Source organism: Prosopis cineraria, unplaced genomic scaffold, assembly GCF_029017545.1.
Source record: "Prosopis cineraria cultivar Desert tree isolate PC_DT_omini unplaced genomic scaffold, ASM2901754v1 PC3, whole genome shotgun sequence".
In the NCBI taxonomy this organism is placed as follows: Eukaryota; Viridiplantae; Streptophyta; class Magnoliopsida; order Fabales; family Fabaceae; genus Prosopis; species Prosopis cineraria.
The window spans coordinates 36,586,178-36,637,632 of NW_026555334.1; the positions used below are offsets into that span (position 1 = coordinate 36,586,178).

The following is a 51,455-nucleotide window of genomic DNA, read 5'->3' on the forward strand; positions in this document are numbered from 1 at the left end:
AGTACTGTATTCAATAAAAAATAATGCAGGATCATCAGGTAAAGACATGAATGATTCAAATTGAATAAAAGTGGGTGAGTTGAAAAGAGATAATGATGGGGGTGGTATGTACTAAGACTCAAATTGAGTGGGGTTTAGAGAGGTGAAAGGAGGTGATGATAATGATGACACTGGCATGTAATGAAATTGACTAAAATTTTCAGGCTCTTGTTTTCCTGCATTTTCATTTTCAATTGGTGGTTGAGCAGATAAGTAGCCAGCACATCGCTTCTGGGCCTATCTAGAGAAATTTATGGATGAAGCAACTCAACTCTTGCTGGAGTAGGCTGAGGGTCCCTGTTAAAAAGTTGAAAAATTATTGAGAAAATGTACTTTAATTAAATAGTCAAGCAGATAAAAAAGAAGAAAATGCAAACTTTAATCACAACACTAACACCAACGATTGGAGTAAAGAAATGGAATAAAAATAAAGAATTTTAAAGTTTGAATAAGAAAGAAATAATAGATCACAAGAAATGAAATATGTAAGAGATAAAGCAAGAAAGAAAAGTATAGGAATAAAATGTTAGAACATTAGATAAATAAGAGCAAATAATATTATATTCAATCTTACTAACTCATGAATGAAATAAGAAGAGCAAAAATTACCTTGCACTATCTGACTTCATTCTATCTTGCTTAAATTTATGTGATACCTCTTCATGTTTTCAATCATTTATATAGCCACTACCTATGAATTTTTTATTCTCACATGAAAAGCAAAAGCTAAGCCTGTGGGGTTTTGAAGATTTTGACAAAACGATCACATGTTAAAATAATGCAAGGATTGAGAATAAAATATCAAATCAGCAATAATAAGTTGAAATTGTTTAGGCAGTGGACGATTTCATTTTTAATGGAATAAAAAATAATTTTAAATTTTAAATTCATTTCAGGCAAGAATGATTTTTTTAGAACCTCAAACTCATTTTTTTTATGAATGTTTTTTGGTATAACATTTTAGAAAATACTTTCTACGTTGTAATCTTTTGAAATTTTTTTTATTATGTGTAGTATTTTAATAACAAAGCCGAAAAAGATCTTAATAAACTATGAACGTCAAAAGTTAAAGTTAATCTGTCAGATCCAAGCAGAAAGTATTTGTAAGTATTGTTTCCTGTAGCAAATCAAATTGAAGTTTGACTCAGCTATGAGATGGTGAAAACGTCCCAATAAAATCCGAAGAAGGTGCGTCGCAGACACTCTAAGGAGAAAATTGGTGCTAGAGTCCAAGCGGATCTCCTCCATTTCAGCACATGAATGTCATTTTGATCTTGATGGATGATGCATGTAAAGAAAATGCTTAAATTATAGATTTAGATATAAAATAACGTCACAAATTAAATAAAACAAATTAGGTATTTAAAGCAAAAAAAAAAAAAACCGCTAGATATATAAAGATAAATTAAGCAAGGATAATACAATTTAGTATATATTACTGTAAACATTGTATTTTGTTATGACTTTTTTCTAAATTTAATAAAAATAACAATAAATAACTAAAAAAATATATAAAAATATAAAAATAAAATTTAATTCTTTTAAAAATTATATTTGCAAAAAAAATAATTAATAGGGTTTAATTTTGTTTTAACTTAGATAATCTTTTATTAGCTAGGACCTTATTTCTTTTAATTCATTAAAAAAATAACCAAAAAATATAAAATACAAAAATAAAATTTAATCCTTCTAAGGATTATGTTTTTTTAAAAAAATAATCTTGCTTAAACATCTCTCCCAAATTATCCCAATCATTCAAAAATATTGAGAGTCAACTTTTGAAAGTTAAATTTCTCTCCTTAAATCTTATTTTTTTATTTTAAAAAAATATACATATATGTACGTGTGTGTTAATCTAAAAAGAAAAAAGAAAGAAATTAGAAACCAAAAAAAATATAATATAAGGCTGGATGGCATTTCACCCAGCCAAAACAAAAAAAAAAGATTTCACACCTTCGACACAGAAGAAAAAAGCAAAACCAAATAGCCACACAGCCACGTAAAACACTTTAAGCCAGACACAGTAGCATGCACACACGAAACACACAGAAAGAAAGCAGCTCTAAAAGGACTTGACAAACACGCGAACACAGCCATGCAAACGCACATCACAATTGAGTCAAAAGAGAAGGTAGAGAAGAGAGATGAATACAAGGAATAGACTCGCGTGCGATTGAGAGGAGCAGAGTAGACGTACACACAGCCACTTTCAGTGCGAGCAGATAGAAGAGGCGTGCACGGCAGAGAGGAGAAGTTAAAGGCAGGGTTGGAGTTGAAACTCGAGGGGCTACCACTGTTATAACATGCACACTTGAAAGTTACAGGGGGGAAGCAAAAATAGAGCATGAGATAAGAAAAAACAAGAGGGAGAGACCGAGAGTAGGAGAGAAAAACTAAGAAAGGAGAGCTTCAGTGATAAGGGGCACGAAAACCAGATGAAAACGATGAAGGAGAACGAGAGAAAAAAAAGAGAAGGAGAGCATAAGCACAAACGCAGTAGTGAAAAAGAGACAAAGAGAAGAGAATGTTTGGAGAGAAAGAGAGAAATATGGATGGAGAGAAAGAGACAAGGGGAAGAGAGTACCTGGAGAGAAAGAGAGAAACAGAGACAGAGAGGGAGAAACAGAGACGATCGAGAGTTTGAGAGAGAGAGAGCTTTCTGAAAAAAAGAGAGAGGGAGAAACAAAGATGACCAAGAGTTCGAGAGAGAGAGAACTTTTTGAAAAAAGAGAGAGGGAGAAACAGGAGGCGACTGAGAGTCCTGGAGAGAGAGTGATCTGAAAAAAAGAGACGGAGAAGAGGGGATGGAGATCAAAGGATGGGTTTTCTGAAGAAAAAATAGAGAAAGTGAGAAGAAGAGATAGACCAAAGAGAGGAGTTAGAGAGGATGTAAAATAACAAAACCAGAGTTTTCAAGGAAATGGTTTACCTTTGAATTGAGAATGATCCGGCCAGAAGCAGAGGAAGCAACCAAAGACTAATCAAATCAAAGTTTGAAGGAGAAGAAGACATCATTTGATATAGTTTTTTTTTCTTTTCTCTTAATGATTGCTGCTGGTTTATTGCTGAATGAACATGATAAATTATGCGTTCTGTTCAAATGATTTGCCTTGCTTTGTGATGAATAAAATTAAGTATTGGATTGAGTTTCTGATTTTAGTTAAGGGCTATTTCACATTCTAATAGCTGACATGTTGTTGGGAAACTTCCAAGATTTTTGATTAAAGTGTTATTTAGAATTGTCTTATAATTTATAACTTCGAGCTAGTGTGTGCTTGTAAGTGCAGTTTAGGAGAAAACATTTTTGAGTTTTAAATGTTGTGAGTTTTGATTCTTATTGCAATATGTGCCTAGATACTATACATGGAAAAATCCTCAAGGAAAATTTTACTTATTGTCTTAACTGGCCTAGTATGATTTTGGCATAATCTTATTATAGTGTTGTTTCCAATGATGAAAAATTAGTGTGATTGTCAGACAGGGTTTTTGAATTAAACTTTAAATATGTTTTTAGCATGAAAGGGCATATTAATATGTAGGGGCATGATTTTTCATCTCTGTATTAGTCCTAGGGTCCTTTACTTATCTATAATATTGTTACACTCATATCATATGACACTTTCCATCAACATATACGATTTCAATTATTATGACAGGCCTATTTTATAAAAGGTTGAGGGGAGAGAATTTAATTCTTATCTAATTAAAAAAATGAAATGAATAAGAGAAGATTTCTTTCTAATTATTTACTTGTTGTGTGAGATTTTAAGAATTTTCACAGGCATTTAAAATGATCATTTACCGTGTAATCAACAAGATTTTGTAGGTATAAAGATCCAATTTATATAAAGTAAACAGGGGTTTCAATGATCCACCATTAAAATTAACTATCTTTTTATAATCTAAATGATTTACTTAAGTTTCATGTAAAATTTTAAGAATCTTCGTAAGGACTTAAATTAATCACATTATCATGTGAGATAATAAATCTTCGCAAATATAGTGATTCTCAATTTCTATAATAAATAAGTGATTTTTGTAAATAATCATATGACACAATTTAAAAAAATTAATTAATCAAATTAATGAATTTAAGTTGTAATCACATTTACCGATTATATATTTTAGTCATGTGAAATTTTTAAATCTCCATAGACTTTCAAGATAATTGTGTTATCATATGAGTCAATAAGACTCTGTAGATATAACGATTAAGTTTTTAAAAATATATATATATATATAAATTATATATTAAATTAATTAAATTAAAGATGTATTTAAATAAATTTAATTTCTTTATTGGGTGAGATTTTGAAATTCTCTGTAGATATTTAGGATAATCATATTACCATATAGGTCAATAAGGCTCTGCAGGTATAATGATTAAGAATATTTAATATATATATATATATATATGTTTAAATATAAATAAATTAATTAAGTTGTTAAAATTTTTTATCGTGTAAGATTTCAGAATCTTCATAAATATTTAGAACAATCGTATTGTCGTATGAATTAATAAGGCTCTGCAGGTACTACGCTTAAATTGCCAATCATAAAATATATAAAAAATAAATTTTAAACTCTTTTCTTTTCTTTATTTCAAAAATTTAAAAATTGAGAAAATAATTAAAATTAAATTACTTGTTGCAATTTAAAACACACAAATCAAAATTTAAAAAATTATTTTATTTATAAAATGATGAATTATTTTTAATTAATTTCTCTTTAAAAAATATTTTCATCAATTATTTTCAAACTTGAATTACGTGGACTTTGATCCCCATCACAGGATATGTAGGCCTCAAAGTCAGATTCTGAGTCAAGTCCTCCCTCGTAAATAAATAAATATTTTCACTTAATTATTATTATTTTTATATCAAATACATGAATAAGAAAGGGATAATTAAAATAACTTTAAAATCATATTAATTTAGCACAATAAAATTTAGGTAACCGTTCTTACGAAAGAGTGTTGTAGGGTGCCTAATATCTTTTCTACACTCAATCGACTCCCGAACTTATTTGTTTTTTTTCGCAGACCATTCTTATTCTTCTTTAAACGATTTTTCAAGATTTTTTTTAAAATTTTGATAACGACTATCATTCTTTTAGTCTTCTTTTTAAAGGCCAAAATCTTAAAAATAAGTGTAGCGTACAAAAATTGATTTCATTAGAATGATTGGGTGTAGTTTAATAATTTTAAAAATAAAATATAATTTTTTTTTGTCCTATCATGCATGTACTCCTTCTATTTTTATTTATAAAAGATATCACACAGTTAAAAAATTAATTAATTATATTTAAAAATAAATAATTCAGATAAATATATTTTTATTAATTGTGTTAATTAAATTTTTATTAAATATTTTTTATGATTATGAATAATAAAATTATGAGAGATATTTTAAAAAAATTTATAATAGATTTTTATTAAAAAACGTAATTTTATTTATATACAAAAATTAAAAATAATAGCTTCTCTTGAAAATAAAAATGGAGGGTGTGCCTGTGATTGGAACTCGGACGCTCTGGCTCACTTTCGTAAGCTGAACTCGCTAGAGCCGCGCACTAATAACAAGTATATTTTAAGGACATGGGTGATGGTAATTCCCTGATCGTCCTTCAAATTAATTATATTGATTATGTTTAAAAATAAAGAATGTAGACTAAAATATATTTTAAGAACTTGCTCGAGTCGCGCATTAATAACTCTGCCTCTTCAATTGTTAGCTTTATTTGGAGGGGGGAAAAAAATTGAAAGCAAGCAGCCTTCCCCTAACCGTCCGCTCTCAAAAAACTGGTGTATTTCTTTTGAAGTCAGGAAAAGGTTGCAAAGAATTCAAATGCTAAAAACAAGTCAGTACATGCGTGCATTCGAATTTTCGGTCAAATGGATAGATACTAACATTTGTTAACATTTGTTACGTCCCCCTATATTTTAGAATATGCAGTTTTTTTTCCTCCAAAAAAAAAATGTATTGCCGATATTGCACGTTCTGTTTACCTAAAAGTTTCTCATTGTGCTATTGCTTCAATATCTATTCTTTTCTTTCACTGTTATAAGATACCCCTAACTAATTTACCAAAATCAAATATAAATGATTAAGTTATTAAATTTATTTAAAAATATGATAAACTTTTATTTTTTTATTTAAATAAAAAAATTAAAGTGACATTACATTCTCTCTCAATTAATGATTTTAAATAAAAATAATATTTAAAAAATATAATTAATATTTTATCAAGTGATTTATATTTAAGACCAAAAAATTCTTTTAAAAAGTACTCCCTCTATTAAAAAATGTAAGATATTTTTTAAAAAATTGAATGATAAAAAATATAAGATATTTTTAATTTTTTGAGATGTAATCATTGTATTTTTTTTAAAGTACCCCTATTGATAATGACTTTATATTTATTATAGATGTTTAATAAAAATAAATATAAAAAATAAAATTAATTAAAAAGTAAGTAACTATTTCATTAAGAGGTAAAATTTAATTAAAAATATTTTATATTTTTAAATAAAAGAAGTATCATATAATAATAAAAATATGAATGGTAGTATGTAAAAAAATAAAAAAATAGGAAAAAAAAAAAAAAACTACCGTTACTGATGTTACAGAAGAAACCAAATCAAACTAATATCTCTTTTCCCAAGGAAAACCGCGGGGACAGCTGGGCTCCCGAATCACTCCTATTCGTTTTCAAAAACCAAAAATTCCTCCTTCCAAGAAAAGCTCATTCTTTTTTCACTTGTTTCCCTTCCTTCACGCGTTTTTCTAATCTTTCAGTCCCTCAGGCCGTTTAGAAACTCGTGGATCGTGATATCATCATATTCAGTTATTTTATTTGCTCGCTCCTTCTGGTTTTTATTTGTTTTTTTTTTTTTTTAAATTTGTTCCTGCATTTGAGCTCCCTTTTGTAATTTGTAACCGTTAAATCTTTGCAGAACCCTAATCCTCTGTTCAGATTACCCCGTCGTGCGGTATTTGTCTTTTTGTCCACCGGGGAATATTCAATCTCTTCCTGTCAATTTCCTCTATTCTTTTTTCTCTTGTACCCCATTGTCATTCATCTTCGTTTTGTGTTTCTACTCTGTTTCTCACCGTGTCCTCCCATTAATTTTTCTTGTTCCACAGGCGTAACTGGTGATATATTCTCTGTTCCCATTTCAAACCGAACTCCTCTGGCCGTTCTGTTTCTCAAATCATAAGAGACCAATTCGGTTTAATCGACACTGATCGATTTCGGCAATTGGGTAGCGCATTGGCGGTTCTCACCCCGCAAACACGGCCGACGGGACGAGAATTGTGGAAGATCTGCATCTCGGCTTTGCTCATTTGCCATCATTACACACACACTGACACTATTTATTTTTTAATAGCTAAACGCTCCCCCCCCCCCCCCCCGAGTTTTTCCCCTGTCTAGCCGTCTCATTTTTCGAATCGTGGGGGTATAGTATCCCTAAAAATTCGCTGATTTCACTACCCACTCACAGAAACAGTTGTTTTTCTCATTCTTTATAGAAAGAAAGGAGAATTGTAGCAAATAAATATTCTTTTTCTCTATCTTATTATTTCTTCGTCTCTCCCCTTATTGTTTTGCTGGGGAAATAGGGAAACGGTGAGCGAATGGAAAAGATTTGGATTTTGAAATGGGCATTGTTGGTTTGGATCATGAGTCGTCACGCGGAAGGGCTTGGTGTGAATTGGGGTACGCAGGCCACTCATCAGTTGCCTCCAGACACGGTGGTTCAAATGTTGAAGGACAATGGAATTCAAAAGGTGAAGCTGTTTGATTCAGCTGATTCCACCATGACTGCTCTGGCTGGTACGGGTATCGAAGTCATGGTTGCCATTCCTAATAATCAGCTTGCTGCGATGAATGACTATGATCGAGCTAAACAGTGGGTGAAAAAGAATGTTACACGTTACAACTTCAAAGGAGGGGTTAACATCAAGTGAGCCCATTTTATGAGTTTCCTATATCATTCTGATGCAATCACATGAAGCATTCACCTTTGTCTTTACCATATTTGTAGTATAGGGCTGTTTGCCAATTACTATTTTGTGTCCAGAGTGTTCTCAATCTTGCAGTTAAATTAATATTATTATTATTATTATTGTTAAGTCGGGGGCTGATGTTAATTAGACAATAAGGCAAGAAATAACATTTTTGAAACTGCTAATGACCTTTTCCCTTTGTTCTGGAATTTTTAGGAGGCGGAAACTATAATCAACTTGATTTTACAAATTCTGAAGTTCTTTTGTGTGAATTTCAATCATCCATAATTTGTAATTTGTTGAAATTCTATGTTTGATTACTACTGATTTGGATTCAAACTCTATGCATGTGCTTCCCAATTTGGATGTCCTAATTCAAACTCGATTCCATAAGCTTTAGAGGTGAGGTTTTGTTAGGAGGGGATAGCAATCCCACTGTCTAGTATTCCATTAAAATGAAATGAAATAAACAGAGAAATATGCGCTGCTTATCTGATAGTACCCAGGAACGCCCAAGAACTAGATTCCTTTTTTTTTTTTTTTGATAGTGGTGTCTCCTTCCAGTAACTTTTTATGTGGTAGAGGAGAACCGTCTTTAGTGCAAGAATCACTTTGCCATATGCTGTATAAGATTGAGGAAAATACTGTACGAGAATAAGACAGAGAGGCTAGAGTCCATTAGGAAAGAATAGAAATCAGAACATAGGAACGAGTATGGCATCTTTGTTCTGTCTGTGCAAAGAAAAGTAATCAGAACACAGGAACGTGTATGGTGATTTTGTTGTGTCTGTGCAGCTTTCACCTCCACTAACAACTAAATTGGAGTTGAAGTTTGATTGTTACTCTATGATTTTTTTTTTAATTGTTTCATGGGATTTCTTAAATTTTTTACTATATCTTAACTAAATTGGATGTGACACCAAAATCTTCTTCATATTTCAAATGTGGCAAGTGCAATTGAAACTTCATCTCACAAGTTACTAAACTTTCTTATAGCATGGTGTTGCTGGTAAAAGAATGAATAGTTGAAAACTGTTGTGGCCTTTAAATTTTCTTCCCATCTGTAGAACTATTGAAGTACATTTAATTTCGTGTTATAAAAAAAAAAAAAGTACATTTGGTTTTGTATTTCATATCTTGTTTCTTCATCACTTTCGTGTTTCTGATTGGAAAAACCTTGCATTTTAGAAATACTATCTTTTCTGTGATATATGACATGCTTTCTATATTTTACAGGTATGTAGCAGTTGGGAATGAACCATTTTTAAAATCCTATAACAATTCATTCTTGAATATCACATTCCCAGCACTACAGAACATTCAAAATGCCCTTAACGAAGCTGGTGTTGGAGACACCATAAAAGCCACGGTGCCCTTAAATGCTGATGTGTATGAGTCCCCAGCAAATAATGCGGTTCCTTCTGCAGGAAGATTCAGGGCTGATATAAATGATCTCATGACCCAGATAGTCCAATTTATGAACAAGAATGGTGCACCATTCACTGTAAACATCTACCCTTTTTTAAGTCTTTATGGGAATGATAATTTCCCTTTTAACTACGCTTTCTTTGATGGTGTTACCACCCCTATAAACGATAATGGGATTCAATACACAAACGTGTTTGATGCAAACTTTGATACCCTGGTTTCTGCTCTGAAGGCAGTGGGATATGGAGACATGACCATTTTGGTAGGAGAAGTAGGGTGGCCTACAGATGGTGACAAGAATGCCAACGTAGGCAACGCCTTAAGGTTTTACAGTGGGCTTTTACCACGGCTTGCAGCAAATAAAGGCACACCACTTCGCCCTGGATTCATTGAAGTTTATCTGTTTGGACTTATTGATGAAGATGCCAAGAGCATTTCTCCCGGTAACTTCGAGCGACACTGGGGAATATTCAGGTATGACGGGCAGCCAAAATTTCCAATGGATCTTTCCGGTCAGAATCAAAACAAGTTACTGGTAGGAGCGAGGAATGTGAAATATCTATCTTCAAAGTGGTGCATGTTTAACCCAAATGCCAAAGATCTCAGTAAACTTGCTGATAATATAAACTATGCATGTACCTTTGGAGACTGTACATCACTTGGATATGGGTCTTCTTGCAACAACCTGGATGCTAATGGGAATGCCTCATATGCATTTAACATGTATTACCAGGTGCAAAATCAGGATGACATGGCCTGCAATTTTCAAGGTTTGGCCAAGATTACCACACAGAATATTTCAACACCCACGTGCAATTTTGTGATTCAGATTTCATCATCCTCTTCTCTGATGTCCCCGTTGATAGCTTCCTTATTTATCACATTATCCATGATTCTATTTTTATAGATTTTCCTTGTATTACATATATATTAGGGGTGGAGTGCTATTATATATTTATATTTTTCGCCAATTCTATTATATATTCGTAGTCCTTTGATATTTTGTTGAACGATTCAGTTTAATAACCATTCCGCTGATTGGGATGATCACTTGGTATTAAACTAATGCCACCTTGCAGGAATTGATGCTCTTTACACTTTTCATAATGTTATTTGTTGTCGGTATTTGCATGGTATGACTCATCGTTTTGAGTTTTTAGTTGGAAGCTACCTCTCTTGAGTAACAGATACACTGGAAGAAAATAAAAGAAACACGACAGGTTGACATGTTTGATGAATTCTCGAATCAATATAATCCAAAGATCAAAAGGTTGATTTAACATGGGCATCCAATGCTTATGATAATTTGAAATGAATGGACCCACAGCTCCTAAACGGCTAATCCTTATTGATTCACGATGATGACCCACTCTCTGATGATGCCGTTATGTCTGAATTGGAGCCACTCTGTTCACACTGGACGTGAACAGAACTTTAAACAGCGTGCGATTGACAAAGTCAAATGATGCAGCCCCCTGTATCCTCCCCCATGTGATTCCAAAGGCTTTAATCTTCCAGGAGGCAGACAAAGCAAGTGAGATCATATGATGCAAAGGAAGGGGCTGCTTTTCCACACGCAATAATGGAGTCTTCCCTAATCCGCCAACACCTACCAACTGAACAGTTGTACTCGCTGAAGGTAACTTCTGTCCCATAAGACAACTATAGCTTTCTGGAAATGCTTGTGTAGTCCATGTGCAGTTGATGCTAAAGTTCTCGACTTTTGCACCCCTTGGGATCAGCCAGCCTGATAATCAGTGATTCCATCTTTGACTAAATTTCATTTGTTTTTAAATTGAAGTTTGATATCAGTGGAGGAATTTGATGGCCATTCCTTTAGGGTAATGATAATTGATAGTGATGATCAACCGTTTCGCTGAGGATAGGCATCATTTATTATTCGCACGGCGCAAGTCTCCAACGATGTGTTGTGTCCCTCTTTACGTTTGCTAAACTCGCCTCACACTCACTTGCTAGGTGCGTGATGCGTGTGGACAAAGCAATGTTTGGTAATTCTTCCTTTGATCCCAAGTATAAGAGTTACTTGGCTAATTCATCCATATTAATGAAATTATGCTAGTGATTTGTAAAAAGATGCGTGTTACTTTTTCTAAAATAACTTTCTTTTAATCATTTACATTATAATATCATCAGCTTAGCTTATACAATATACGAAAATATAACTATTGAAATTGTTTAGAACAAAAATAATAAACATGTATTAAAACTTGCTTTTAGGCTCGAAACAAATCTCTCAATTAGTTCTTATATCTATATATGAATAAGTTAATGCAACTTTTGAACCTAAAGGGGGAAATTTGTAAAATTCTATTTTGGTTTCGTATGTACGAGATAATTTTTTTATACAATCTTTCATACGTATTTATCATTTATATATATAATTGATAATTATTTTATTTGTGGGAATCAACCTAGAAATATTTTATCATGAAAAGCGTGAGTTTGAAGATAATTCTACAAGGAACTAATTTTTTTTTAAAAAAAATACACAAACACTGCGAGATAATATAACAAGATTTTACTGTATTATATCTAGTGCATTTTTTTGTGCAAATTAAATCATTATATGGGTACAATTAGTAATAACAACTTATCAATCTGGTCGCAGCAATTCAAATGCGTTGTCAATGTTTACCTAGATTGCTAGTAATAATTAATGGGTATTTTCTCTGTTTTCAAGTATAAAAAAAACTATCACTCTTAACTTATTTTTTTAATATAAACAAAATAAAATTACACTTTTAATAAATATTTATTGCAAAATTTTTAAATTATCCTTTATAATTTTATCATTCATAGTTATAAAAGACAATCAATAAAAGCTTAATTAACACAATTAATGAAGAGTATTTACTGACATAATTAATATAGTTAGCTAATTTTTTTAAATTATGTGATATAATTTTTTTTCTACAAATAAGAATGGAGGGAGTACTTAGTAGTATTCAATTTTGTTGCACCCTCAAACTGCTATTAATTACATTTTTTTACGGTGAGTGATGATTGACACCATTAGTCAAGTTTTACTGGTACATCTACAATTTATTATCAATGCAATGGCAATTCACCATTAATTACATCCTGGCACTTAATTTTTTTAGGCTAAAATGTATTAAATTTTCTAAATTTTAATGTAGTTACGTATAATTCTCCTTACATTTAAATGTTAATACTATAATACTATAATTTTTTAAATATTTACTTTTGTATTAGTTTTATCCATGTTTTTTTGTTATTAATAGTGCATATTTTTTATTGTATTAAAGGATGAATTTTTATTTATGTAATTTTTATTAATGGTAACTTTTAAATATTCTTCTTTTCATCTCTTTAACATAAAAGGCTTTTTAATTGATAAAAATAATAAAATTATAATTTATCTTAAATCGTGTTAATAGAACAATAAGAACAAAGTCAATTCCTCAAAACTAAAAAAATGAGAGCATCATCATACGTGTTTAAACTTTAAAGTAAAAAATTATAGTTTTGTCCTTCCTTAAATTATGTTAAAAAATTAGTAAAAATAATTTTTACATGTCATATGCCATATGTATTCCATTAATTTGACATGTCAAACTTTATTAATAACATAATAAAGTTAATTAATTGTAGGGGGCTTCAAAAAATATTAAAAGTTAGGAAGTTAATTTTAAACTTTTAAGTATAGATAAGATCATATGCAACTATTTTTAAATTCAAGGAATTTTTATACATTTTATTTGGTTTTTTACCCATGTACTATAACTAATAAAAGAAATTACCTAAATGCTGTACAATGGAAAGTATTTATCAAAATACTACACTAAAAATCATTCAGACCAAAATACTACATTGAAAATCTTTTAAATTGAGAATGATTTTATAGTTGTGAAGAAATTATTTAAATCGAGAATGATTTTCTAATTAGAAATTTTTTTTATTTAATGAAAAGTGAAATCGTTCAAACCAAAAATGATTTTAACTTTTTTCTTTATTAACATAACATAATATTCATTGTCAACTATGATAATCTTTTACTTTCCTCAATATTATCATCATCACTCATTTTCACCTCTCCCAAACTTACTTAATTCAAGTTTTTTATCATTATCATTATCTCTTTCCAACTCACCTATTCCTATTCATTTTGGATCATTCATGCCTTTACTTGATGATCCTATACTATTTTCAATTGAATACAACACTTCTATTTTTGAATATGGTGGATTATCAAATGAAGCATATGTCACCCCTCAATGGTCAATTTCTTTAGCTGAATTACCTTGGTTTGATTTAAATACGTTGACTACACAAATAAATGAAATACTTAAATTTCAAGAAGATGAAAAGATACAACAACAATAACAACCACAATGTATGAGAAAGAAAACAAGATGTGATACCAAAAGTCACTATTTGTTAGGTAAATTAATTTTACTTTTCATTCATATAACTTAATCATTTATTATTAATTCTCATAAAACCTAATAATTATTTATTTATTATTGATAATTTTTAATTTAATAAATTAATAATAAATCATTAAGTTATATGAATGAAAAGTAAAAATTAATTTACCTCAATTTTAAGAAGATGGAAAGATACAACAACAATAATAGCTGCAAAGTATGAGAAGGAGAACAAGATGTGGCACTGAAATCACTATTTGTTAGGTAAATTAAGTTTCACTTTTCATTCATATGACTTAATCATTTATGATTGATTCTCATAAAACCTAATAATTATTTATTTATTATTGATATTTTTTAATTTAATAAATTAATAATAAATCATTAAGTTATATGAATGAAAAGTGAAAATTAGTTACCTCATAATAGTGACTTCCAGCACCACATCTTATTCTTCTTCTCACATGTTGTGGCTATTATTATTGTTGTATCTCCCTATCTTCTTGAAATTAAGTGTTTCATTTATTTGTATAGCAAGCATATTTAAAGCAAACCAAGGTAATTCAACTAAGAAATTGACCATCAGGGGGTGATATATGCTTCATTTGATGGTCCACCATATTCAAAAGAAGAAGTATTGTACTCAGTCGAAAATAATGCAGGATCATTAAGTGAAGGCATGAACGATTTAAAATGAGTAGGAGTGGGTGAGTTGAAAAGGGATAATGATAAAGGTGCCATGTAATAAAACTTGAATTGAGTATGTTTGGGAAAGGTGAAAAGAAGTGATAATAATAATATAGGAAAGTAAGATATTATCGTGGTTGACAGTGAATATTATGTCAAATCTATGGAAAAAAAAAAGTTGAAATCGATCTTGACTTGAACGATTTCACCTTTCATTAAATAAAAAAATAATATCTAACTAGTAAATCATTCTTGGTATGAATAATTTCTTCATAACTATAAAATAATTTTCGGTTTCAACAATTTTAGTGCATTGTTTTGGTAAGTATTTTTCACGGTGCAGTATTTAGGTAATTTCTTTTATTATTTATAGTATATTAGCTTTATTTTATTTTATTTTTAATGTATTGCTTCACTTTTAAATGCAAGTGCTGAGTTTCCATCTTCACCATGAGAAGAAATTAGAGGATCCAGATCTTCCCTCTACATTTTCTCTAAACCTCTCTCCCTATGTGATATGTACCGTCCACATACTACTTTCTTGATCCAACGATTCTCACTTTGTTGAGGCATGCAAAAGTTGAACTTGCGCGTTGCATTACCGTCTACAATGAAGAAAAGTGATGCCGTTGCCAATAGTTCTTGGTGTGGAAGGTCCCTATCAATGAAGGTAGAACATGGAGGTAAGTGAGGAAAAGAAGAACTTCTTGGTGTAGAAGGTCCCTATCCCGTTCACCTAACATAACTAATTCTGAAAAAAAAAATTGAAATCTTTAAAAGCTGATTAACCCAACCTTGGCGCAGAAGGGTTTGTTGTAAAAAGTATATCATGGTATTAAAATGGAATAGCATAAGCAACCCAAATTTAAAGAATATGGAACAGCCAGTAATATTACTGAAGCCAATAAGCTTATTGCACTTGCCGTTCAAGGATAAAAGGTGCTTGTATCAAATGGTTTAATCTGATGTTTGTGTGGATTATATGGGTTTACCACTTCAAGGATGGGAATGGGAACCAAACATTCTCAGTAAAAAACCATAAACAGGATTCCTTGCCCATGTTTCGTTGCTGTCAGAGGATAAATAACAGGTTACAGCGTACAAGGTCCCTCAGTAAGAACATCATGCTCCAACCAGGATGTCATTATGAATGAAAGTGAAAGCAAAGATAAGATCCTGCATACTTGCGTCAATCTGCCCATCTGGGTCTTCAAACCATATTAATCGTCACTGAACTTTATGATGTCTGTCTTTGATTACAACGAATATTGCCTTTCTTTTTACACTCTGCACATGCACTAAGTTGTTGAGTTGCACATCAAAATCAACTATATGTTAAAATATGTTTCACAGTTTCCCATCGTTGCTTACCACAGTAACCTAAATTAAGAAATTCTTTCACCTGTGGCACCGTCCTACTTTAGATTACAAGAGGGATGAACCAATGAAAGGGTAAAAAGGGTGGTTGAACCAATTTAATTAGTCGGGAGATGGCAATATTTCCAATTTTCTATCTGGTTCAAGTTCTGAGACTGCTTAGAGGGCTGTAAAGTGCACAAAAAGACAACAAGGAGAACCCCTCTTTTAAAAATAAGGGAAATTAAACTGTTTCCCATGCGCCCGTTTAGAATAAGGAATCAAATCAAAGGATGGAGGAGAAAATAAGAGATAAGAATGAGGAACTGCCTGGTTTTCATCTTCTCTCCCTTTTTATCTACAGATTCCAGTCGCTTAGGAGAATCCAGTATAGAAACTTTTAGTTATGATGAGTATGGGCAAACTGTAATGGATCATCTTATCTCCAATGTCACTGCCGAAAGTGAAATACATGGCACTTCACAAGCTTATAATGACAGCATATGATAACGCGTCAAAATTCACCGATGCATTTATTATGTTCAGGAAAAAAATAAAGAAGAAAAGAGGAGAATGGGAAAGAGCGGTAAAGTCAGGAGGCCACGTCACGGCTTTCACTTTTGAAAATGACGGATATGGAGTTAGCCACTTGGGGACTCTATGCTCAATTGTTCATTTTAAGATTCCTGATTTAAATTCTCAACAACGGAAAAATACCTAACACCCAATAGTAAGTGTGAGACGCAACACCAGAGGTCCATCTCAATTCAAATATTCTGGTTCAGGGAATAAGGAACTAATACTAATTAAAGTGCACAACACGAAGCCTCTGAGAATGATGAAATGAAATTAGGTACTAACCCATATAATATGCATGTTTCCTGAATTCTGAAGTTTGATTTACATGAAAACATCTAATGATAACAATTAGTCTTCATTAGGAACCGGAGACAGAACAGCCATTCTCATCTCCATGACCTTTTTGTGGGAATTGGAGTGCAAGTAGCTTACAAAAGTGGGACTCTTGGCTGGCCTATATTCTGGAAGCAATCTACCCGACTTGTACCTCACTCCACATGCATTACATAGTGTTTTTGGACCCAAAGGTCCGGTCCTCCATTGTGGGGTCCTCTGTGCAAGGCAATGTGTGCACCTTCTTGGCATTTGTTGCTGCCCATTGCTACCTTCTTCACACTCTGACACTAAGCTCTCAAAACTCTCCTTCTTCCTCACAGTCCTCTTCTCTTCCACCTCTTGCTCTGTTTCTCCATCCTTTGTTGCTACATGCTCATCTTCCTTCTTGGGGACTATGAGTTCACTATCAGCTAACCAGTAGGCTTGTTTAAGAAGAGGAGGGTCTGAAGTTAGGGGTTCATTTTGTGGGTTCAAATGGCGTGACCAGCTGCTTAATGGGTCCTTGGTTCTAGGGGCTGAAAGCCTTTTCCTCTTGCTTCTTGCCTTCCCTGGAACCACAAAATTTTGCAGAGGAGACTGCTTTTGCTGGGTTCTCTGTAATTGTACGGAGGGTTTAGAGTTTGCCTCTGTATTTTGGGCGTCAGTAGATCCCAAGAGGCAACATGCTGAGCTGGAAAAGCAGTCTTCCACAAATACAGAAAGCCATTCTAAGCCAACATCTACTTCCTGCCCGTTAATAAAGTCACAAAAAAAAGAAGAAGAAGAAGAAGAGCTTATCAACACGATAAGACTCAAACAAAAGGAAGAAACAGAGCACAACAGGTAAAAATTTCGAGATAAAAACTAAGCGAAGATATAGCTAGCAACAAAAGAAACGATTTTTATCAGCAAATTGAACAGAAACTGCAAAAGGCGAAGCTGTGCAAGAAAGCCCAGATGCTAGGACTTGGAAAAAGTATAAGGGAAGGAATTTCAGAGCAGGGAGATACAGGAACCTTGAAAGCAAGCGGAAAACTGACCGTGCTATGAGAAGAGAAGAGGTCGTCAAGAGTGGTTGAGAAGGTAGAAAGCTTTGAGCAGGAAGACAAGAGGACCTGCTCTTGGTCGCAGTCGCCGGAAACTGATGCATTCCGGCAAACATCCATGCCCGTCAAATGTATTTTTGAATTCTGAAGGGAGATGGTCTGAAATGGGAGGAGGAAGAAAACCAAAGCTTGGTGTCACAATTTTATGTCAGTGCCCCCTTTATGGCCCTCGGTTTTTTGTCGGCAGATATGAAAGCTAAAAGAAAACAAAATCCAATTTATTAATCAATCTGTAAGAAATCTAATATCTCCATCTCATTTCAACATCCCATGCACTCGCCCTTAAGCAATAACCATACGCTACACTAACTAACCCTTCAATGGCTACATATTCGAGTTTTCCAAATCTGTTCTTTTACCTCTTTCTTGCTTCCCTTTGCATGTAAATAACAGAGTTGACAAGTAAAATCTTTTTTTTTTTTGGTGGTAAAGACAAGTAAAATCTTATTTTCTCGTGAAGGGGCAACTCAAAAAAGAAAATTACAACTCATTTATTGGTCTTTTGCCAAAATAACAGAAATACTTAATAATTCCACATAACCAAGTCTGCTTTGAGAGGACAGCGACACAATTTTTCTTTTTCTTTTTCCGATTCTTTTGCAGAACACGGAAAAGATGAATTGGAAGAATCCGAGAAGCCGTATCACAGGCTGATTCTTGTATCGGAGTTGGCTTCGAGGGAAGCTATGGAGGTGTGTGTTCTCAACTGTTTAGATATAATTCAGATTTTATGTTTTACAAAATAAAAAAATTATATAAATTTTAAAAAAATTGTTTACCTGTTTGTGAAGTTGAAATTTAAATTAAATAGTCTATATTTAATATTTAATATTTTATAAATTATTTAATATTAAATATTTTATAAATTGACTTTCTAAATGTATTTAATATTAAAAATTTTAATAAATTTATTTAGTTGTCTGTACAGTTTAGATTTAATATAAATAATTAATATCAAATATTTTATAAATTAATTTTTTAAATATATTTGAAAAATTTTAATAAATTTGTTCACCTGTCTTATAGTACAGATTTAATATAAATTATCTATATTTAATATTAAATATTTTAGAAATTAACTTTTCAGATATATTTTAAATAGTATAGGTTCAACATTAAATTTTTTATAATTTTTATGAATTAAATATGAATTATTCATATTAAATCTAGGTTATCCAGATTGATAAACAGATTTATTAAAATTTATATAATTATTAATTTTAAAATATATAAAATAAAAAAACATTAAATCTAGATCGGTGTGCATTCAGTTTCAGATTTCCAATTCTCTAAAAATAGATATTTTATACTCATTCAGTGGAAAATTCCCCCCCCCCCCCTGCATATACAGCTTTGCGCAGGGTGAATTGTGGTACCAAAAAAAAAAAAGTCATATGAGGAGGGTTTATAAACCATTAGAAGTCAAGCTAGACCAACAAAAAAAGTCTGAGTGGGATATGCTACTAACTATGCTTCTTCACATAAGATGTCTTTGTGGTTACGAAATGAGAAAATGTACTAACTTGAGCAGAAAATAGAAACCCCTTCTTGCAACGGTTATGTTGAATTTAATATAAATTTATACCGAGCAAGTATGATTGTTAAGAAAATTAATTGATATTCTCTATTCATTTATGATTCAAGACTCCTGCATTTGGTCCACCGCTCTACCTAAAACCCAGAAAAAAAGATGCCGACATTCACTTTAAGGAATGGTTAAAAATATTTATAATTGAAAATTATGAGTGAAGATTCAATGCATCTTAATTTGAAAGTTCCAACAATATCTCACTCTGTCTCATACTTGTTCCAAATTTGAGAAAGAGATATGTGAATTGCATTTTATGCACAAGTTTGATGAAAACTTGTCTAAAGCTTTTCGGGTAGGTTTTTCACCTAATTTGATGGGATGTATAGGAAAGTATAGGAAACTAAACATCAAATGGGTAAATTAAACTCACCCTGAACAAATTATGAGCAGGAGGATAATATATCCTCTCACCCCATAAATCCAGTTCAGCAACAGATTCTGATAACTTCAGAAGATGGGTTATTTTTGGGGATGGGATATTAAATGAATGTTTGTAGAATGGATGACAGAATTAAACCTTATGATATGGATTCGTGAAAGAGATTAAAACAAAGCGCAAATCCACCAACAGTATGTGCACGATGAAGCTGTGGGTGGGTCAGTGGTTGGATGAGTAATAAATTGAAAATGAAGGAGTTTGAAAGAAAGAGAGTGTGATAGGAACAGAACAGTATGTTCATAAATTATGGCACTTTTCTGCATCAACTTTGTCGTCACTCTCATGACCATAAGGACCTTTTGGTCCCTTCATCTCACAGTGCCCATAATCCCCTCACGTTATGCAGTCTATCACGTCAATGGCTCCAATCCCCATCAACTATGAATAATAATACCCAATCTTGTATCCTTCACCTGTGACTGATAAATTCTATGAACTATTATCATCCCTTTCAACTAGGGTTTGAGTTGAACAAGTAGGCGCTTGGGTGACCACTCACCAAGTACTTGAAAACGAAGCATGAGAAGCTCAGGCACAGATTCTTGCAAGGTGACCACATACATACAGAGAATACATTTTTCTTCAAGCTCAAGTCCTTGTTATGCTATAGTCCTTGAGTTATGGCTGAGAGAAAAAGCTATGGTTTCATGTTTATCAGCACATCTCAGAGAGTAAAGGGGCAGAGAAAGCATGAGTGTAAGGGGGGTCGGGGTCTGATGGCTCCTAGTCATAACTATTAACTAGAGAATTGGATTGAGAATCATATAATAACAACAAATGATAATTTATTCAAGTAAATATTAGTGATGTATCATGCAGCTAATGCTAATAATGTCTCTTTCAGGCATGTCGATAAACGAGTACCATACAAGTGCACATGAAGTGCGAATGTGGATGAGACTGGAAGCAACAACTTGAATAGATGAGACGGGCGGGCCGACGGCATGAGCAGTGACATCTGTGTCCAGTCCAATATTAATTTATATTTCTTCAATTAATTGAAAAAATTAATCAAGGAGATTAGATTAAGGTTATGCATAGAGTGGAACTTACCATGAATTTTACCCCTTTACTCTTATTGAAGTTGAAGGGTTTACTGAAGGGGGAACAAGAGTGATAACAGCTATTTTAATTAACAAGCAAGTAAATTTTACCACTCTTTCTTTCCGTCTTTTCCTTGAAAGGAATACAATTTAGATGTTATAGTACGTCTGAGGTCCAAATGCAAATCTTCAAGTCAAAGAAAAGGTCTACATGCAAATCTCACCTTTTAGTTAATGCATATTTTAAATTTACTAAGAATCTTTAAATAGTAGTTACTGATGTGGTAAAAAACAAATAGCCTCTCCGCCAAAGCCTATATACCCATTGGCAAAGCAATGATTCCTTTTCATTTCCCATCCCCAGCTCAATCATTGACGCACCCCCCATCAGTGTTGCTCTTCATATATTTTCCCCTTCTTTCATCATTGAGCTTTTTTTCATCCCTTATTCTTAAAAAAACTAGGTTTTTGTTCCTGCAATAATCAAGGAGAAGGCAACATTATTGGATCACCATCATCATCATACCCATGCTTTAAAATAATGGGCAACAAATGTTTTCAACATTTCATAGCCACCCCTATAGTTCCATACCCATTGCCTAAAACTGCATCGAAGCATGTGACGCATCTGACCCTTTTTTTTTTTTTGCTGGATAAATATGGCGCATCTGACTTCGAATCATTTACAACTCAGCTTCTAAAAATCAACTCCCATTGAAAAACGTATCAATTCCATATTCCAATACCCCCTTTGAATCAGTGTCATCGTATCAAACACATGAGAATTAATGCCTCAAAAAACCTAACTTCCCTCTTCTAATCAGTTTGCCCTTTTTTTAATTCATTTTTAATTTAAATGGTCACCGCTCATCACTTGAAAAGCATTCCACCTTTTACAGTGCATTCCAGCATTAAAATTCTATTCACATCATTCAATTAGCAGTCTCAACTGTACATAGAAACATTGCAATGATCCGGTTGGGCGTCTTGATTTTAAAGCACTATTCACAATTCACGTGCATCATAAAACTACCACATTACTCTCTTTGAATGCCTCCAAAGTCAAAAGTGGCAATGGGAGGTGCAACAAAAGCTTATATTAGTTGGAAGCCACGTCACCGACATATCTGCAACCAAACCTCATCCCTACACTTACAGACATGCTAAATTAATTCTTTTATATCAATTCTGTACATCAATTTGAGTCAGACACATACATAGCCTTGCTCAAAAACACAGGAAACTACTTTACATATATTTTACAAGATTCCTGAGATCAATAGTGAGTTTGCTATGATTGTTTTTTTTTTTTCCTTTTTAACTAAAGGTTAACAAGTTCTTGTGATTACGAGGAAATTTTCTTTTATTTATTAAGTTTTTGGTGAGCAGGAGCAGATCTAGAAATTATGAATGGATGACATACAGGACAGGAGTGCCCCAAGAGATGAATTCATGGCTCTGAAGAGGACCTTAGATATTGACGCCATTCTTCAGGTGTTCCCTTTCTTATTGTCAACATTCTCAGAGCTGCACTTGTTAAGGGTATGGCAAGTATATCGTAGTCTTTTGGGGCCTGACCAACAGCAGCAGCATTATTCTTCGTTAATGGTGCAATATCGAAGTTAAAAACCATTAATATGATGAAAAACAGGCTGTATGTTTCAGTTGTGTTTGTGCAAATAACATATTAGAGTTTTGATAGTGCCAAACTTTTCTTTGGTAACCATCAATTTTTCTTTTTGAGGTCATATTGGTAGCTATCAAGTTGTCCATTCATTCATAGAAAAGGACATGCACGTCATGATCATACAAGGAACACAGAACAGATAAGTATGGGAAAACCGCTAATAGAAAGAAAGCAAATTCATGGTAGCTAGTAAAGCAAGCAGTACCTTTGGAGCTTTAACCAGCTTCATTTTTGCTTCCTCTAAAGTCCTATGACCTTTCTTCGAGTTGCATTTGACACAAGCTGTAACCTGTTGATATCAAACACTGTGTAAGGACTTGATAAAGAGAGGCTCCACACAGATGGATTTGGATCTTTGGGATTAGGGCTAACATATCTCCTACCTCTCACTCATTCATTTCGATTACCTAAGTTTGCACAAGCCTCCTCTTGAAATAAATGCTTCATGGTGGTGGGGAGAGATGGAGTGGATATCAAGCATAGCCGAAAACTTACATGTTACAATGATTTTCTACTTATGCTTTCTCAAAGGTCAAGTTCACTCTCCCTCGCAGATAACAAATTCATCTAGTCATGCCTTCTGTTCCCCCTGCCTTGGACTTGTTCTGTTTTCCGGCAAGGTTGGTATCCTTGTTTATTGTTGTATTCTTTATTAGTTTTGAATGAAATTTTCCCATTTACGCCAAAATAAGTTCATTTCATCGGAAGTTTTTCAATTTCTCATATTCTACTAGCATTGTTATGTCTCAATCATGCTTCTCAGTCAACTTGTAATAAAATCTAATTAATACCTCACGAAGACTGTTTTCAAACAAGTGATTGCCAAGCACATCAGGGTTCTTTTATTGTCGGTTCATACAACAATGGGCCAAGCCCAGAAAGGAGTACGTCAGGGTTATTTGGTAACCGGATAAAAAAAATTACTGACCCCAGATATTTATTTGCTTTTGGGTTAACCAGCAAAGATCACACAAAACAGCAGTCCTTTTAACACACGTGTGAGTAGTTATGGTACCAGTGCACCCTTACTATACCTTCTACTATTAAGAATTAAGATTACCAGATATGTATATTATATCCATGTTATTCGTATGTAGATCCAACAGATTGTCTTACTAGATTTTCCCATTTCCATTCTCCACCCAATGCAGTAGGTACTACATGGTCAATGGTCAAATGCTCACGTGAAGAGCAATACCTGTTGAAAAGGGAATACATTGTCAGTGTAAAGCTTTATATTTAAATCTAAGCAGCAAAAACAGCAGGTTAACCAGAACCGTTCCATCACTCCACGTATTTGTTGATTTCGGAGGAAGACTTCACTGAAAGAAAACCACTACTCTGCTCAAAAAATAATACTCACTGGCAAGTGTAATTGTCCCGGAATAGTATATTTTTCCGGCTAAGATTACTCTTGACGACTCTTCTTTTCACAACTTGAAGTAAATAAGGAACCTGTACCAAAATAGGAATATGTTTAGCACTTCTGGATTGAATAGCAGATGATTAGCAAGTAAATGTTTTTTTATACGATTAGCAAATAAATGTTTAGTCCTACGAATTGTGAAGAAAGTATGCAGCTCATCTTCAAAAGAAAATAGCAAGTAAGTGTTTAGTCCTAATAGAATAGTGATGAAAGGTCAGAGAAAACAATAGACACAAAAGAATCAAGCATTACTGCATTACTGACCCTTAAGACAGCTGGTATATAGAAAGATCCACTAGGTGAGTTCACCGTTTGATCATAGTACTCTAGAACGTCAGCCTGGATAACCAAGATTTAAAACATGAAACTAAATTAGAATTTACTCAGAGTCTGTTTGGAAATTTAAAGAAAAGTGACGACGTACGGATTCACAGTCAATGTGTATTAAAGTCTGGGACTGTATATAATCACATTGAACATAGTAAGCTGGAAATAAACAAATCTTTCTTACACATATTACTCGAGCAAATCAAAAGTGAACCTCTGTCAGAAATATACTCCGCTTTTAAATGGAAAAAAATCAATGTGATTGGATTAAGTAAAGGCCACAAAATATACTAATGCAACCGATTCACATGCCATCGGTTTGTCTGAAATTCAAGGTAGTTTACTTTGACTTCACACAAATTCTTGCCAGTCTATCTCAAACTAATAAAATAAATTAAACATATAGTTGCATGTATTACTGTAATTACCATAAAAAAAAGGGTTGAAGACTTGAAGTGAAGAATCTAACCTTCTCCATAAACTCCAAACAAATAGCACGTTTCCAGCCTACAACATTGACTGGCCTGGAGCAGGATGGAAGCAGTCAGAACCATAAGCAAACAACTGAGCAGGTCTGTTGATATTTTGGTGACTATACAAGAGAAAATCAGAAGTTACAAACTCCACACTATCCACATTCACCAACTAATTATCAATTTTGGCTCACACAACTACGTTATCTTGAAATCACATTAAGAAATAAACCATATATAAGCGTAGAGTTTAAGATTAATAAAAGGTGTTACTAGAGATGAAATCCAATCTCATCTATCTATATATAATATAAAATTAACAAGAAACTACACAAGCCACGAATAATGTGACTTACTTTAGGCTCTATACAAAGTATACGTCTACAATTTAGTTTTTAAGGAAACAAAAACTGTACGAACTGTGCATTTCCACAAGGGGAAAAGAAAGATTCTTCAAATTACCCACAAATTGAAGAAAGGTTAAAGCATTATTGTGACCATGAATTTTATTCTAATTATATATATATATATATATATATGATTTCCTCAACATAGCCAACATAAAGATACACCAAAAGAAATTACTCAGGACAGATTACCCAGTAACGTTTGAGCAGATAAGGTGACAATTAAGAAAACCAGAATTTATACATCAATACTCACATCCGCCTGCTTTATTGCAGTTTTGAAGTCATGATATTAAGTACTACTGCATCAATTTAAATCCAATATATATATATATATATTCTCTTTAACACCAGTTGACGAATAAACAAAGCTTCCAAAACATTCTCTTTGCTAAACAATCTAACTCTGATCGCTTCTCATATTCTTTCAATGCGACTATCACCTAAACTCAACGAAGTGGTATGGTAGTCTCTTGGAACAATACAACGCATCACAACCAACATCATATTCATACAGTAGAATTCCCAAATTCTGAAACCTCAAAGTGTAGTATAGAGTGATATAATAGCGTAACAGGTATTGAAACGAAGAACAAATGACGAGGTTCAGAATCAATAGGCTGCAGTAAGATAATGCGAAAAATCGGGTAATCCCTGATTACATGAAGTCATGAACCGAAAAGACCGAAATGAATTACCGGAATTCAAGTAGGAGCCTCTGAACCTGACTATTGGAGAAAAAATATAAAATCCTAAAGTATCAAAACATAGACAGAAAGGTAGGCACTTTGATAAAAATGAGGAAAAAGTGACCTGTACGATACATCTAACACCAGGCCTCGGAAACAAGACAAGCTATCGCTCTCAAACTCATCATCATCAGAATCACTCTCATCATAGACACAGTCCGAGGGGCGTGCCTCAGCATTGCAACGGTTCGATTTGCTACTCAGCGATGACGATGAATAGTAAATACTACCTGATGGGCCAAGATACCCGAGCCTTCGTCTGTGGGTCTGAATTGATCTAAACTTATAGTAAAATGGGTCCTTGAGTTCCAGAAGAGACGACACTCCCTCTCCATTAAAGAGTAGTTTTAAGCTGCCCTGTGTCGCGAACTGTGCCATCCCCTTGCCTCCTCCTGCAAAGTTGCAAGCTCGAATCCTTCTTTTATGAGATATATTTCTATAGCTTAATCATAAGTCTCATTGAGGAGGAAGAGAAACTTCAGAAGCAAAGGCATCGTCCTGGAGGCAAAACAATCTCAAGAAAATCGCATTTGATCATTTGGACAAAAAACCGTTACCACATGTTGCCTCTCTCCAACACGTCTCGTAATATCTGCCTCGCTCACTATGAATTGACATATATGCCCTCGATACTAATATGATAAAATGGTTACCTTTTTTATTTATTGAATTTTGTTTTGGCCGAATATTGATACGAGTGTCTCATAAATCTACATTCTCATAAACTTAAGAGGAAAGCCCTTTTGCCAGCATAAAATATTGAATTTGATCCTCCCAGTTTGTCGGTTTTATAGTGTTTTTTTTTTTGGACAATGTCGGTTCTATAGTTCATACAAAATTTAATATCAAGTATAACAATTTTTTAATTTTATATTCGTTTGATATCGTTAACTTTCATCCAGATTGTGTTTGCAAATGGCGTATACACACGGACAATCAATTATTTAATAATATAAAAATATAAATGAATATTTTTGCGCACGACATGAGTAACCAATATTTCTACCTCCATGATTGAATTATATAATAATATAAGCGAAGATGAATTCGCAGTTGTTTTAAGCTACGCAAACATGCGCGAGATGTCGAACGCATGCCTGAAGACCACGGACAGATTTAATCTATACTGCTCAGTGACTATTTATAATTTATCCATATAGAAAACTTCAACAGATCATCACTGATCCATGTCTATAGGATAATATTAATTAACGTCGAAACTGATGACAAATCTCCCAGAAAAAGATCACAGTTTGATCACCGGCGGCCACACCACATTCGTTAGGATTTTTTTCTAATTATTCTAAAGTGAGATGTTTTGAAATCCCAGATTCATATACATAAGGGTCATTAATTCCTAAAAATCTTCCTGAACCCTGCAAGGACGGGATATATACTGTCGAAGGCTTTGTATGTATCATCTCTCTCCTGATAACACGTCAAATTTTGAAACACGGTCAGTTTTGCAGTTAAGGAGAAAGCTAATAATTAACTAAGCTAGCCAGATACCTGGGCTCCCGTAAGCACAACTTTCCCGGACACAAATACGAGGAGTACAATCTTGGGATGTTTCATGCGATATATTAGACCTGGAAAAAGCTCCGGTTCGTACTGCAACTCATTTGTGTTAATATAGTTGACATTATTAGATCACCAGACTCCAAGAACTTTGATATAGTTTAATTAAACAGTAAAATTCTGTGGAAACATATGGCTTACACTTGAAAAGGCAGCGTGTGAACATGCGAGACTTTCAAGTCTGATGGGGAAGTTAACGTCACAGGAGCCGACCATATTCTGAATTTTGAAATCCTGCCACTCTCATAAATAGTTTCAGTATAGAAGGGAACAGCGTAGCTCCTAATCATCATTTTGTATTTATACTTGTTTAATAGATAGAGTAACCGAATAAAGTACCCTGAACTTGACTTCAAACCCAAGCCTTTGGATAATTCGAGCAAACTGACAGAACCAGAAATCGATATCAGTTTGGCATAATTTCAACTATACATACACTACATAATTAAACTGCCAGCCATGGAATCATATATGAATAGCTCATCTCTGTCACTTAATTCAAAGTGAAACATCCGCGTCTCTTCATCGATTGGTTTGCGTAGTACTTAGCATTTACCTTTCTCGCAGCAAGTTTTGAGTCTGCTTCACTTTTCGCACCAGTGCAGACCTGGACAACACAAGCATAAACACGATAGAATTTTTAGCAAGAAAGACAAGAAAGGAACTAAACCCGTTGCTTCGTAGCATTGATGGATTGTTGAGTTCAGGATAACAGAACCCAATATAGTTTCGAGGAGGAGCATGGGCAGCACTCACCACCTTCCCCGAAGAAAAGATCAAAGCTGTGGTTTTCGGTTTTCTTATTCTCATAATGGCAGCAGAAAAACGCTGCAATGACAACATTTGTATCAACTTACTAATAATAAGCAGTGACGATACCTAAATATGATGCAGACATAATTGAAACAAAGTAACATAAGACATGCCTTGGGATTGAATTCAGCATTGCGAGCATGCTGAGCAATTTTCTTCAGATCCAACTCACAGTCCAAGACGAATGTCGCCACAATATTCCTGAAACAGAGCTCCCCATATCAGAATCATGACAAGGACCATCACGGAGAAGTTTGTGATGAAGCATAAGTAAGAGCAGATCGAGCACGCCCAAAAAAAAAAAAAAAACAAGAAGAAGATAGCAGAGACAAAATTGATAGAACAGTGAAAAGCAGACTCACTCAATAACGGGGACGATTGCACATCGATTGAGATCCAACGATCGGACTCCTTGCCTAGTTGCGAAGCCACCACTGTCACTTTCATTCGCCATTATTGTCTGCTCAAGATGCTCTCGCAAATGTTTCCGAGTATGTTTTTGTATATTCTTCCAGCTATGATACAGGCTATTTGATATTATTGATATTCTAGAAACGCATTTCCAAAGTGTTTTTAGACCTTTTTACAGATATTTGGGTTCATGTTTATGAGATGCGATAGAGCTTCTGTTTCTGGGCTTGTGTGGAAAATAGAATCTTTGCAGTGAAAGAAGGGTTTCACATGTTTTTTGAAGGCACAGGATTGAGAAAGTTGAGAAACGCATGCCCCCCATTCCAAGGTTCATTTTCCCTTCTGTATAGTATGTGACACGTACAAGTGTATGTTTTCCCTTTTTTTGTTTTGTTTCCTTTTCTCGTTCTTGTTTGTCAATGCTTCTTCTCTCTTGGAGTGGTAAATATTTGGGAGAATTGCACCAACGCCCACGCAACAGATTTAATTATCAAGAGGTTGCATGAAATATATAAAATATTCTTAAGTCTTAAATCTTATAAATTTATTACTTAATAAAAAGAATTTGTAACTATGAATGCACAAAATTTTGGATTTGAGAATATTTTGTGTATTTTATGAAATATTTTAATAATTAAATCTCTTCTATAAGATTTAGATATAATTTTCTCTAAATATTTCAAATTCATATCCAGGGTCAAATAATGCCCGTTTTAATTATCCAATATTTTATGATTTTCTTTATAATAAGTTTATTGATCACACTATAATTGTCTGGCATGCAAACCCTATGATTATATGGATGTGGTGCCCATAATTCTGGTGAATCAAGTTTATTTGAATGGATATATTGAAGAAAAGATCACAAAACTAAGTCCGATTCAAGCTTACTTAAACCAGTTAAAATACTCAAATTAATTAATTAATATTTAATGTGCATAATATATAAAAAAGGATTAAAGATTTAAGTATTCAGGCTAAGCTAGAATTCACTTGGACTTGATTCAAGTAGGCTTCAAATAAACTCTGCAGCAATAATGTGAGCCTCATGTAGAAGTTTCAATTTTTTATCATTAACTACAATAAATGGATTGAGGACTTTCATTAGAGAGAGGGGTGTCTCCTTTTTCCTTACTATGTACTGATTTAATATTTGATAAAATTACTATTTTAATTTCATATAAAAAATATAAATAAATTTGAACTATTAAATTTTGATCTAAACAATTTAAAGCTGTAACATTTTATTTATATATTTTATGTAAAATTATAATAATAATTCTATCAAATATTAAATCTGAACTGTTAAAAAACTTTAATCTATCAATGACGAGAGGAAAAGAAGAGAAATGGAGATTAAGGAAAAAAGAAACATCTCTCCCCTCTTTCTATGTACGTGGGGGAGGATTAATAATCGCCGTAAGATGTATTCAATGGTCAAGAAAATAGTGGTATATAATTCACTTTCTAACTGCCAGAGTATAGATACACTAGTACACTACGAATTCTAAAGTATCCCTTGTTCAAATGATAGCTTCCAACGTGCCCTCTTTCTCTGTCGACTATTCTAAATCCAACCCACCTCTTTCCTTCCTTGCTTCCATTCTCCATGCATGGATTTAAAAGCTTCGAGTCCGCCAAGGTTTTGTACCTGCAATAACTTCCATTTCCAAGCATTGTTGATGTTTGCTGGTATGAAGAAGCTACCATTGTGAAGTACTTTCTCTCTTGAAGAACATTAAATGCTTGCTGGTATGAAGAAGCAACCATTATGAAGTACTTTCTCTCTTGAAGAACATTAATGTCTAAATCAATGGTTCCTTTTTGTTCCATCTTCTAATTCTGAACCCAACCCCCTCATCCCCAGTTGTTTTCATCTCTCTTTGCTGCTTCTACTATGCCCAAATAAAGATTGTGTTTGTTGCTGAGGAATTGCACTTCAAGGTTCAAGTCCAGAATTGCATTATGGAAAAGGCAAAGACTGGAGATTGAATTATGGATTTAACTGACAATGGAATTGTATTTACAGAATTTGATTAAATGAGATATGGATTTTGTATTGTCTTGTGAATTAGATATTTATGGATTGAATCTACATGCGTGCTGAATCCTTTAATAGTCTAGCTGAAATTCTATTGAATTACTACAAAACTGAATAAATGATGGTCCACAATTATTCTTAATGTTTTTATACTTTGGCAGCTAGGAAGTAAATTACGCACCATCTTTCTTCCTAACCATAGGATACATCTTACAATGATGATTAATCTGCTTGCCAACCACTGCATACAAGTCACTTGAAATAGTTTAGTTAAAATATCCTTTCGATTTTCCTGGTAAAATCTATAACAAAAACAAGATCACGCAAAGCTGATGTACTGGTTGTTTGAGTTCTGAATGCATGCCCTTCAATCCGCCATTTTTTAAACCCTTTTAACTTTATTATGACTTCATTAAATCCACTATTAGAAAAATTAAAATTAAGTAACAAATTAATGACGGTTATCTAATCTATCACTAATTATATGTATTAGTGACAAAAAATTTTATTGCAAACTGAAATTTGTTATTAATTACATGAATTAGTGACCAATTAGTGATTGATATAGAATGTCGTCACATTTTGATCAAATTTTATAAATTTAGTTACTGATTTAAATGCATCACTAATATCCATCACTTGACAATATTTTGAATTAAAAAAATTAATAAAAATGAGCTCAAATATTATATAAAAATAAACAATTTATGATAAATATAGAGGTTCGCATAAAAAAAATCTTCAAATTACTAAATTAAAGAATTACACAAATAATTTTTCTCTTATTATAAGTAAAATATATAATATAAAAATAAAAATATTAACTTTATTATGTAAATTTAAATATAAAATAAAATTTTTACTATATGAAAATGTTTTAATTATAATATAGAAAATATGAAACAATATATATAAACATTTATTTTCATAATATATATTATTTGGTATTAAATGGTATATTTATTAACTATAATAAATATTGAGTTATATATTTATGTGTTAATGTGTGTATATGATAATATATATTATCAACATATTTAAATAATAATATATTAAATATATAAAAATACATGTAAGCTAAATATATGTGTTCAACTAAATAATATATATTAAAAATAAAAAAGCCATCATAGCTCAACTGACTAAAAAAGTTATGAAAAGATAGAGATCTTGGGTTCGAGATAAGGCAACATCACATTTAAGGTGACATTGGAGATTCAATGGCAACAATGTGGCAGGTGGCAATATTAATTCATAATAAATATTTTCTGTCACTAAATTAGTGATAAACTCATTTCAGTCATTAAATTAGTGATGTCATATTTGTGACAAAAATTAATGATAGAATGACTATCACTAAATCTAAAAATTGATCATGGATTTTGCTTATTAGTCATGAATTTGTATATCATTCAATTTCTTTTTTTTTTAGTAGTGATCGGTACTTCATTTCAATAGTCCATTTTTTATTCAATTTTAATCATATTTCTAAACTATATTTTATACTGTGCTTTACTATGGATGGGAGTTAAAATTTAATATTAAAATAAAATGTAAATTAAGTTTTTATTAAATTTTTTAAAAAATACAAATAAAACTGTAATAGGTTAATTTTTCGTTTTATGTCTGTGTGGTCTTTTAGAACATAACATTTTTTTTTTTATCATAACCATGGGTATTCATGGTTAGCGGGAGGGACAAGGACAACGAATTGGTCGTGACATTATTAACAAACTAAATTCACTTCAACTTCGAAGACTTGTAAATGTCTCAAAGTTATATCATGCGTTTTATCCGTTTTGGTCTCGAGTGATTCAAACGTAAGAGTTATTTTGAAGAATGTCTCACCATGGCGGTGCTGTCATTTGTCTGTCGGGAAGGAATTTACCCGCCTCATCAACGGCCATGCTCCCCTACCCGCCTTGTTTCGTTAAATTTTGCCTTGAAACGTCACGCTCATACGACATCGTTTGGCTCTGTCGTTCCCATTGCCAATATTAGCAATCCAGCTCCAGGGCACGCAACTCAAACCCTAGAACCAAACCCTTCCGTTAACAATCACGACAATTACCATTCCATATGGCAATTGCACGAACGGGAGTCTATGTCGACGACTATTTGGAGTGTAAGCGTCTTTCTAGTTCCTCATTTTCTTCCTGAATTTCCTATTTTTTCGATGAAGTTGTATTCGATTTTGCCGCTTCATTTAAATTTTGATTTTCCAATCTCCATAGACGCGAGTACACTGCCTGCCGAGCTTCAGAGGTTACTCAACACCATCAGAGAACTCGATGATCGATCCCAATGTAAATATTCACTTGAGTTTCTTTTTCTGTTCTTGGTATCTGTCACTGATTGTGTGGAATTTTTTTTTTCCCAATTCTTTAGGCCGTTTGCATGTCTTAATGATTGTTTATTTATTAACTTTTCATGGTTGTGACTTATGTGGGTGTCGCAGCTATGATAAACCAGACGAGGCAGCAGACAAAATACTGCCTGGGGCTGTCATCACATGGCTATAAGAAGCCTAATCATAACAGTGGCCATCACTATAATAACAATAATATGAATGAAGAAGATGACATTGCAATTAACAAAATGCGAAAAGAAATCGAGGCAAATCAAGATAGTGCATTTGGTCTATGTACTGAGAAGGTTTTATTGGCAAGACAAGCATATGACCTGGTGAGTTTCACCGTTTTTAAGTTTTGTATCTTGATTATTTATGTTTGACTTTTTTTTATCATATACCATTATTGCATATTTGCTTGCTGAAGTTCGCTCCAACTTTATATCACTGGAGTAAATGTTACTGGGAAGAGCCTCTGATCTATGAAAAGTAATTATTGCTCATATAAAATGATATCTACAGAATTGGGTAGTGAATTATAGATAACATGTCAAGTGTTTCTAAAATATCACATATAATATAGTTAACTCTTTATACTATTCAGCCAAAAACAAAATCTACTTTATACTATGCATGGTTGCTTCCATAAATGGATCCATTATTCTTTGCTTTGTCCCCTCTCGTATGCTACAAAATGTGGCTGTATGCAACTTGGAAGTTTTCTCTTTTCCTTTCAGGCATTAAAGGCTTCTATAGTTACTTAGACACAGTTCACTGTTAACTGCTGAATCAAAGTCAGACTCATTCTTAACAAAACAGTTTTTTTCTTTTTTGTAAAAACAAAACAGTTATAAATCTGTTACATCTGATGCCTTTTCCGATATTTCAATGTGTTCTGGTAGTCTCACCTGGTACTTGATCATAGTCATTTTGGTTTCGGTCGGATATTTATAAATATGAAATATCATCTTCTCCTTTCCCACATAGTAGCTGCAGCCCGGATCCATCAAACAACTATATCACTCTGTATATTTCTTTTGATGAAACTGCACGAGGAAGGGTTGGAACATTTATTCTGATAGAAAAAGAAGTGCTTTAAGCCTAAATAAAGCCCAATTTATAATTTAAAGGAACATTTACACTATCTCTCTCCTTTCTTTTGAGCTTTTACAAATAATTGCCTTATAGCTTATCTATCAGACGCTTTATGATTCTGTGGTTGATCAAGTAAAAAAAACAGCAGTACTTTGGGTCGTAGCCAATTTCTAACTCTGGGCTGATTGTCATGAAGAACTATTCAACGTGGACCTGTCTGATTTACTTTCAGCTAAAATCCTTATTTTCTTTTCTTACATGCCTGAACTAGTACAATTGAATTTCTTTCATGTTAGATAATGTGTGCATGTAGCCTTTATTTGGTTTGGTGTGTTCTACGGTTTGTTCTCCTTTCTGCTGTTTGTGTGATGTTTTGCCGGACAGCATGATCCAGGACACTGAAGAATGTGCTTTTAAGTTTTAACCGTACATGTGCATGCTGTGAGAGAAGAGTTTCTTTGATTGATTATGAGGAGCACTCCACTCAATATTCAACTCTTACAGTTTCCTTGATATGATAAGATCCAGTTTGATTCCATTCTGCCTTCTCTGTATATGATTAAAGATTATATACTTCTTTAATAATACTAGTCAAGAGGAAGTTGTATGATTATTTTTTATTCTTTTTCCTCATATGCGTTTTAGGAACGCCATACTAGAGTTTACTAGTTTCAGTTCTCGTGTATTTGCTCCAGATAGATAGCCATATAAAGCGACTTGATGAGGATTTAAACAACTTTGCTGAAGATCTAAAGCAAGGTAAAATAACCATGTAGTTTGCATGCTGATTTACTGTATCATGCATGCTAAGCCTAAAACCTCTAGAGAGTAAAAGGTTAGGAGAATATGAGAAAACATTACTTTCATATTAATTTTGGATGGTTTATTTACCTGGAAAAGATATGCGCAAGAGTGCAATTAATGGATTTCTAAGGGAAGTGACCATTGTCTTCTCTCCTTCATTGGTGCCCCTATGACTATATACACCCCAGTTGATGTAATGAGTGATGATATATTTATTACCCTATTTCTTATGTAAATAACTATATATATATAGATATATACATCTTTTGTTCAAACGTTCTTGATGATATTTACAAGTATTTTGGAACTTGAAATGGAAGAGTGATGTAGGAGAGTACAGGAATTGGTGTTTCTAGACCTGTATAAAGCAACATATTATGTGGCAGTGGCAACAAAGGCTGGAAACAAATAAAATTATACTACTTTGGAACTTAAGATATTCTATTTTTCTTTAAGAAATAGGCTTATATTCCCTTGGCACGTTATCAAGGTATGATCTTTCTCATTTTGTTTCTTTTATGTTTCCAATTTTGTTAGAGGGGAAAATATCACCAGATGAACCAGCAATTCTTCCCCCATTGCCTCTAGTTCTTAAAAGTGAAAAGCGCAAGCCCATATATGGAACACCTCAATCAAAGAGACCTGATTACAGGGATAGAGACTGGGATAGAGAGCGTGATAGGGACCTTGAGCTCATGCCTCCACCAGGAAGCCATAAAAAAGACTATACAGCTCCTGTGGATTTTGATCAACCAATTGATCCTAATGAGCCCACGTACTGTGTTTGTCATCAGGTTTGGATTTTTCTTTTTTCATAATATATCTAATTTTTGTTCTCCTTGTACTCCAGTATGAGGTAATTTCTCATACCTTTTTTGGTCTTTTCTTAACAAGTTCTGCAAGAAGCTAAAATACTTTTGCTATTTTGATCATTCAGGTGTCTTTTGGTGATATGATTGCATGTGACAATGAAAATGTGAGTATCCTTTACTTTTACTCAGACTTCCAATTTATTTTGGGGGAGGTGGGGTTGGTTGTAACTTCTAGGAGCTTATGTGTGCGTTTTCTCGATAGTGCCAAGGAGGCGAATGGTTTCACTATGCATGTGTTGGCCTAACACCAGAGACAAGATTCAAGGGAAAGTGGTATTGCCCAACCTGCAAATTGCTTCCACAATGTCAATGATCAATCTTTTTGTACCAATTAAAACTGCATCCACGGATACCCACTAATTGTTGTCCCAGTAGTTTTTCGAGATCAGTATGTAAAAGAAGCATAAATTTTCAGACTATATTTATGGAACAAAGGTTTGTCCCAAGCCCCCTCGTCCACTCGCCCATGCTGAAGATACATGTTATTTTTTTGTTAGTTTTTTCATTATTGCGCAGACATTTATATTTGTTGTGGGAGTGAAATCGTCTTCACTTTGCCCTGTATGAAAATGTCCTCAAACTTGCAGACTCTCCATGTACAAACAATATTTTCCCGGTAATAGTTTTGCATTTCATGGCACCCACACTCACACACTATCAAATAAGAGATACAAGTTATTGTTCTTGATTATTATATTCCGTTTGGAGTCTAATTAACCTTCTAGGATCTTATTTGTGCTTTCCTTTGCTTTTTTTTTTTTGGTTTTAAATAAACGATTAGGCTTCTTAACTTAACACAGGACCGAATTTGAATGAACTCTTCATACTTTATTTAGTATTTACAATTACAATTATAATAAGATCTCTTGCGTTAAGCTATTTACAGAATGACGCAACGCGGAGCGAGGGGTCACAATTTGGCGCCATTCTCTTCTTCTTCTTTTTTTAAATAAAAATCGGCAGTATCAAATTATCAATCACCTTCACCTAAGCGTCTGTTTGTTGCATTGCATGCTCGGGCCAGTCGCAGACTCGTAATGGTAGCTGGAAGGTGAAGCTGAATTTTAGGCGCGATTTTCAAATCCCCCCAAAAACCAGTTTCTCAAGCGCGGGAAAAGTACTTTGCACGCAATTCCAAACGCTATATTTATTGCTGCTCTTTGGATTCTCTAGTCAAAGATAAAGCCATACCAAAATGCCAAGGCAGTGACAGGAGGTGAGGAATCTGGTTTCACAGGAGTATTCAATATTGATTATCCCATTTTCTATATTGGTTTCGGGAGAATTAGGAGAGGGAAAAAAAAAAAATGAAACTAAAATTAAATTAATGAGATTGACTGATTTCTTTTTAATACACAATGGGTGAATTGAATCTGGACTCCAGTTAAATTCTCATTCAATGAATCACTAGAATCAGTGTGAAAATTTTACTGATTCGAAAATTAATAAAACAAAATCTCAGGAGACCAATGCATCTCCTCTCTTTCTTAAAAAAAAAATTACAAAATCAATGTATTTACTCTGTAATTGTAAACACGGAGCACATAGTAAAAATGCCGATTAATGACAATAAATATAAGCATAAATGCAAAACACTCAGAAAAGGGAAGTACATTGTACTTAATCTCTATTTTCTTCTGTATATGGGAACATAATCATATTATTCAGCAGGAATGATTTTAATTTTTTTGATAGCGTCAGAAGCATCCAAATATACATCCGTTAAATTCGTCATGATTATTCTATTTTACAAAATACAGTTGTATGTATGTATGTATATATTGACCAACCAAAATACAGTGACATAATAATGTATAAACTAGTCGTGCTTACAAAATGCTGGAGTTTCATGCAAAGTGCAAAAGAAAAGGAAAAAGAAAAAAATTTGCGAATGACCCTTTAAGGAATATTTTATGGGAAGGATAGCGGTGGAATTACGAAGAAAGATTTTGAAAATCTAGGTATTCAATTTGTAGCGGAAAGAGACAGAGCCCCACGAAATACGCTAAATTTGAAATCGAACCTTCAAAGCCCATTTCACATTTAGACAGCTTTCTCGTTTTCTTCCCAGCTCCAACGCTTCTCAAGTCCTCTATCTTGTTAGCGCTCACAAGGTAGTGCACAAGGAAGTGGAAGTTTCAGCTGATTCTTCCCTTCATAAAGGTGCATTTCCTTGCTTAAATTTGAATTTGAATTTCTTTCTTTTTGTTCTGCACAGCACTGTTTGATTTCTCATGCTTTGGTGTTTGAGCTTTTAGTTGATTTGAATTCCCGTTTACTCTTTCTTTTCCTCTCTAATCATATGATTGAGGAACTGAATGCGCTTGTGTACAGAGTAATCTTGTTTTACGTTGTTGGTGAATACACTCGCACTGATCCGAACCCCCTTCTTCATCATTATCATCTTTCTTCCCCATTCTCTGTTACCCAAGAATTGTTGAAAGCTTGAATCTTTATCTTTCTTTGAGAAAATCAAACATTTTAGCTCTTTAAACTGAAAACCAGACTGGTTGTCGCTTTTCCTTTTCTCCGTCCTTCACTTGATGTCATTATCAAGCTAATTTTCAAGATCCATCGGTTTGGGGTCTGAGATTTTTTTTCCTTCTAATAGTTTTGAAGTGGGAAAAGGAAGGATAAGTATTCCGTTTCTCGTTTAATTGCTGCAAATTCAAGGTAAGGGGGTGAACAACTGAGTTGCAAGTCAGTGGTTTTACTTTGTTTTGAGGCTCATGGAGGCAAACAAAAATTTCGAGTGTAAATTGGCTCACTGTCCCTTTACACGATTTAATTTTTGTTTGCAAAGAATATAATAACTGAAAAGTCGAAGCATTAAATGCTGAGCATGGATATTAAAATCTGCAGTAGAATACCCACAATGAGATCTCTGCAGTGGTGGTTACGATTACCTTCATTATAGTTATTAATCAAATTGTTTGTTTGATTTTAGTTCAGCAATGGGAAGAAGTCTCAGTCCAGTGATACGGCGAGAGCTTGCAAACCTCGACAAAGATGCGGACAGCCGCAAGTGTGCAATGAAAGCACTAAAGTCATACGTTAAGGATTTGGATTTTAAGACTATTCCTATCTTCCTCGCCCAGGTTTCTGAAACCAAGGATACTGGCTCATTATCTGGAGAATTCACAATTTCACTCTATGAAGTTCTTGCTCGAGTTCATGGTGTCAAAATTGTTCCCATGATAGACAGCATAATGGCATCCATAATTCAAACCTTAGCTTCAAGTGCAGGGTCTTTCCCACTTCATCAGGCTTGCTCAAAGGTGGTTCCAGCTATTGCAAGATATGGAATTGACCCCACAACCCCAGAAGACAAAAAGCGGCATATAATTCATTCCCTATGCAAGCCACTTTCTGATTCTCTTACTAGTTCTCAAGAGAGCCTAGCTTCAGGAGCAGCCCTTTGCTTAAAGGCTCTTGTGGATTCAGATAACTGGAAGTTTGCTTCAGATGATGTGGTCAACAGGGTCTGCCTGAATGTTGCTGTAGCTTTAGAGGGGAGGTCCACCCAGAATAACTCACACTTGGGTTTGGTAATGGCTTTGGTTAAACGCAATGCTTTGATTGTTGAAGCATATGCTAGACTGCTCATACAATCTGGATTGAGGATATTGAATGCTGGGTCTATGGAGGGGAATTCTCAGAAGAGATTGTCGGCCATTCAAATGGTAAACTTCATGATGAAATGTCTAGACCCCCGAAGCATATTCTCAGAACTTGAGTTGATAATTCAGGAGATGGAGAAATGCCAGTCTGATAAAATGGCATATGTGAAAGGTGCTGCATTTGAAGCTTTGCAAACTGCCAAGAGAATTGCAGCTGACAAAAAATCAAGATATATTAAAAGTCCTGGTTCAGTGACTGGCTCAAATTTTAGCAAGGGAGATCACAATGAAGGGGAAAACTTTTCTGGTGAAGGGGAGAATTCTCCTACATCTATTTCACCTGAATCACGGACTCTGGACTTCTTTCCGGGATATGAATCAGTGACTGAGTCTCCTATTGCAATGAGCCAAGCATCTCAGACTTCAAACTTTGAGCGTCGAAGTGTAAATAGGAAGCTTTGGAGCCAGGAAAATGGAGGAGTTGACGTGTCTCTCAAGGATGGCCTGTTTTCAGAAGTTGTGAGGAGAAATGATATCTCAAAGAAATGGTTAGAGAACTCTGCGAATCATGATGTTTTGGATGGGACAGATTCAACGGAGGAGTTTGCTGGATTCATGCATCAGAACCCTCGGTTTGGAGTGTCCAGAAGCACCACCACAAGTCCCCTGGTAAAGTTCTCACATGTCTATCATAAATTATACTTGATGGTCACTTTAAAAGTCTTTTCATGATAATGAAGCACTTGAAACTAACACTGCGTAAGATCTTTTGTATCAAGTCTCCTTTTGAGATCTTATTAATATTTTTTTGGCAGAATTACTTCAAGGCTCTACTTAACACAATTAATTATTTTCAGGTTCATTGACAATTGAGTTTAGGAGAATGATAACATATAAATTTAGTTGTTAATGGACTTAGGAGTAATCAGGTGTGTTGAGTGGAATTTGGATGTAATCCTATCATCCCCCTCCCAAAAAAAAAATGCCATATTTTTTTATTGAAATCACATGTTCTTTTATTTCGACAACTGACACATACTCTTTGCTATTCAGAGGTCTCGAGCACAGGTTAATGTAGACAATATCAAAATCTTCAAGACTCCTAGAAAGCTCATCCAGTCTCTTCAAGACCCTTTCGATGTGAATTCTGATAGCTCTGAGAAACAAAACAGTAACAGACGGTTTAGGAGTTCATCCTCAGGCAATATTCAGTGGAGTCCAACATCTGGATGTGATCAGAATGGTTTCTTACATGAAAATAGTGATTCTAAAGAGAATGAAAGCTTATTATATGATGTTGGTGATAATGATGATGCACAGATACAACATGGTCAGGAGTCAGTCTCAATACCAGATGAGCTTTCTGGTGAAGTTGACATGCAGATGCATCCTGAGGCAGTTCCCACGAGTAAAAATAATACTCAGAGAATTGGTATGGAAAAGACACTGCGAAGGGCAGCGTTGAAACTGGTTTGTGGTCTTTCTTTCGCTCTACTTGCAGTGGCTACTCCTCTTGTATGGATCAACGGTCAGGACGAAGGCCATTATCTTGTCCCTACATAACTTGCACTTTCTGATGTGCGTGTAGAAGATTATGATGTCTGTTATAAATTATCGAAACATCTTTTTAGAGCATCACAGGCATCATTCTTTGTAGGTATTATTAGTTAGTTCCAAGTAGATGTTGAGTTGTTGTGTCCCAGTAAGATCCACGTTCAATCTGGCCTTTGTTGTGAAGAGCCTTGGGAACGTAAGAGCTGATCTTGACACAACCAGTGAATCGCTCATGGTGCTCAGTGCAGTCAATTCAGGGCTAATGTTGTACTTTTAGAACGAGATTAGATGTCAGTTATTTCGAATAATTGAAAAAGTTTAGAAATGTCTTTTTAAAAGTTTTATCTCGTTACTTCCCAATTCTCATTGCCTTCTTGAGTGAGATTCAAGTTCCTAAATTCTCTTGCAAGAATTTTGGGAATTAACTTTTTAAGAGAATTATTCACAATGATCATTATAAAATTATTTATTATTAAAATAGTAATAGCAACTTGTTAATCTTTATTTATGAATAATTTTTTTAAAATGTCCTCAATGCAATTCTCCCAAGAACTTTGGACTATACAACTCGTTTAACATTTTTAATCGTGATGTACAATTATATCTGGCGTGCCGGGTATAAATAACTGTGAGTATTGAAAATTACAATTTAGAATTCCTGCCATCATTCCCAAACAGCGTATTAGGTTTTGCATTTTTTTTATTTTTATTTTTTTTATAAAATGTAACAAGAAAGCCATCCTTCAAATATAAAGGTTTTTATTAATTCACATAATTCCAACTTGTTTTGATTTTTGGTATATAACGCATACATGAATTCTTTCACTTTTCATGCCATGTGCTAACTTGTTAAAATCATGAGTCCTTATCAACTCTATTAGTAACAATGAGGATTAACATTACAGATAAAAATTATAAAAATTATGAACCAAAAAAAGTATAAATCAATACTAAAATGTACTAAAAATATAAGGAGTAATAGTTATATATTTCTCTTTCTTTTACATAGATAAATAACGTCGCCAAAAGAAGTTAGGTGAAGTGATTGGCTAAGTTTTTACAACTCTGGTCATAACAAGTGCAAGGGCTGAATTGAATAAATTATCAAACGGAAAATAGAGCAATCAATAAATCTAGATATTATCAATATTTTATCAAAAGAAAAGGAAATAATAAATTTTTTAAGATTCAACCTGAACTCGATTGTTACAGCACCCGGATTCCGGCAATTCTGCAGACATCGTTAAGCTAGCCAGAGGACTATGAATAAAATTTAAAATTTACAGGGCATATTTCTTATCATTCCACTGAAAATCAAAATCTAAAATTTGCATCAACCCCACCCCTGGCATCGAAAAGAAAGGCAGTAGTCAGTTTGAGATCCAATCATCCAAGCACAGACAAAACAGCGGCCAGTTCTAACAGGGAAAAAATTTAGTCTTCATCCATGCCAGCAGGTTGATCTCTCCTCGGGCCACCAGCTGGTTTTGCCATTATAATCTAAAAACATCAAAATATAACGTAAGAGCCATGAACATAAAAAACTGACACAAGAATTTACAGGAGCTAGCTTCAAGAGCAACTGTCCAAGATCACCACGGTACACCTGTTTGTTTCCCAAACTGTTGACCCCATATAAAAATATAATGGCAATATAACATGAAACTTCAAAATAGGTTCCACACCTGGTATTTTCTTCTAATGCAGATAAGTAAAACTTATGGCTAGGCTGTGTTTATTTCAAATGATACCACAACATACATTTCACATGCTAAAGCCCTGTTTCTACTCCAAAAAAGTGGTTTCCAGAAGTTCGGAAACGCATTCCCAAAAATTAACGGTTGCACACAATGCAATAATCAGTGCTTCAACTTCAAATAAATACATTTCAATCTACAGCCATACTACTAGATCCAAATAGTGTTTCCGGACTCACAAATTAATGTTTTAGAATTTAGATAATCATGGCAACCTCTCCCTCATGCACTTCCAAGTTTCAAACCATTTCCTTGTCCCAAAAAAGTTTCAAACCATTCCCTCTGAACCGTAAGCTCACCACATGGAAATATTATGTACCCATAATTGGACACGTTTCACCTATTCTTCAGTTCCGTTAGTTGCCATTAAAAATATTCAAACAGAACAACATCAAGTAATTCCAAACGATTGATCATGAAAGCACTGACTACTTTTTTAGAGCAATACCTGGTCCACCCGTAACACAGTGCATGCAGCATCTGCAGCATACTTGAGAGCGAAGAGCCTAAAAAAAAAAAAAACAATGAAACATGTTAACAAATTTTTATATGACAAGCTTACTTAAGTATATTCTCTACAATAATGAATAAACATATTCATTTTTCGCCTAACTACAGATTTGGAGTGTGTGAGAGAGAGACAGAGAGATGAAGGTATATGTACAAGTAGCTTACTTCGTCACATAGAGATCCCAGACATTCAAATTTGAAACATCCTTACAAGCACCTTCCTCTAAGTCAATGCCAACTTTGGTATTTCCAGATGCATGTTCTGCATACAGAGAAGATATAATCTCCATAGCATTAAGCCCAGCATTCTCAGCCAGTGTTGTAGGAATCATTTCAAAACTCTCAGCAAATTTGGCTATAGCATACTGATCCAATCTGCAAAGCCATTGAAAATTTAGCATGCCCTATCCATGTGTCACGTTACTGATTCACGCTAAACAAAATAAATTGTTAAAACCATGCAAGAAACATCAATAACAGTGAAGAACAAGAACCCAACCATACAGCCGAAGAACAAAAATCACTCCCATGCAATGAACAAGCACGTAGATGCATGCATACAAATATATAAACAACAGCCTTTTATTTTCAAAAATAGATATACACAAAAGTACCCTGTCTCTTTGAAGGAGAATTCTTTCACTTCTTTAGCTAATTCAATTTCTGTTGCTGCTGCTCCAGGTACAATACGGCTGTCCCGACACATGGCCTGACAAACAATGGTGCGTGTGAAGCATTTAGCAGCAATGAAAAATTACACTCAACCAAACACATGTAATATGATAGAATTGCTTTAGCTGCTCAAACCTACAAAAGGAAAACTAAAAAGAAGCATGAAAAAGGAAAGATGCTTTTAGATGGTCAGAACGTTGACCTTACATCCCCCCTATTAAGGAGCAAGAAAATAAAAAAATAGGGCTGCTTTAGAGTTGCTTGTGACCTGGCTAAGGAGAGGGCATTTTTGGAGTCCATGAGGGCTGCCTTTTGGGTTTATAGTAGTGCTGGAGGCCCCCTAGCAGATTATGTCATTGGTATTTTGAGTGTTGTGAGGAGAGGACTGGCCTCTCAAAAGCCAGTGAGTGTTCGTTGTTGAGAGTGATTGTGTTGTCTTAGTTTGCCTTGATTTCATCCTTGTAACAAGGGAATAGGGTTTTATATTGAATCAGGGAGTCCTCTTTGGTAACTCTGATTCAGTATCTTATCATATTAACACTAAAACCTCAGGATTTCCCTTACATTGTGCTCTGCTGCTGCATTTTTTTTTCTGGTTCGTTAAATTTACAGGTTTTCATCATAGTAACAATCCTAGTGCTGCAGAACCACAAGACCATATTGGGGGAAGATTTACAAACAGCCTATTATGGGAGTATATGCCAGAAATAACCTTGTAAGTATTAACACCATCATCAACTGCTCTTTCAAGATCATCCAGTATGCTATCAGTGCTTCCTCTTAAAACAACAGTAGATACAGAATTTCCACCTTCTTCATTCTTCACAATGGTCACCTACACATTCTCATGTGAGGGGAAAATCATACAGAGTGTAATGAAGAATAAGTGAACAAAAGAAGAAACAAAAAAAAAAGATGAGATATAAAATCAAAGCGAAAAAACAAAAAAAAATTAACATGTAAAAGATTTTTTTTTTCCAACATACTCTGACACCACCAATTTCCTCAACAGAAACTGAATCAACATATCCAAGATCATCTGGATTCGGTTGGCTAAGCTTCAGCTGTTGCAGGAAAAACAAAACGGGTTAAAAAAAAAAACTTGAAAGTTTTTCTACACGACACGGGTAGAAAGATACACACTATAGCAACAGCTCCAGTAGTCCGGCAAAATCGACGTAGTTCAAACTTCGAACTAATTTTCAGAACCATGAGCCTACAAGCAACAATTTTTGGTTAGAACATCACCAATATTCAATATTAATCCAGGCTTCAAATTTATATATTAGGGGGCAAAAAAGGATGTATAGAGAAGCGCACTTGTAACGCTCACAAAAATGCAATGCCATCTCTCCAACTGCCCCTCCACTAACAATCACTTTGGCACCGGAATCTGCTACTGCTTTTATGAGCTCCTCAACTTTAGCCTCTTCAGTTTTCGAATAATTTTCTAGCTATACCATGTCAAAAAAAGAAGAAAACGGGTCCAATCAGCAAAAGCAACAAGTCAAAGAAACAGGCTATACAATAATAACATAATCAAACATATATGGAGATTTTAGATTAAGCATAAACAGAACAAAAGAATGGAATATGTTGGTCAAACAACTCTTTACATTCCACTGCCATTGAATCGGATTTGAACAAAGCCAATTCCTTGCCAAAATGGGAACAGCTGAAAAAATAATCCTGAATGTTTGCCAATGTGTTTCAAGCATAAAGGAACTACAATAATAATAATTTGGCTACAATATTGAGCTATAGTTCAGTATAAATTGAAAGATGAAGGAATAGCTATAGTATTAGAGACTTTGCACATATACCTGCTCAGCTGAATGAATTAACACGGTTCCTTTAGTTTCAGTTGCAGAGGTGTCAACACCACCAGCAAATACAGCTACCTAATATGGCATTAGCAAAGAGTATTACTATTGGATCAAGTAGAATTTTCGCATTTATAATTGCAGCAAGTACAGAGTATAATGTTCAAAATCTAATGCAATGATCTTTTTGTGCGTTGCAAAATTCAAGCAAACAATTGGGGGAAAAGTATGCATTAACTGCAATGAAATGATAAAAAATTAATATCCCACCTATACCAATGACTTCAACCTTCCTTCAATAAATGACAAAAGGCAATTGATTAAAATCAATAGTTTTATTTTTGGGAGGAACTAAAACTAAATTGTAGGCCAACTGCCAATCCATCCGTTTACAATCCAAGTTCTAACTCAGCCACATCTGAGAGGAAAGTATTGTTGAACCTTTGCAATCAAATTTATTGCTATGGAAATGGAAAATGGATATATTAACTTCTTGTCATTGAGAGAAAAAGAGAAATGATAACAAAACAGCGTAATATCAATTTGAATCAACCAAGAAACTGGTGTTGCTCTCAAATACCAGGAAATTGACAAATTTCAACAGAAAAGGAAGAGGAAAAAACTTAAAAATAAATAATAAATCAGTTCTCCTCATAATAACCTAAGGTCCCCATCTATAGTCCAGAATTTTAACATGTATGTGCAAAATAAATATAGAAGAACAAGCTGTTAAACAGAAGTAATCCTTTAATGAATAAGAGGGAATCAAAAGTTGTAAGGACTAATCTATCGTATAATAGAAATTGCTTCCTCAAGACCAAAGGCATACTTGAAAAAACAAATTTTCTCACCAGTTTAACTTACATAACCCATCAATTATATTGGAACACAATCAAATCATAGTAAAATCAAATAGACACCTACGACTCAAACAAGCTTTCCTTTGTTCTTTGAATTCATAAAATTGAATAAAATACCAATAATCAATGGAAGCACAAGCAAGTACCAGAACACGTAACTTGAAAACTGAAATCAACTAGAAGAAGCATGACGGTGATTAAGAAAGAAAAGATTCCAACGCAAGTGTATAAAAAGCACCGCAAAAAAAAAAAAAAGAAGCCCAAAATGTCTAGAAAGCTAACCTTTGACTTTTCTGCTCGCTTTATAGTCCCAGCAGCATCACTTTTCAAAACCATTCCTCGAACAACTGTACTATTGAGAAGGCCCCCTCCCAAGAGCTTTGCCACACGGACATTGTCCACATTAAAGTTAGCAGGGTTCTTTGGACAAACTTGGATGCATGCCTGTATTTTTCAAACAAATGTCAGGACTTTCAGTCATGCATCAAAAAAGTCATTTATAGGAAACAGGGTCTCCAGTATATTTTACATCTGCTACAAGTGAACATATTATATCTTCTTGACCGAATTGCTTGCTAGCAACAGCAGCTCTCATTCGAGAAATGACTTGCTCCTTGTTACGGACATCCATGTTCTCTGAACCTTTCTCAACTAGTTCGTCTAAGAGCTCAACAGTCTAAAACATATGACAGTGAGTTAGACACACACGTGCGCACAGCAGAGAGAGAGAGAGAGAGAAGAGAGAGTAGCAGTGCAGAAAAGTTGCTTAGCCTCTTGCTAAAGGACTGACAAACCTTATTGATTGCTTTAGTATATCCACTGATGATCTCACTTGGATGCAATCCCATCCTGATAAGTTCCTCTGCATTTTGAAGGAGCTCCCCAGCAAAGGAGACTGTTAAATTAGCTCCATCACCAATTTCCTCTTGTTGAGCCTTCCCCGCTAAAACCAAAATCTTGGCAGCAGGATGCTGAACTTCAAGTTCATTTACAATAGTGGCAGCATCATTTGTGACAAATAGCTTGTCCAAATGATTTATAACCATCTTATTCATACCTAAAGAGTAACAAGGCGTAAGAAATATTATAGCTCTGTAAAAATCGTAACCCAGTGAAGGACTACTGGTCCAAGGGATTTCTTTGGCGCCTAAGATGTAGGAAAGAATACCAAAAACAAACAAATAATAGCATAAAGAAAATTTGCTGCTAGTAGAAAGCCAAATGGAAAGGATAATCCGAGGGGGTAAGCATCACGTTGGAAACGATATCTAAGTAAGTTATAAGAATCCAATATGATTTAAGGTATCTAAATAAATGATAAGAATCCCATATGATTTAATTCCCCACCAACAGCAGCCACCAAGCGGATAAAAATCGCCACAGATACAGAAACTCTTGACAGTGCATTCTGTTGAACTGATTCAAGATTTTGAAAATAACCGCGAACGATTCCATCTCAACTAAACAATTGTGAGATCAGAATGGACAGCAAACCGCATATTCCGACTCAAGGCTACATTTCTAAAATAATTGAAAATGTAACATGTAGAAATGGCTTCTATAAGAACCATCTTTAGGTTCTTCATGGTTGTGTTCCTCTTTCAAGCCTAGCTTGCCGTTTGTAACCCATAAAAAAATAGGCTTCTGAATCAGATATCAAAGCACATAAAAAGAAATAACAATGCTTTACCATTAGGACCAAGAGATGTTCGGGTGATGGTGGAAAGCTGCTTGCAGGCATCGATATTCTTAAGAACTGCTTCGTCGAGGCCAGAAAGATGCTTGTGGCCCTCCTTAAGCATCGACTGAATCCCATACGGCTGAAAGTTGAAGCCCATCTTTCAGAAGAGCTATTAATAACTTTGGACACTTTTCTTCTCAAGACGGTAGCAGGTGCAGGAGAAAAACCCTAGCCCCTAAACGCAGGAAATGGCAGCCCTGACTCTTGCTTAAAGAGAAAACATCAGAAGCCCTAGAACGTTCCCAGTATAATAGCGGCGAAGGAAGTGAAATTGGAAATAATTAATAAAAGAAAGAATGGTTGTTTCTACAGACTTGATAGAGATTGTAACGGAGAATAAAAGGTATAAAAACTAAAAAGAAAAGAAAAGACGAGCCAAAACAAAACCTGTGAAGTTAAAATTGGCGATTGAGGCTGGTGACATTCAAAGTTTCAAATTCCAAGAACAAAGAAAAAATACACATATAGATTGATGAAGTTAAATATGTATAGAAAAAAAATATAATAATCAGTTTTTATAATTTATTAAATTTTATTTTTAATTTTTATAATTTTTTTAATATTTTTAATTTTGGTAGTTTCAATAAAATTGGGTAACATTTATTAATCAAATTTTTATAATTTTTTTCACTTCCTATGAAAACACTAAAAAAAACATGTAATAATTAAAAACAAAATTCAATAAAATATAGTAGAAGTGTAGAACTTATAGTTGCATTTTTTCCCGAATTGATATATTTATACAAAAAAATGGCATATATTTATTTGGTGAAAGAAAATGGCAAATACTATCAAAGACCGAAGAATTTTAAAAATATAAATAAATTGAATTAGCAAGTTAATACGGGATAACTTTAACTTTTTCATTTATTTACACGTTTTACGCATTTCTTTTTCATGTTTAAATGCTATTTCATATTAAGAAAAATTAAAATTTAACTTAACAACTGCAGTGAAGTTATAATAACCTCAGTGATCTCTTTTTACTCTCTTTAGTCCTATTTATAAGATAAAAAAAATTTTAATTATATTTATAAGTTATTTAATTAAATTTTTATTACAAATTTTTTCATTTGATTTTCATTGAATATTAGAGAGAGAAAATGCATTGTTAAAGTATATATATTTACTAAGGATAAAGTTAAAAAATTATTAAATTTTTAGAAAAAGTTAATAAGTTTTAAAAAAATTTTAATTATGATAAAATATGTTAAAAGTGTCTTATAAACAAATGGGATCAAAGGAGTATCAAAAATAATTATAATTTAACTTGTGAAGTCGTCTCTTTTTCGATTTAAGTCTTAACAACTAAGAATATCCGTCGCTAAAGCCAACAAAATAGAAAATCTCTATCATAGACGGCTCAACTTAATAAGATAATTTGAGTTATTCTTGGCGCTTAGGAGGGAATAGATTTAGTGCAAGCTTTGTTAAGTAGATTTTCTGATGTATATCTTTTTTAAAAAAAAAAAACAAGGAGAGGTAGAAGATTTAAAAAAACAAAAAAGAAAAAAGAAAACCGTCCACGATGTTAGTCAATATGCCATGCACCAGATCAATTCCGAACTTGCTAGCATACTCTTAAGCTGTGTCAGAGCAGAGTACAATAGGATCCTAGCTCAGAATATAATGATCAAGATGCATAAAATTGGGCCGATCATTAAATCGGTTATGGTATTGAGTTACGGATTAGTAGTTCAATTAAGGTTGAACGGAGCGTTGAACTGATAACAAACCGGTATTAAAATAATGCAATTTAAATAAAAAGACATTAATTATAAAATCATTTAACCAAATCTAATCATTCAAAAATCTAACAATAATAAAATATAACACTTTAAATATTTATCCTTACAATTACAACCCTTCAATCTCAAAAGTCTAGAGAAGAGATGGAGACGAGCTGGAGAAGAGATGGAGATTGAGCTGAAGAAGAGACAGAGAGTCGGAGACTAAGTTGGAGAAGAGATAGAGACAGCAGAGACGGAGATAGAGCTGGAGCCTGGAGAAGAGACAAAGACTGAGTTAGAAAAAAGACGCCAATTAAGTTAGAGCGAGAAAGGAGAGACGCAGATTAAAGGCCGAACTGAATGCTTTCTAGAAATCTAGATTGGATTTAGCGTGCTTTGCCTCTAATTTTTCATGTTTTGACTTTAGTTTCACTTTTTTTTATTATCTTATTTTTGAACTCAGCACTTTGGAAAATCAAAAATAAAAAAAAAATCCCCCAAAACGACATCGTTTTAAGGGTTTTATCTGAAAAAAATAATAACTCGGTTAACTCAATCAACCCACCAAGTTATCTGGGTTATACTGGGTTGATCAGATTATATCAATTCATTCCTGCTCCAGTTTAGGAGTAAATCCAGACCGAACAAGGGACCAGGTCACCGATTTTTAGGTTGACCTAGTCGGTCCGTTCTGAGTTTTAATATCATAATAATAACTGATAGCGTTTGTATTTCAAGCAGAGTTGGCATTTTGTAGATGCAACAAATTGTACAGGTATACAAGACGCCGCTCCTATTTGAAGCTTGCCCTTATATCATGATTAAAATACTAGTTACACGAAGGATTAAAAACATAGAATTTCGATCTAAACTAAAGTATGATCTCTTCTATTGAAAAAAAAAAGGATTAGGCAACTCATATTTTAGTCATATTTAAGCATAACTCAAAATTAAACGAGATCAAATTTGATTTATAAAATTGAAAGACTAATCCTAATAATCTAGTACTTCTCTTTGTTTTTCCTCTATGAGAAGAAACAATTTATCTCAACCTAATAAACATAATTGAGATAATAAAAATAATCAACTATGTAAAATTTATTACAATACATTAAAAGTTAATTATAATAAACTTATAATAATTTCCAACAACA

General features: G+C 33.7%; 7 protein-coding genes across 9 annotated transcripts; 3 read left to right on the plus strand and 4 right to left on the minus strand.

The window, feature by feature from the left end:
- Nucleotides 1–6,749: 6,749 nt before the first annotated feature.
- LOC129304387 (glucan endo-1,3-beta-glucosidase 8-like) lies at nucleotides 6,750–10,455 on the plus strand. 2 transcript variants are annotated; one of them, XM_054944021.1, is made up of 3 exons: nucleotides 6,750–8,005; nucleotides 9,285–9,552; nucleotides 9,709–10,455. In XM_054944021.1, the coding sequence occupies exons 1-3, from the start codon at nucleotides 7,677–7,679 to the stop codon at nucleotides 10,381–10,383; spliced, it is 1,272 nt and encodes a 423-aa protein (XP_054799996.1). In that variant the 5' UTR covers nucleotides 6,750–7,676; the 3' UTR covers nucleotides 10,384–10,455. The 2 variants fall into 2 exon arrangements, with proteins under 2 accessions (XP_054799996.1, XP_054799995.1); XM_054944020.1 differs by having other exon boundaries at nucleotides 6,752–8,005; nucleotides 9,285–10,455.
- Nucleotides 10,456–16,758: 6,303 nt separating this feature from the next.
- On the minus strand, nucleotides 16,759–18,214 carry LOC129305710 (GATA transcription factor 9-like). The gene is made up of 2 exons (XM_054945719.1): nucleotides 17,863–18,214; nucleotides 16,759–17,569 (listed from the first exon to the last, which is right to left on the minus strand). The coding sequence occupies exons 1-2, from the start codon at nucleotides 17,986–17,988 to the stop codon at nucleotides 16,856–16,858; spliced, it is 840 nt and encodes a 279-aa protein (XP_054801694.1). The 5' UTR covers nucleotides 17,989–18,214; the 3' UTR covers nucleotides 16,759–16,855.
- A 3,832-nt stretch (nucleotides 18,215–22,046) lies between these two features.
- On the minus strand, nucleotides 22,047–26,637 carry LOC129305711 (uncharacterized). The gene is made up of 7 exons (XM_054945720.1): nucleotides 26,135–26,637; nucleotides 24,911–24,965; nucleotides 24,379–24,453; nucleotides 24,052–24,143; nucleotides 23,805–23,886; nucleotides 22,894–22,977; nucleotides 22,047–22,574 (listed from the first exon to the last, which is right to left on the minus strand). The coding sequence occupies exons 1-7, from the start codon at nucleotides 26,446–26,448 to the stop codon at nucleotides 22,452–22,454; spliced, it is 825 nt and encodes a 274-aa protein (XP_054801695.1). The 5' UTR covers nucleotides 26,449–26,637; the 3' UTR covers nucleotides 22,047–22,451.
- Nucleotides 26,638–27,420: 783 nt separating this feature from the next.
- On the minus strand, nucleotides 27,421–30,705 carry LOC129305570 (TATA-box-binding protein-like). The gene is made up of 9 exons (XM_054945565.1): nucleotides 30,455–30,705; nucleotides 28,824–29,009; nucleotides 28,575–28,662; nucleotides 28,405–28,476; nucleotides 28,205–28,255; nucleotides 27,988–28,032; nucleotides 27,790–27,882; nucleotides 27,580–27,681; nucleotides 27,421–27,498 (listed from the first exon to the last, which is right to left on the minus strand). Exons 1-9 carry the CDS (start codon nucleotides 30,703–30,705, stop codon nucleotides 27,421–27,423), a joined length of 966 nt encoding a protein of 321 aa, XP_054801540.1.
- A 2,137-nt stretch (nucleotides 30,706–32,842) lies between these two features.
- On the plus strand, nucleotides 32,843–36,625 carry LOC129304936 (PHD finger protein ING2-like). The gene is made up of 7 exons (XM_054944786.1): nucleotides 32,843–33,038; nucleotides 33,148–33,219; nucleotides 33,372–33,598; nucleotides 35,054–35,117; nucleotides 35,700–35,956; nucleotides 36,100–36,138; nucleotides 36,237–36,625. Exons 1-7 carry the CDS (start codon nucleotides 32,993–32,995, stop codon nucleotides 36,345–36,347), a joined length of 816 nt encoding a protein of 271 aa, XP_054800761.1. The 5' UTR covers nucleotides 32,843–32,992; the 3' UTR covers nucleotides 36,348–36,625.
- A 1,413-nt stretch (nucleotides 36,626–38,038) lies between these two features.
- LOC129306499 (protein SINE1-like) lies at nucleotides 38,039–41,566 on the plus strand. Of its 2 annotated transcripts, none has more exons than XM_054947128.1 (3): nucleotides 38,039–38,197; nucleotides 38,982–40,323; nucleotides 40,708–41,566. In XM_054947128.1, exons 2-3 carry the CDS (start codon nucleotides 38,989–38,991, stop codon nucleotides 41,215–41,217), a joined length of 1,845 nt encoding a protein of 614 aa, XP_054803103.1. In that variant the 5' UTR covers nucleotides 38,039–38,197; nucleotides 38,982–38,988; the 3' UTR covers nucleotides 41,218–41,566. The 2 variants fall into 2 exon arrangements, with proteins under 2 accessions (XP_054803103.1, XP_054803104.1); XM_054947129.1 differs by having other exon boundaries at nucleotides 38,065–38,197; nucleotides 38,987–40,323.
- A 758-nt stretch (nucleotides 41,567–42,324) lies between these two features.
- Nucleotides 42,325–48,852, minus strand: LOC129306575 (T-complex protein 1 subunit theta). Its single transcript, XM_054947252.1, has 13 exons — nucleotides 48,521–48,852; nucleotides 47,625–47,887; nucleotides 47,360–47,506; nucleotides 47,113–47,274; nucleotides 45,971–46,048; nucleotides 45,468–45,601; nucleotides 45,291–45,363; nucleotides 45,134–45,211; nucleotides 44,860–44,982; nucleotides 44,090–44,184; nucleotides 43,641–43,850; nucleotides 43,414–43,471; nucleotides 42,325–42,708 (listed from the first exon to the last, which is right to left on the minus strand). Exons 1-13 carry the CDS (start codon nucleotides 48,666–48,668, stop codon nucleotides 42,643–42,645), a joined length of 1,635 nt encoding a protein of 544 aa, XP_054803227.1. The 5' UTR covers nucleotides 48,669–48,852; the 3' UTR covers nucleotides 42,325–42,642.
- Between the last annotated feature and the right edge of the window lie 2,603 nt (nucleotides 48,853–51,455).

Excerpts from the sequence above, each read along its gene's own strand:
- LOC129305710 (XM_054945719.1), bottom strand. The coding sequence starts at position 17,988 with ATGGATGTTTGCCGGAATGCATCAGTTTCCGGCGACTGCGACCAAGAG. Across the intron at positions 17,570-17,862 it reads TCTTCTCTTCTCATAGCACG|GAAGTAGATGTTGGCTTAGA; the intron begins GTCAGTTTTCCG and ends ATTAACGGGCAG.
- LOC129306499 (XM_054947128.1), top strand. The coding sequence starts at position 38,989 with ATGGGAAGAAGTCTCAGTCCAGTGATACGGCGAGAGCTTGCAAACCTC. Across the intron at positions 40,324-40,707 it reads GCACCACCACAAGTCCCCTG|AGGTCTCGAGCACAGGTTAA; the intron begins GTAAAGTTCTCA and ends TTTGCTATTCAG.
- LOC129305570 (XM_054945565.1), bottom strand. The coding sequence starts at position 30,705 with ATGGAACAAAAAGGAACCATTGATTTAGACATTAATGTTCTTCAAGAG. Across the intron at positions 27,682-27,789 it reads CACACGCTGCCTTTTCAAGT|TACGAACCGGAGCTTTTTCC; the intron begins GTAAGCCATATG and ends AATGAGTTGCAG. Across the intron at positions 27,499-27,579 it reads TTGTGCTTACGGGAGCCCAG|GAGAGAGATGATACATACAA; the intron begins GTATCTGGCTAG and ends ACGTGTTATCAG.
- LOC129304387 (XM_054944020.1), top strand. The coding sequence starts at position 7,677 with ATGGAAAAGATTTGGATTTTGAAATGGGCATTGTTGGTTTGGATCATG. Across the intron at positions 8,006-9,284 it reads AAAGGAGGGGTTAACATCAA|GTATGTAGCAGTTGGGAATG; the intron begins GTGAGCCCATTT and ends TATATTTTACAG.
- LOC129306575 (XM_054947252.1), bottom strand. The coding sequence starts at position 48,668 with ATGGGCTTCAACTTTCAGCCGTATGGGATTCAGTCGATGCTTAAGGAG. Across the intron at positions 47,275-47,359 it reads TATGTTCACTTGTAGCAGAT|GCATGCATCCAAGTTTGTCC; the intron begins GTAAAATATACT and ends TGAAAAATACAG. Across the intron at positions 46,049-47,112 it reads AGCGAGCAGAAAAGTCAAAG|GTAGCTGTATTTGCTGGTGG; the intron begins GTTAGCTTTCTA and ends ATGCCATATTAG.
- LOC129305711 (XM_054945720.1), bottom strand. The coding sequence starts at position 26,448 with ATGGCACAGTTCGCGACACAGGGCAGCTTAAAACTACTCTTTAATGGA. Across the intron at positions 24,454-24,910 it reads GTTTGGAGTTTATGGAGAAG|GCTGACGTTCTAGAGTACTA; the intron begins GTTAGATTCTTC and ends TTGGTTATCCAG. Across the intron at positions 22,978-23,804 it reads AATGGAAATGGGAAAATCTA|GTTACAGCTTGTGTCAAATG; the intron begins GTAAGACAATCT and ends TGATATCAACAG.
- LOC129304936 (XM_054944786.1), top strand. The coding sequence starts at position 32,993 with ATGGCAATTGCACGAACGGGAGTCTATGTCGACGACTATTTGGAGT. Across the intron at positions 33,039-33,147 it reads TGTCGACGACTATTTGGAGT|ACGCGAGTACACTGCCTGCC; the intron begins GTAAGCGTCTTT and ends CAATCTCCATAG. Across the intron at positions 33,599-35,053 it reads CAAGACAAGCATATGACCTG|ATAGATAGCCATATAAAGCG; the intron begins GTGAGTTTCACC and ends TATTTGCTCCAG.